General features: G+C 37.2%; 1 long non-coding RNA gene across 3 annotated transcripts; it reads right to left on the bottom strand.

The window, feature by feature from the left end:
• Positions 1-11,763: 11,763 nt before the first annotated feature.
• Positions 11,764-57,134, bottom strand: LOC123234748. Of its 3 annotated transcripts, none has more exons than XR_006505354.1 (4): positions 56,901-57,134; positions 15,706-15,973; positions 13,723-13,859; positions 11,764-12,110 (listed from the first exon to the last, which is right to left on the bottom strand). It is a non-coding gene; the product is annotated as an uncharacterized LOC123234748 (long non-coding RNA). The 3 variants fall into 3 exon arrangements; XR_006505353.1 differs by lacking the exon at positions 56,901-57,134 and adding an exon at positions 32,981-33,079 and having other exon boundaries at positions 15,691-15,973; XR_006505352.1 differs by lacking the exon at positions 56,901-57,134 and adding an exon at positions 32,981-33,079.
• Positions 57,135-72,089: the final 14,955 nt, after the last annotated feature.

Raw genomic sequence — 72,089 nt, 5'->3', positions numbered from 1 at the left:
CATTACCCAACCTTGCTGAGAGACCCTTTTTCAGTCAAACCTTACAATTATAGAAAAGGACAGAAATAGAAAAACAGAAGGAGATGGATTGAGGGGAGAACCTTAGGTGTGGGAACCAGTAGGGTTCCCACCCAAGTGACTGACCCCTTAGCAGTGGTGAAAAGGGTACCCCAAAATCCCTCTGCCTTTTACCCTTTTTCCCAATCCCTGAACTGCAAATAATAAAAGACAGTGTTATGTAATCCCATAACTAGTTTCCACATTAAGTTCTTTGGAATCTAGACTTTGGTGTCCTCAGCATGATTCACTGCAAGTTTGCTAGGTAAAGTGACAGCCTCAAGTGAGTTCAGGATTTCTCTTCCATGTTTTAGAGAATTTTTGGAGGTTAATAAACCTCTTTTTTTCCATATGGCCCCATGGGCATGCAAAACATGAAAGGCATATTTTGAGTCTGTAAATATATTTTCCTGTTTCCCTTGGGCTAGCTGTAGTGCTCTTGTGAGGGCAATCAACTCAGCTTTTTTGTGCTGAAGTTCCAGGGGGAAGGCCTTTGCCTCAATTGGGATGGTCTCTGAGACAACTGAGTAACCTGCCCTCCTAATCCCATCTTCCACAAAGGAGGAACCATCAACAAATCAGTTCAGTTCAGCCTTGGGGAGAGGAGAATCTTTGAGGTCTGGTCTGCTTGAAAAGGTATGGTCTATCAGCTCCTCACTGTCATGGGGGATGGGGTCTCCTGGGAGAGGGAGAAGGGTGTCTGGATTCAGTGACCTGCATACCTTAAGGGTGAGACGGGGAGTGTCTAACAGAAATGCTTGGTATCTAGTGAGATTGCCTCCTGTGAAACATCTGTGGTCTTTAGTTTCCAAAATACTAAGGACTTTATGGGGAGTCAAAATTTCTAGGAATTGGCCCAAAGTTATTTTAGATGCCTCTTCTGCCATCAGAACTGTGGCTGAGACAGATTGGAGGCATGCTGGCCATCCTTGGCATGTGGCATCTAATTTCTTTGAAAAATATGCCGCTGGCCTTAGATGAGGTCCTAGGTACTATGCTAAAATGACTAAGGCAAATTGCTTTCTCTCATCCACAAACAAAAAAGAAAGGCTTTTCAAGGTCTGGAATTCCTAGGGCAGGGCATTAGAAAGCCTGGATTTTAAACATAGAGTTTTGGGGACCTACCCCTTTCCCCCCCTTCCCCTCATCCCCACCCCACCCTACCCTCGCAATCCAGATGTTCTGAATCAGGCCCCTTGGTGGCTTCATAGAGGGGTTTCACAATGATCCCGAAATTGGGGATCCAAATGCAACAAAACCCTGCCATACCCAAAAAAATTCTGAGCTGTCTTTTGATGGAGGGGACAAGTATGGACAGTATGGCCTGTTTCCTGTCTGTGGTCAGAGATCGGGAATTCGGGGTTAGATGTGCCCCAAGTAAGTTACAGACTGAGAGATGAGTTGAGCCTCAGATGCCGAGACTCTGTAACCCTGTTCTTCTAGGAATTTTAAAGTGGAAATTGTGTCCATGACACAGGCAGCCTCAGATGCACTAGAAATCAAGAGGTCATCAACATATTGCAAGATGGAGATGCTAGTCACTTTTAGGGCTCTAAGGTCTTTGTTGAGGGCAGCCCCAAAATAGTGCAGACTGTCTCTGAGGCCCTGTAGAAGGGCACACCATGTGACTTGTTGGGATCAGGGGTCTGAGGGGAAGACCCACTCAAATGCAAAAAGGAATTTATACTTTGGGTGTAGAGGTATACAGAAGAAAGCATCATTCAAGTCAATCACAGAAAACCACTGAGTTTCCTGGAATCTGAGTTAGGATTGTTTATGGGTTAGGGACAATGGGGTACACAGAAATTATTGCTTCATTAATATGCCTAAGGTCTTGGACCATATGCCAAGTCCCATTTGTTTTTTTCACTGTTAGGAGAGGAGAGTTACAGGGGGATTGACACTTTTCCAAAAGACCAAGGGTTAAAAATTTATCAGTGAGAGGTTGCAATCCTCTCTTGGCCTCTGGGGAAATTGGATACTGCTTTTTGTGGGTAAAGTGAATTAGGCTTGAGTTTTATCATTAAGGGAGTTACCTGAACAGCTCTTCCCTGCATGCCTAGATCCCAAACAATAGAAGATACTTTCTCCCAGATTTCTGATGAGATAGTGGGAGGTCTTTTCAAAGGAGCATCTAGGGAACTTAGAGTTGAGATAAGGGAAAATTTAGAACTTAGCTTCTCCATTATGTCTCTTCCTAATAAAGGACATGGTGAAGAAGGGATGACCAGAAATGTATTTTGGAATAGTTTATCCTCTTAGGCACAGGCTAGGGGTGCAGTTTCCCTACATCTAAGTATCTTACCCCCTACTCCAATTACCTGATGCTGCAAAGGCAATGTAGGACCTTTGTGTGAAAGGAGAACTGAATAAGTGGCTCCCATATCAATGAGAAACATAGTCCCCATACCTTCCACCTCAATTGAAACCCTGGATTCGGCCATCATGATGGAAACCAGGAGCAAGCCAGCCCTAGGGCACCCCTATTTTGAGTCTTCAGAAGGCTGGAGGATGGGACAATGCCTTTCAGGTCACTGGGGTCTCAGCCTAGAGTAACACTGGTGTTTCCAGTGTCCTTGTTGACCACAGGCTGGGCACGGAGACAAGGGTGGTTTTTCCTTTGAAGGACAATCCCATGACCCATGCCCAAACTGTCCACAGGCATGGCAAGAGCCCCTTGACTTCTGCCCATGGGTCAAAGAGATGAGAGCAGCTAAGAGCAGTTTCTCACAGGTGTGTCCTTCCTCTTTTACCTGGTCCCTGTTGTGAAATACCTTAAAAGCAGCATCTATTAATTGGTTAGTTGAAGTTTGGGTTCCCAGATCAAGTTTTTGTAGTTTTCACCTGATATCTGGGGCTGACTGTCCTATAAAATGGAGATGTAAGATAATTATCCCCTCATTGGTCTCTGGGTTGACATTTGTATATTGTTTCATAGTTTCTACTAGTCTGGACAAGAAGAGAGCAGGATTCTCCTCCTTTCCTTAAGTAATTTCCCTAAGTTTGTTATAATTTACTTGCTTCCTAATTCCTCTCTCCATTGCTTGGAGGATGCAATCAATCATATGGCTTCTTTTCCTATGGTGGCTCTCATCTCCATAATCCCATCCAGGGTCTTGTCCTGGCACAGCAGTAGCACCAAGGATTCCTGCCCATGTGCCACCTAGGGCTTTCTCATCTCCTACTGCTATGGCCAATTCCTAGATTCACTTCTTTTCATCTGGGGTACAACAAGGAGCAAAAATTATGTGCATGTCTGACCAAGACAGATTATACTATAGGGTAAGGGATTTAAAACCTTGGATGAATTTGGTGTGGTTCTCAGAGTATTGACCCAACTTCTCCTTAATCTGGGCTAGATCTGTCATAGAAAAAGGAACATGTACCCGAGCCAACCCATCTGGTGAGGGCACCTCTCTCATGTGGAGAAGATGAGCCCTATCACCATAGCTCAGTCTGCTCTGGGTGTGGAGTGGGCTAGGCTGAGGAACGGGCAAGGTATCAGGCAGGTGGGTACAAAAGAACATTACAGTCTGGAGTGGCTTGGGTCTTCAGCTCGGAGCCTGAAGGGTAAGGGGGAGGTTTTGGAGCTGAGGGTTGAGAAGAGGAAACAAACTAGGGTGGATGGAAGTTCTGAGGAGGTTGGGGGAAGGAGAGACTGTGGTCATATCTCCTTGGGAGAAGATGTTATCTTTCCATTTCTAAGGGAGGCAAAAGTGCCATTGAATGTTAAGTCATACAAAATATCTTCCTGGCTGCTTTTCCCGGTAGGGGTCAGCAAAGATGTTGCGAGACAGAGCCTCCTAAGTTCAAGATTCAGGTTTAATTTTACAAAAATTCTTATATAGGGAGCATTTCCCTGTCCTCATGCAAAACAAATCTAGTTGCTTGATGGTATTAGAATTTAGGGTGCCATTGATAGGCCATACCTCTTCCTTATCTAGGATGTAACATGGCCATTTAACATTACAAAGAGAAATTAGTTTCTTTTTTGCTCAAGTTGTTTAAAGCCAATTTGTCCCAATTTTCAAATATAAACCTCAATGGGGAATCTCGGGGTATGCTCTGTCTCTGTCCCATATTGATGTGGAAAAGGCCAAACCCACAAAACCCTGCAACTCAGTGCTACACAGTGGGAACTGAGGAGAACCTGCACACAACTATGTGTCCACAGAGGATGCCCAACCTGCCACTTAGTGCCATACCCAGTGTACACTGAGGAGAACCTGCCACTCAGACCAAAAAATCTTCTGGTAACAAACTGGGGAGTAAACCTGGATAATGGCCTTAGTTTCCGTAACCTATGGGAGCAAGAGTGAAGAGAGGACCCACAAAGATATCACCCCCAAAAATGGGGATTTCAGGAATCCAAGAAAGGCTCCTTTCCTGCTTGAGAAGCTATGTCCTCATGAGCGATCCGGGTATAGGAGCAGCTTCCAGGAGAGCCAAAAACATTGGGTGCCAACTATTATGGGGGTGCAAATGGTGAACCCCTGGGTTTGGGAAGGAAACCTTTCTCAAGAATGAGAGGACTCCAAACTTAGCTTAAAAGTAAAAAGAAAGATTTATTATTAAGATAGGATTAATGGCCAGCAAGACAGTATGAGTGGAGGAGCAACCCTGAGGGAGAGGGTTGCTCCCAGTACATGGCATGGCAGCATGAGTGGAACAGCTCTGGAAATTGCTCCCGGAATGCTCCAGTTAAGGGGTTTTTATATTCTTTACAATAGTGTGGACATGACTTCTTGTACTCAGGCATTCAGTGGGTGGGGGGTCTTTCTGAGACCCTCAGGGCTTAAGTTATCAAGGTGTGGCCTGAATGTGTATCTCTTTGTTCAGTAAAGGAATGTCCAAGGATGGTCCTTGCCTCCTGAATCACTAGGACAGGAAGGGGGAAGGGAATTTCCCTGTTCACAGCCTGCCCAGTTAAGGGGTACAGGGTCCCTGCCATCTCTGCACAATTCCCATGTCAATTCTAAGGTGGAACATGAGGGTTTAAAGAAAAATCTAGCCATTTACAACAATATTTATGCATATTAGAATCATATTTTATGCACATTTGAAATTTAGCCAACTGATCATGTTGTTCCATGGCAGAAGAATCCTTAGAATTCAATTGACCAATGTTAAAGGATATCCTAACCTGAGAGGATGACCTCTGAAGGGCCCACTAAGTTCTTCTGGGAAGAATAGAACCAATAGGTAGGAGCAGGGGAACAGAAACAGAGACCAAAGTCACCAGTCTAGTGACTAAAGCTTCAGGAGAAAGAGCCCACAGGCAGCAATGATCAGATCAGCTCTGCCCATCTTACCAAAGTCTTAGCACCAAGAAATATCAACCCACCACCATCCTAGGTCTCTGATTCCACAAACAAGAGTGGAATTGAGTTAGAGAGAGACACCAAGAACCAGAGGGAGAGAGGCACAGGCATATTTTATATTCTCAGCAGAATGGCATGAATACTGAAACTCCTTTCCTAAGAAAAGGAACCCATAAGCCAACTTTTTTTGTTACTTCAAAAACTGCCATTGCTCAGAGAAAAGGGTGTGACAGTAAATTCCTAGAGTGGGTCAGAAGACACCCTGGGAAACAGGCTGATAATAGTTGTTTTATCTGGAAGATTTCTGAGATTGTTCCTAGTTGAGATAAGTTGATTGCTTTATATTAAAGCTGCTCCCAGTATAGGGTCAATTGGAACTGACTGGTCAGGATTCAATTGATAGGTTTCTCAAGCTTAACTTACAAAGTATTTGTCAGGAAGAAAGACCCCTACCCCCTTATACTTGATTGGATTTTAGTGATAGTGATAGGTTTAAGATAATCAATATTGTGATTCTAAAGAGGCTAGTATAATTCCATTATAATCTTAACTACAAATAGTAGAATGAAGCAAAATCAGACCAGGGAAGGTATACTTCCCTTTTACATAAAAATCTGGTCCTCTTTTCTCTCTTATGATATGGCAACTTGCTGTAGTCTTGGCTGCCAATGGGTAAGTTCAATATTACTGCATTTTGTCCAGATTAATGGGACAGAAATTACTTTAATTGGACCCTAATACAAGGACCTGTCAAAATTTATTAAATTGGACCCTAATACAAAGGCCTATTATGAATTTATTCTTGTATACTTAAAATGTTTTACATTCATAGAGTTTTGGTATTTTGATTCTTATTTTGAATTTTATTTCTCCCAAAATTTAATTTTCTTCTATTTGTTTTTCTTTTTATGCTTTTGGTTTTTCCTTTGATAATTGACTCATACACCACATAAACTCAAATGATGTATTCTGAGCTGATCTGGGTGTTGGTCAACACCCTCTTCAGGGAGGATTGTATTTTTATAAAAATCCAAGTTTTAAAATTCTGTTCAAGAAAACTTTTCAGAAAAAGAAATCTGCTAATGCTTTGAAACCAGAAAATGGACTATTTGCCTGCAGAAACCTACACTGAATCAAGATGAACCAGAAAAGATGCCTGCAGAAACCTACACTGAATCAAGAGGATCCAGAATGAACTACGGAATGCAACTGATTGAGCACAATTATTTTGAATTGTAAACTCTTATGCCAAAGAGGATTTCCCCCTAATTGGCTTTTTGTCAATGCACCTAGCAAAACATTGGCTTTACTCTTTCTATCTCTTCTACTTACCTCTTATCTCTAAATATTGTAGTTAGAATTTTAGGGGTATAAGATGATTATGTCAAATGATCAACTGGGGAGAAGAGTCTCCCAAATGATCACAGGGGGATTGTGATAATGAGATTAACTCTACCTTGCCCATCTTTAGATTTAATCATCAAAGGTGAAAACATCTCCATTTAACCCACAACTTGGGTGGAATGTAACCCATGTGTGTTAGAATGAGTGACAAATCAGAATTTACTGACTGCCTCATGGGCAGTCCTAAGAAAAGTGTTTGTTGTGATTGGACAGGTAAACTAAGAGGAGGCCACAGGAAGTGACACAAAAGAGGCCCCTTTAAAAAGAGACCTCAGTCAGCTGGGCTTTCTTCTTCAGGCTCATGAATGGGACCTGAAGGAGCTCTTCTGTTTCGTGTCCAGACTTGGAGGAGTTCTGGAGCTGGTGAGACTGTTCCACATGGTGAGTATTAAGATTGAATCTTCCTGAACTTCTCTTAAGGAACTTCCTTTTAATAGAGACTCTGTGACTGAAGCTTTTGCTTCTTTCGCCTTCAAGGCCCTTTGGGCCTCTGGCTTTCAGGCCGGATTTCCCTCAGCTGAGAGTTAATTAAATCTACCTGGATTGAACTAGGGGATCAGAGCAAATTACTTACTTTGTTAGATAACTTATCTATCTTATTGTCTCTCTTATTTCCTTATTTCTACTTCCTCTTCTCATTTGTAAATAAATTTCCATAAAAGTCATTTTAATTTGAGGTTATTCTTTAATTAGGGACTGATTATTGTTCAATCCCCTGGTGACCAACCTTTTAATATTTACCCAATTAAATCCCCTTTTTACCCCTTACACCAAGCCTTAGAGAATTGTAACAATAGTTTAGCTGATGCAAGGAATAACTTAATAAGGCGAATGTAAGAATGTATGGTGCTATATGACAGGCTGTGTAAGAGTGCTAAAAGGTTTGCTAGCCTAGATCCTATTAACTCTAGGGATGGCAGAGTAATCAATGCTGCATTTGTAAACTAAGTACTGTCCAGGCTGGCATGAGAAGCCATACGTGAATTGAAGGCTACTTTCTATGTGTTTGAAGGGAAAGATGAAGAGAAAGGTAGAGAAGCTGTTTCTAAGCCAGGACAGAAATTCAAGACATTGCTAGCTCCTCTTCAAGAAAGATAGTAGCCTACAGCATAGTGCTTTTAGGTAGAAAGAGTGTATCATTAAGAAGGAAGGATTTAGCAGATGAGAACTTTGGGAAAAGATGTGTAGCTGCTTGGGTGAAAAAATAATAGAAATTGACCCCAAAATTAGAGGTTAGAATCCACAAAATCAGAATTGGAAACTCAAATATAGATTAGAATTTTCAGAACAGAGGTGCTGATCCCCAAAATAAAGGGACCTCTCCAGCATGATGTGGCAAGAGAGGGCCAGGTTCAGAGGCAGGCTTTTGGGCTCACAAGGCAGACTTTCCAGCTGCCAAGAATGATTCTGAAACTGTTGTTATTCTTATACCCATCCTGCCTGTTCTAGCTTCTCCCTTTCCCTAAGTGAATTTGTATATTGGAGTTGTTAAGATTACTTGTTTAATTGACCCAGGAGTTTCACTCTCTGTTCTTAAATTTATTCCTAAGGATAAAAAAAGTATTGTGTGATTGAAGCAGATGGTAAAAATCAAGTAGTCCCCTTATGGTCACCTCTAGAAGTGAATATTGGTTCAATTACAATAATGCATTCTTTCTATGGATATCCCCATTATCTGCCAACTTATTGGGTTGAGTTTTAGTGTGCAAACTAAATATTGTCCTTCTTTGTATATCTAATAACAATCTTGTGTTGAAGGTACATGAGGAAAATTTAACTCCTGTTTTTGTAAATGTTTGAATATTGTCTTGTTTTTGTAAAAGTTCTAAGTGAAGACTGTCTTGTTTTTGTAAATGTTTTAGGTGAATAATGTTCTGTTTTTTTGTCAATGTTTTAAGTGAATCCAGATTTACCTAAGACCCCTTCTGAGAAGGAGGATGATTCTATTTCTGATTCCTTACCTCAAAAGGTTTGGGCAACTTCTCTACTGATATGTTGTTAAAATCAGCTATGTTAGTCTCTATTGCTACTAGAGTAGGGATACTCAGTGTCCTCTATTTAAAGAAGTAATTGTGAGAATTGCTCCCATAATTGATTCATTGATTAAACAAGGAATTGTTGTTCCATGCATATCTGAAGCCAGTATTTCTATACTTCCAGTTAAAAAACATAAACTTAACACTGAAGGTAAGAAAATATATATATATATATGTTGATCTGTCCAGGATTTGAGAGCAGGAAATAACTATGTGATTCCTCTCCACCCTGTTTGTTTAACCCCATAACTATTGTGTCCTCTATTCTTTGTGATGCTATCTGATTTTCAGTTTTTGATCTGTGTGCAACCTTCCATTCTATTCTTATTAGCCCAGAATTTCTATATCTGTTCACATTTTACCTGGCTTGGTCGTTAATACTCTGTTATAAGGCTTTTACAGAGATTTAGCAATTCAACAATTGTGTTCTCCCAGATTCTACAGCAAGATTTGTCTACCATCACCTTAAAAAGCTCTACTTTAGTTCAATATGTAGAAGACTTACTCCTAGCCTCACCACACCTGGAAACTTGTTATCAATATAGCTGTCATCTCGTTCCAGAACTCACTCAAAAGGAACATAAGATTTTGAAGAAAAAGGTATAATGGTATAAGTCAAAAGTAGAATATTTGGGCTTTGTCTTGTCACCAGGAAAAAGAACTATTTCACTAAAGAGGGTTCAAACTTTTCAGAACCCATCCATTCCTAAGATCAAGAAGCAGATACATGCTATATTAGGTGCAACAGGTTATTGTTAGATTGGGATACCAGCCTATGGGAAAATTGTTAATCCTCTTACTAAACTGATAAAGAATTCAGTCACGGAGACTTTGGAACAGCTTGTGATTCTGACACAGCTAGCTAAGGCATTATTGATTGCACCTGATTATTGTAAGCCTCCCACTCTGTATGTGCAGGCTTCCTGATTATTGTAAGCCTCCCACTCTGTATGTGCAGGAGAGGAGGTGGGTGACATCTGGCATTCTGACTCAAGCTTTTGATTTTTCCCAATGACCTGTAGCTTACTAAGCATTTTCAGATCAGTCTTGTTAGCTATGAAGTGACTCTATTAGCAAATGAGAATATTGCCATAAAAAGATGCAACAACTTAAATCCTTCCACATTAACCTTTGCATAACTATGAATTTGTTCTTGAACTATCAGAAAGACCTTGTCAAGAGATGTTGGACATTCCTCTGTAAAATTATGAGCTTGTATTATATACACAGATGATTCTTCCTTTGTTGAACAGAGCTGTTGTTTCACTGGAGCAGCCATGGTTATAGACTATGAGACCTCATAGGCAATTTCTTTGCCTTCCAATCTGAGCTCACACTGCTGAACTTCTACCTCTAACAAAAAGTTTTCCTCTTATCCAAAGGAAAAAGTGTTAACATCTACTCAGATGCTGTGGGAATATGTCACAGGTATGTTGTGGTTACACAGTTTTCCTCACCTCAACTGGAAAACAGGTAGCCCACTCTGATCTGATAAAGGACTTGTTAGAGGCTATATAATTGCCCAAAGCTTTTGCCATCATATATTGCTCAGTATATGAGAAAAGGAATAATCCTGTATCTAGAGGAAACAAAAAGAGCTGATTTAGCTGCTAAGTCAGCAGCTAAGGATGACCCAATATCGGCCATGATGTTGACAGTTCCAGAAGAGGAGTCTGATACAGGTAAAAATTGTGTTCTCCCTAAAGGAAGATGGTCAGAAATTATCTATGAAGCAGTATGGTGCCAGACAGGTATCAGAGATCTGGGTAAATAGTGAGGAAGGCAAACCATTTCTTCCTAAAAGTTGTTATCAGTAGACCTGTTTTGCAATACATGCAGGTGGTTACTACAGTACACGGGTAATGTGGACACAATATAAAGGGTTGGGGCCCCTGGAATCACAGTAGCTTCTTGAATCATTGCTGATTATCCTGAATGTTTGGCCTTTAGAAAGGTTGCATATGGTGGTCACCCTCTAATCTAACATTTGAAGCTTTACAAATTGATTTATAAATGTCCAAAGTTGCTTGATGGAATTATTGTTTAGTCATCATTGATCAATTGACTCATTCTCCTACCAAAGGCAGATACTACTTTTGTGACTAAGATTCTTATAAGAGAAATTATTTCCCTATATGGTCCTCTGGTTAGGATTGGTTCAGACAAAGGTACTCACTTCACTGATACATTCTATTCAGAGTTTATACCAATTTGGGAATACTGCCCCAATCCACACCCTTTATCACCCAAAGAAATTAAGCTCTTAATTGGCAAATTGTGTAAAGAAATACATCTAAATTGACCTGTGGTATTACCTTTGGTTTTGTTTCATTTGAGGAGAAGGCCTTGAAGGGATTGTCATGTCTCTCCTTATGAAATGTTACTTCTGTATTTGGGGTTACATGACAATTGCCAAGTATGTTGGAGAATTGCAACACATGTTAAAGGAATTGCACCAAATGAAAACTATTGTTCAATCAGGCCCTATTGATTTTGAACTACATCATTCCAACCTGCTGATTTTGTCTATATTCAGCATTCCAATCCTATTCAACCATTTTGGAAAGGCCCTTTCCAGGTTCTTCTTACCAACAGCTATCTGAGTGAAGAAAAGGATAATTGTATTCATTGCTCACATATCAAGCTTGCACCTTTTGCACCTTTTGCCCATTAATTATGGCTTCCAAGTCTACATTTAATGATACTGATGTTCTCTCTGATTTATCTGATATTGAACCAGGTGGATGCCTTTTGGTTAGGTTATAACTAAACCAATTGTGTTCCATGAATGTAATGGAATATTATAGTGCTTTAAGAAGCAAGAAATATGATGAACACCTAAGGCAAGGGAAGCTATGAATTAGTGAAAAGTGAAGTAAGAAGAAAGGATAAAAAGAAAAATAGCAGTATTTTTTACTAATTTTATTTTATTAATATAAGCCATGCTCCTTTTTCTTCTAAGAAAGGAAAGTTTTGAAAACCCATTTAGGTTCCAGGTCTCAGCCCCACACTTTGATTGGGAGGACAATGAAAGGATGCCAAAGGGCTTATGGCTCCATCAGGAAAGATACTTGCCTCTTGTTTCTGGTGACTCCTGGCATCCAGAACACTGGCCTCTGACCTGGAATGAGGTCATGTTTGTCCAACCAGAGAGACCTCGAAGAAGTGGTGTCTCCATGGTTATAAATGAGGGTTCTAGGAAGCAGCAGGGCTCTTGGCTCTTGGTGTGAGGACTTGGGGGTGGGAAGGGGATCTTGGGGGTTTGAGTGGCAGCTCTTGCAGTGTCTCTTGCCTAGGAAGCAGCGAGAATGAAGAAGGGAGGTGAGCAGCAAACTGAGATTTGCTAAGCCTGGCGACATGAATAGGTTCCCTTTCTCCCCAACTCCAACTTTTACTATCTAATAAATAATCATGAATTAATATAATCTCCAGAGAATTTTAATCCTAACAAGTAAAATAACTGAATCTGAAAAGAACCCTTTGCATGATTGAGGGAGCATAAGTGTGGAACACAGCACATATCATCAGATATTTTTAAAAGTATTTTTTAAAGTTTTCCTTTTTTTGTTTCACATATATATGTACATGTACCTATACTCATATGTATGTATATGTGATGAGTATATCTATATCTATATCTATATCTATATATCTGTGTGCAAATATATATTAGCTATAGTGAAAACAACGGAGAAGAAACATTGGGACATATAGAAGATGTTGAAACAAAAATATGAATAAAAGTTTATTTTTAAAGATAGAAAGTATTTCAAGTTCACTGAAAACCTTCAAGAAGAGGTTGAAAGATTACTAAATTAGAATGCAGCACAAAGGATTGCTACTGAGATTGTACTGGGTGATTGTTCAGATTCAGTCAAGTTTTAAGATTCCATGATTTTGAGAATGAGAGCTCATGAAACTGACCCAGCCGAGCCTTATTCTCGCTCTGACATTCTCTTAAAGAATTGTACCAACAGAGAAATGCAAAACGCAAGTCAAGCCAAAAAATTCCTGGGACAAATTTACCTGTCAGCTTAGATATAATAAGGTCAGCTCATGAAGATTTTAGTTAATTAGTTATTTAACATTTATTAAATGCCTACTATGTGCCAGGCACTCTAAAAGAGGCAAAGTATAGTCCCTGCCCTCAAGGAACTAACAATCCAATGAGGGAGACAACATGCAAACCAAACTATATAAACAAAACTATATACAGGATAAATAAAACAACAAGGGAGAGAAAGCACTAGAATTAAGGGAGGTTGGGAAAGGCTTACTATAAAAAAATAGATTTTAGTTAGGACCTAAAGGAGTCAGAAAAGTCAGTATGCCCCTGGTTAGTTTAGGGAGATAGTTCCATTTCAAGTGCATTCCTTTCTCTACAAAGCTAAAAACAAAACAACCTGGAAATCAAAACTTTCAAAATGTAAATTGCAAATAGAATTCATCAAATTCTTCAAACCTCAATGCAATTTCTTGATTGTACACCCAGGATAATGATCTCCCAGATTTAGTGCAATATAATAGCCACAGGTTTTCCTTCTCTCCCCTTTTCCATACTGAAAATACAAACTTTGGATGCCATTAAAATTATCTTTTTATTTGGGATTTGGGGGAGGGCTGGTTGTGTCTATTTTATGTTATAACCCATTTTCTTGCATATGCTGAATTTTTAAAACACAGTAACTAAATTGTCTTTTAAAAACTTGATAAGCAGTATTTAAAAGATTTAAAAATCAAACAACCTTTGCTAATTAACTTGGACATTTCTTGCTATAGGCAATAAAACAGAAATGGAGTAGAATCCCTGGGTTCCACTCTGCTAGATTTTCTTAGTGGACCTGTGAGGTAGGAAAAGGCTCCAGCCAATAATCTTCCTTCTGGGTCTCTTGGGAAGAATATACCTGCTAATGTTGTCCTCAAGGCAGCACCGAAGAGAGCTTTTTCAAATTCCTGCTGGGGCTGCAGCTTTGCTCCATCTTTTCTGTTTCCTCCCAGCCTCCCTCCACTGCTGGTCTTGAGATGAATCTTTTCTTCTTGGCTTGGAAGAAACACAAATTCCAGTCTTATATAACTCTTACCTGCTCAGTCAGTCAGTCTGGTTTTTTCAAAAGTGCTATTACAGAAAAAATATTCAGTAGGTAGAATCTTAATAAAACAACTATAAAAGCTTTACCTTTTTAAAAGTAAAGATGAGATTATTTCCTATATCCTGAGTACTATTAGACACAAAGTTTCTTTAAAGTTCTCATCCAAGTATAATGCACTATTATATTTCCAAGGGATTTGGGGTGGGAAGTTGATTGTGTCTATTTTATGTTATAACATGTTTTCTTGCATAAGCTGAATTTTTAAAACACAGTAACTAAATTGAATTAAATTATATGAATATTGCATTGTACATCTATTTAGCTTTTTCATATTTAATCTAGCTTCTTGAAGAGATGGAAATAAAACACCAGTATTCTCAAGAGCAGCAAATGAACTCAAGGAAATATAAAATTCCATTCTACTTTTTAATTTGTAAGAAAATTTCTTAGGAGACAATATATAAGGGAAAATTATGTATAAGGAGAATTATATAAGGGAGAATTGCTGAGAGAAGGGTAGTGATATATAATGTCTTGTGCTGTCATAGCAACTGGAGTGTGCAGATTTAAATTTTTAGATCACAAATGGAAAACATCACCCTGTGCAAGTAAAAATCTCATTTTACTTGCTAACTGAAGAAAAAGTGTTACTTATTCATTTTCAGAATCAGTCATGTCAAAGGCAAGGTTTTTCTCATTTAAGTCATTCTAATAATTCTCATTCATCTTAATCGTTGAAACCATTCTTCTGCAAATATCTAAATATGTTTGTATATGGGAGATAGTTAAACATATATTTTAGGTGATAAAAGAAAAAGACTGAGCAAGATAGACTCTGAGCAAGGTCTGGTTTTGTTTATGGGCAAAGCAAATAAACCAAAGATCTGCAGATTCCCCAGCTGAATCTGAGACACCTGAACATCAGCTTTGACATATTTTTAAAGGCAAAAAGAAGAACATATAAGAATTGGGAGTGGGGCACAGGACTTACAGTGGTCATTCTTTTTTTTTTTTTTAACCCTTAACTTCTGTGTATTGGCTCCTTGGTGGAAGAGTGGTAAGTGTGGGCAATGGGGGTCAAGTGACTTGCCCTGGGTCACACAGCTGGGAAGTGTCTGAGGCTGGATTTGAACCTAGGACCTCCCATCTCTAGGCCTGACTCTCAATCCACTGAGCTACCCAGCTGCCCCACTACAGGGGTCATTCTTGATGTAAGTACTAGGAACTTAGGACACTGATATGGGCTTCTTAATATATCTCAACCCCATTTTTGAGAAATCACAACCCCCTACCCAGGACTTTCTGCCTTCCTATATTAAAGGGTAAATAGATTTAGGGTTTTAATTCAAAGTTTTGATAAGTTAGTGACAGGAGCAGACTGCTTGCCTTGGTTAGAAATTGAAGCCCAGTTTCTGATGGAATTCAGTGGCGGTGATAGGAGTTGGAACTTTTCAAACTGGCAGTTGGTCTCCGAGGCTAAGAGAGTCCTACGGGCTGACATTCTGGCTCTCTGCTGGTGTTCCCTAACTAGAGAGGTGGCACAATCTTTGGCTCATGGAAATTCCTCAAACCAGAGTGGCAATTGTGAAAAGAGGAGGAGGTTGGAAGTTTTTGGAGAAGCTATGAGAAGAAGATCTACAGTTTAAAGTGATTTATATCACATAAGCCTATAGTAGCAATTATGCACTTACCCAATCAGCAGCCAGGACTACAGAAAATTACCACACTATAACAGAAAGAAAAGGGACTAGATTTTAGCCGTAAATTGGGAAATAGCATTACCTGGTTGGATTTTACCTTTTCTCTCAGGCATAGGGGAGCCAGGATGGCAGCCAAAGTGAGATGTTTTGTAGAATGTAGGATGAAGAAGTTCTGTGTCTAACGTATATCAAACAATCGCAATCTCAAAACTCAAGTAAGTTCAAGTCCTCTTGTCTTGGCGCAGAATGTCATTAGTCCCACTGGGATTAGTTGGTCTCTTGGACCATGTGCTTTATTGGCACTATGCAGGTTAACTTTGTGCTTCCTTGCCACTGTGCAGTGGTTCTTTTTGTAATCCCTTCTCCTAGAATCAGACACAATCATTAAGCAGTCTCATAATTGTTAATCAATCAATTGCACTATTTATATAGTCTAAAGCTTTTGGGTATGCATTGACATTAGAGCTAATGGACATTTTAAAATTACCCTAGTGCAAAATTAAAAAAAAATTAATAATACTGGTACATGTGCTTCAAGGACAAAATAAATGAAAGAAAAAATAAGAAAACTCAAATACTGTATTGTACATACAAGGGAAAAGAATAATAAAATTAAAATGTTTTTTAAATAAAAAATATATAGCTTACAATCAGTGACACACCATGTCATCCAAGGAGAGGTAGAATACAAAGGTTTCTCATTAAAAAAAATGAGATCCATTTCCTTTTTAACTTGGTCATGATCCACAGTATGAGTGCAAATGACTTTCCCCAAGTAACAGTTTTATAAAACAGAAGTACAGCAAGTAATGCACATTCAAAGAAATAAAAAAATTTTCAAAATTCAGTTCTCTAAAGGTTACTAAAACAAGTTTTGTCTAACTAGTTTATGGACTTTTATAATGTGTTTTCTCCAGTTCAAGCGTAGGATGGTACAACTACAGAATGTATATATAATAACAAAAACACAAAAACAGAATATTATAGATTAAACTAACATATAAACTTAAAAACAAAATCAAATCTTAAAACAATCAATCAGCAAATATAGTAGCATAATAGGATATAGTCACTCATTATTAATAGAAGGTGCTGCTCCCTTTACATGTGAGCAATGGATCCAAGAGTCCTTTTCTCCAATTTTGATAGCTATTAGAGTGGTTAAGAGGACTTGGAATAGACCTTCATAGACAGGCTGAGTTCCCCCAGTACTCTAGAAGTTCTTTATATATACCTTGTCACCTGGGTATAAATCACGGAGTGAGAAGTCCTACTTCTTTAGCAGCTGCAGATTTATGGAGTTCTCGCAATTTGATTTGCAAATCCTGTATATATGAGGCAATAGAAGTATCTCCCTCTGGTAATGATGTGTATACAGGAGAGAAAGGCTTAGCCTCTATAGGGGATGTCCAAAAAGCATCTCAAATGGTGATATGTGTAGATGTCCTCTGGGCCTGCTTCCAAGATAAGATGGGGCCAGAGAGAGAATTTCTGGCCATTTCAAATGAGTTTCACTGCACAATATGCCAATCATAATTTTAAGATCTCTATTCATTCTCTCAGCTTGGCCTGAGCTCTGGGGATGGTATCATACATGGAATTTAGGAGTTATCCCTAAACAAGAATAAATTTGAGACAAAATCGAATTGGTAAGAAAGCAGAGTTCCTCTGTCTGAATCAATCCATGCTGGGAAGCCAAAGCAAGGAATAATCTCTTTTAAAAGCACCTTGGCAACAGAAACTGCTGTGGCTTGAGTAGTAGGAAATGGTTCAGGCCATCATGTCAGCTGATCTATTATGACCAGACAAAATTTATATTGTCCAGCTTTTGGCATAGTGATAAAATTAATTTGCAGGTGTTCAAAAGGTGTGTAAGCCAGAGGATGTCCACCAAAAGCTTTGCCACGAAAGGAGTGCTAATTGAATATTTTGCAGGTAGGGCAGACTGTACACACTTTAGAGGCTAAGGTAGTTATGCCAAGGTTTATCCATACTCTTTTAATAGAGTCCACAATGCCCTAGGTAACAAAATAACCATTTTTGTGAGTGGATTGGCATATTTGGTGATAAAAACTTCTTGGGAGTAGGGGTTTTCCTTCAAATGATACCCATACTCCATTCATCAATTTTGCTTTAAATTTATGCTTCCATTTATCCACTTATCATTATAAGAAAGTGATAAATTTAAATCATCACTACTTGCCAATGGTAAAATTAACTCAGGCTCTTCTAAGGCTGCTAGCTTTATAGCAGTATCTGCCTGTCATTCCCCCTAAACACAAAGAAAGTGCCACCTATATGGACAGGGCAATGAACTACAGCTAGAGCTTCAGAGAGCTAAAGGGAAGAAAGAACTTCATTAGTAATTTCTGCATTAGCTATACATTTTCTAGTTGATGTTAAAAATCCCCTTTGAAGCCAAAGCATGCCCATTACAACATATTCCAAATGCATATCTAGAGTCTGTGTAAATGGTTGTCTTCTTATCTTTGACTATTATGCAAGCATGTTTTAGAGCTATCAGTTCTGCACCTTGAACACTTATATTTTAGGGCAGTGAAGCTGACCACAGAGTGGCAAATTCTATGATGATAGCAGCAACTGTGTAGTGTATGCTATCCCTCATGAAAGAAGAATCACCAGTGAATAATACGAGATCTGGATTGTTTAAAGGAGTGTCCAGTAGATCATTTTGAGATTTTTCAGCCATGGACACTAAAGATCAACAACTGTGCAAAGGTTCTCCTGAAACTGGTAAATCAGGAAGCAAGGTTGCAGGATTTAGAACTGTACGGTGTTTCAAGGTAATATTTTCATTACCTAACAAGGTTATCTTATACCTTGTAATTCTCTGATCAGTAAATGCCTGTGTTCTTGAAACTTGAAACATTTACCTTATTTTATTGTGAGTAAATACAAATGTAATTTTACTTCCTTCTATAAAACCAAAGTAATTTCTTCAAACATTATTAAAGCAAAAGTAGTCAGTTAGCATTATCTATATTGGTAAATGAAAGAATTTTACAAAAGATTTCCTCCACAAAATTAACAATGAACAAAGAGTTAAGAAGAACCACTCAAAACTACAATCATATACAAGAATAGGTTCTAATAACAAAACCCAAGTTCCCTGGACAGATATGATATTCAGGATAATGCTTTATTGTTCTTTGCCTTTTTCTTCTTGAATTTGGTCATAGCAATAATGCTTCAACTTCATGTGGGCACATTATGGTTAAAGGGCATCCCAAGACTAAATCAGCAGCTTTAGTTACTAATAAAGCTGTGGCAGCTATGCCTCTAAGACATGGTGGTGTTCCTGAAGGTACTGGGTCCAACTGGGCTGAATAATAAGCAACCAGACACTGAGCAGGTCCCAGAATTTTAGTTAAAAAACCTGAAGCTTCTCTTCTCTGTTCATTTACATTCAAAGTAAATGACTTTTTGTAATCTTGGATGCCTAGAGAAAGGGCAGACAAGATAGCTTGTTTTAATTTAGAAAGAGCTGACAGGTGTTCCACCTCTAATTTAAGCAGTTCAGGAACCGAATGTTTTGTCAGCGTTATAAAGGGTTTAGTGATTTCCCCCTAGCAAGGGATCCACTGCCCATAAAACCCTGTTGCTCCAAGATTGCTCTCAACTATTTCTTAGTGAAAATAGTGTAGGAATGTCCATGAACCTTTGGGCCAGACAAGTCCAGGACCCTTGGGACCTTTCTAGGTGAAGGCAAATATACTCCTGGAATCCTCATGAATTGGTATTGAGAAGAATACAGTAAAGTATGTAGCTGTGCTAGGAATAGAAGAGATAATTGTGTTTGGGTTTGGAAACACAGGATGTCTCTTTATGACATGATTATTTACAGCTCTTAAATATTGGATGAATCTATAGACAGTTTTCCCATCAGGTCCTATTTCTGTCTTTTTTACAGCTAGGATGATTATATTATATTCAGATTTGCATGGAATTGTTATACCTTGCTCAATTAATGAATTTATCACTGGGGTAATGCCCTCCATTCCCTCTTTTGATAGAGGGTACTGAGGAATAAAAGAAGGTGGACCAGCTTTTCTCCTAATTTGAACAGGAATAGCTGATTTAAGTGGGCTAATATCAGAAGATGATGTGACCCAGAGAGACTAAGGTATGTCAGCTGGGATTTCAAAAGTGGGAGACGCTGCCATCTCCTGACTGTCTGAAAAAGTACAGGGAGCAAATTTAAGGATTCCTCAGGCAATTCTAGTGATATAGAGCCCTCTGGAGAGCAAATTATTGTGGCTCTACACTTCTATAAAAGATCTCATCCTGGCAGATTTATAGAAGAGCTAAGAACTAGAAGGAAAGAATGTTCTAATGGTAAGGGTCCCACAGGCACCATTTGAGGGGAAAGCTTTGGGACCTTTAGAGGTGACCCTGATACCCCTATTACATTTAGTGAGCCAATGGAATCACAATTAGAATCAGGCGTACTCATGAATACTGATCTTGAAGCTCCAGTGTCCAAGAAGCAACCACAATACACATTTCTAACTTTCAGGGTTACATGAGGTACATCACTAAGGGAGAGGGGAATGGATAGGGATAACTGGCATTAAAACATCAGGGTCTGGGAAATCAAAGGTCTCACTCTTTGATTCCAGTGCCCTTAGACCCCCTCCCCCTGCCACACACACACCTTCATAAAGATCTTTGGGTATTACCTTGGGGTCCTCCATGCTGAGGGGCATTTTCACCCTGATTATAGTGTGGATGAGCCCCACTTTGGATATATTGTTGTTGGGCATTTTGGTGTGAGTTATTGTTTGCCTCATTTGGATTATTATTTCTATAATTTTTATTATTTCTAAAGTTATTATTTGTTCATCATTATGTAACACCTTCTTGCAAAGAAGTAACATGTAAATGATTGCTATTTGGCTACTGCTTGACCTTCCTTCTCTTTTTATTCCTTTTCAAATCTTTCAGTTAAAGCTTTGATTTCCTTCCTTAATATCTCTACTAAGTCATTGGTTTCATCACTTTTCTGTTCATGGCCTTTAGATACATAAACTGTGACTCTCCTCAATTCCTCAAGGTCCATATTAGGACAGTTTGGGTAGTTTGTCTTAAAATAATCTTTGACCACTTTGCAACAGTTATTTACAAACTAACTCCTAATTTGCCTGACCTCTCTCTCATTGGAAAGATCACAGTCTATGTATACACCTCCTAGCTCAATATGTCTATCCATAAATAGGAGGGAGTTTCCTCATCTGATTGCTTAAGACCTTGGTCCATGTGCCTGGCCTATCAGAGCAATCTCTCATTGTTTTTAGCAATGCTTCTCTAGTGTGGCATAGTTATAAATATTCCATTTGGTCATTAATATCCCATTTAGGATTTTGCTCCAGCCAGTGACCTGCATTCCTTTCCCAGGATTTATTAACAAGAGAAATAATTTCATTTTTCTCTCTTTCTGTCAAAAATTCTTGGAGAAAGTTTTGCACATCTTGCTATGAAGGATCATATGTAGAAAAAATGTTGTCCAGCTTCTTTATTATGACTATAGGTTTATCCTTAAAACTAGGGACATTTTGCTTGAATTTATTCATATCTTGGGGTATAAAAGATATGTGGTGACTTAAGGTCACCACTTCTCCATCCTTATTTAAGGTTGGCACTTCCCTTAAGGGGAAAAGACCTTTAACTGAATTAGTTGGGGTCTTTGTCTTTTGGCTGGATTTCTGTGTTGATACAGAGAAAGTAAGGGGAGGGGCATGGAGATGGGTAGGGGGAGAAGTATGGGGATGATCCAGTGAGATGAGAAAGCAGGGTTGGTCTCGGGATGGGGAGGCTGGGGACTGGGAGAAGGGACAAGGGTGGGCAGGGTGACCAGGAGCTGCACAAGGAGTGTTACGATTAAAAATGATGAGGGCTGAGATTAGAAGGGAGAATAGTATTTTAATTAAAGCCATGCTGATAGAGATAAAATCATTAGACCACGAGCTTGTAAGAATTTAAAACTGCCGCCCCAGCCATTATTGTTACATCCACACGCTCAGGTAGCTAAAGAGGGCTTACTTTCGGATTTCCTCTCATTTAAACTGTTCTCTGCGTGGAGACACAGGTGTCCCCACGCCCAAAGAACCAGAACTGGAAACCCATTGGACCACGGGAAATGTAGTTTGATAGTTCCTACGTGTCCATAGAAAATATATATACTTTTAGATGTCATCTCCCAAATTCCAATTTTACAGGAGAGAGAGAAGGTTTTCCATCTGAGGCATAGTCAGGGAGGGATATTCCTTTTGTATCTTAAGATCAGTCAAGAATTTTTCAAAATTATCCACTTGGGTCTATAATTTAAGTAGGCTTGCCTTCTGTTCTTTATTCCTGAGGAGAAGTTAAAAGAGTGGGAAATATCCAATGAAAATAAAAAATCCCTGGAAAAGAAGTTAACAGAATTATTCTGAACTTATAAGCTTTTCTAACTCAAACTGTTCTTTCAGTTTCAGGCATGCTTTATAACATCTTTACTCCTCAAATAAAGCTCAATGGCTCTTTAATTATGGGGAAAACAAAAGATCATGACTTGAAGGTTAAAAAAACAAAACAAAACAAAACATTTCAGGTATTTGCTAAGAGGCTAAGAAGAGTATTGTGCCTTCCCCTCCTCCCTATGGGTAAAACTGCCAAGGAGAACAATAGGTTATTTGAAAGTGAATTATAGGCTTCTCTAGATGTTTTGGGTCAGAAAACCAGAGAGGCTAATTCCCTGCCCCCCAAAAAAATTTGCCTTGAAATCCACAGACTTGGTACATGCCCTGCCTGTGAAAAACCCTCACTGGCAACCCTCTCAGCCAGGAGCCCAGGGTCAGTTAAAAAATTTTTTTTTGCTTGCAAGCTAGAAAGGAGGTGGTGCTGAATAGAGAGGGTTTGATGTTCCATGTTGTGTTCCCCTGCTGAAGAGTGGCTAGCACAGGCTTGAAAAGTACATGGGGGGCAATTTATACTTCACCCTCCACTCAGGACCAAGAAGGTGCTTCCAAACAGGTCTTAGACCTTCCAGCACACGTCAGTGGTAGGGAGGCCAGGGCAGGAGAGGGCACAGGAGTTGCAAGAGTGGAGGGCACGTGGAGTGAGGCAGCTACCCTGCTCTCCTCTCTTGTGGTGGGTGGTGGCAGCAGCAGTAGCTCCATTTCCACAGAGGGGAAGGAGCCAGAAAAGCAGCAGAACCTGGAGAGTGCAGGGCATGTGGAGAGACATGGCAATCCCAGTTCTCAGCTCTAGTGGTGGGCAGATCCCTATCACAGGGCAAACTTACTGTCTTTACTGAACTGCTATCTTAAAAAAATTTTTTTTTTGAGAATTTGTTCCCAAAGTGGTAGCCAGAAATGTAAGATTAAAAATTAATGTCCAATACTCCAAGTGTTATAGTTTTATAAGATTAATTAATAATAACTTGAAGTTAAGGAAAGTGATAGCCTTAGCAAAGAGAGAGCTTCCCAGCTGTGCAGGCAGGAGAAGAGAGAAAGGATAGAGTTATACACAACTTTATTGCTACAATGTAAGAACATAATGTGGGTAACAAAAGGACTGGTGGAGAGGGAAGTAACACTAGAAAGGGAGAAGGCAGGGGCAGAGTAGCTTGAAAAGATCCTAAAGAAGAATAAGAGGGGAATAAGAAGGGAGAGGGGAGAAAGGGAAGTACAGTAAGGGAGGGGTTTAGGGGAACTAATTAAAAACAAAACACTGGTATAGAAGAAAATAGTGAAAGAAGAAAGGACAGGACAAGGAGATAGAATTAAAATGTCTGGGAATACACAGTTGATAATTATAATTCTGAATGTGAATGGGATGAACTTCCCATAAAACAGAAGCAAATAGCAGAGTGGATTAGAAATAAAAATCCTACCATATGTTGTCTACAAGAAACACATGAGACAGGCCGACCTACATAGAGTAAAAATGAAAGGATGGAGCAAAATCTATTGGACTTTAAATGAGAAAAAGAAGGCAGGGGTTGCCATCATGATCTCTGACAGAGCCAAAGTAAAAATAGATCTGATAAAAAGAGATAAGGAAGGTAACTACATCCTAATAAAAGGAAGTATGAAAAATGAAGAAATATCAGTACTCAAAATGCATGCACCAAATGGTATAGCATCCAAATTTCTGAAGAAGAAGCTAGTGGAGCTCAAGGATGAAATAGATGGCAAAACTATACTAGTGGGTGACCTCAACCTTCCACTTTCAGATCTAGATAAATCAAATCAAAAAATAAATAAGAAAGAGATGAGAGGTGAATGAAACCCTAGAAAAATTAGAGTTAATAGATATATGGAGAAAAATAAATAGGGACAAAAAGGAATACACCTTCTTTTCAGCAGCACATGGAATATTCACAAAGATAGGCCATGTAATAAGGCATAGAAACATGGCAAACAAATGCAAAAAAAGCAGAAATAATAAATGCAACCTTATCAGATCACAATATTAATTAATGCAATAAAATAGTTATTAGTAAGAATACATGGAGAGGCAAATAAAAAACTAATTGTAAATTAAATAATATGATTCTCCAAAATAATTTAGTGAAAGAAAAAATCATAGAAACAATTAATAATTTCATTGAAGACAATGACAATGATGAGACTTCTTACCAAAACTTATGGGATACAGCCAAAGCAGTTCTAAGGGGAAAATTTATATCACTGAGTGCATATATTAACAAATTAGGGAGGGTAGAGAATTAGGCAGGCAATTTAAAAAAAACAGAAAATGAACAAATTAAAAAACCTCAGATGAAAACTAAATTAGAATCAAAATCAAAAAAATACTAAAAATCAAAAAATTGAAATTAGAAGAACTACTGAATTAATAAATAAGTAGAAGCTGGTATTTTGAAAAAAACAGATAAAATAGATAAAGTACTGGTAAATCTAATAAAAAAAGGAAAGAAGAAAACCAAATTAACAGTATCAAAGATGAAAAGGGAGACCTCACCTCTAATGAAGAGGAAATTAAGGCAATCATTAAAAACTATTTTGCCCAATTATATGGCAATAAATATAGCAATGTAGGCGATACGGATGAATATTTACAACAATCTACACAGCCTAGATTAACAGCAGAAGAAATAGAATGCTTAAATAATACCATATCAGAAAAAGAAATTGAACAAACCATCAAAGAACTCCCTAAGAAAAAATTGCCAGGGCCTGATGGATTCACAAGGGAATTCTATCAAACATTCAAACAACTAATCCCAATACTATACAAATTATTTTATATAATAAGCAAAGAAGGAGTCCTACCAAATTCCTTTTATGACACAAATATGGTACTGATTCCAAAGCCAGGTAGATCAAAAACAGAGAAAGAAAACTACAGACCAATCTCCCTAATGAACATGTGCAAAAATCTTAAATAGAATACTAGCAAAAAGACTCAAGCAAGTGATCAAGAGGGTTATCCATCATGATCAAGTGGAATTTATACCAGGAATGCAAGGATGATTCGACATTAGAAAAACCATCTACATAATTGACCACATTAACAAGCTAAGAAACAAAAATCACATGATTATCTCAATAAATGCTGAAAAAGCCTTTGACAAAATACAACACCCATTCGTATTGAAAACACTAGAAAGTATAGGAATAGAAGGACCTTTCCTAAAAATAATATATAGTATATATCTAAAACCATCAACAAGCATCATATGCAATGAAGATAAATTAGAAGCCTTTCCAATAAGATCAGGTGTGAAACAAGGATGTCCATTATCACCTCTATTATTTAACATTGTACTAGAAACACTAGCAGTAGCAATTAGAGAAGAAAAAGAAATTGAAGATATTAAAATAGGCAGTGAAGAGACTAAGATATCACTCTTTGCAGATGATATGATGGTATACTTAAAAAATCCTAGAGAATCACCAAAAAACTAGTAGAAATAATCAACAACTTTAGCAAAGTTGCAGGATACAAAATAAATGCACATAAATCATCAGTATTTCTATATATTTCCAACACATCACAGCAGCAAGAGTTAGAAAGAGAAACACCATTTAAAATCACCCTAGACAATATGAAATACTTAGGAATCTATCTACCAAAACAAACACAGAAATTATACGAATACAACTACAAAACACTTTCCAAACAATTAAAACTAGATCTAAACAATTGGAAAAACATTGAATGCTCATGAGTAGGACAAGCTAAGAGACAGAAAGAAGCATCAGTGGAATAGCCTTGGGGTAAGTGACGTCAGCAAGACAGTGAATGATAAACCAAAATAGCCCAACTTTGGGGACAAAAATCCAATATTTGACAAAAACTGCTGGGAAAATTGAAAAACAATATGAGAGGGCAGCTGGGAAGCTCAGTGGATTGAGAGCCAGGCCTAGAGACAGGAGGTCCTAGGTTCAAATCCGGCCTCAGACACTTCCCAGCTGTGTTACCCTGGGCAAGTCACTTGACCCCCATTGCCTACTCTTACCAATCTTCCACCTATAAGTCAATACATAGAAGTTACGGGTTTAAAATTTAAAAAAAAAAAAACCAATATGAGAGAGATTAGATTTAGATCAACATCTCACACCCTAGACCAAGATAAATTCAAAATGAATGGGAGAATGATTGAATATAAAGAAGGAAACTGTAAGGAAATTAAGCGAACACAGAATAGTATACTTGTCAGATCTCTGGGAAAGGAAAGATTTAAAACCAAGCAAGAGTTAGAAAAAATTACAAAATTTAAATAAATAATTTTGATTATAATAAATTTAAAAGTTTTTGTACAAACAAAAACAATGCAGCCAAAATCAGAAGGGAAACAACAAACTGGGAAAAAATCTTTATAACAAAAAATTCTGACAGAGGTCTAAGTACTCAAATATAAAAGGAACTAAATCAATTTTATAAAAAACCAAGCCATTCCCCAATGGATAAATTGGCAAGGGATATGAATAGGCAATTTCAGGTAAAGAAATCAAAACTGTCAATAATCACATGAGAAAGTGTTTTAAATCTCTAATAATTAGAGAAATGCAAATCAAAACAACTCTGAGGTATCACTTCACACCTAGCAGATTGGCTAAAATGATAGCAGGGGAGGGTAATGAATGTTGGAGGGGATGTGGCAAAATTGGGACATTAATGCATTGCTGGTGGAGTTGTGAACTGATCCAACCATTCTGGATGGCAATTTGGAACTATGCCCAAAGAGCACTAAAAGATTGCCTGCCCTTTGATCAAGCCATACCATTTCTGGGTCTGTACCCTAAAGAGATCATAGATAAACAGACTTGTACAAAAATATTTATAGCTGTGCTTTTTGTGGTAGCAAAATACTGGAAAGCGAGGGTATGCCCTCCAATTGGAGAATGGCTGAACAAATTGTGGTATATGCTGGTGATGGAATACTGTTGTGCTCAAAGGAATAAAGAACTGGAGGAATTTCGTGTGAACTGGAAAGACCTCCAGGAATTGATGCAGAGTGAAAGGAGCAGAGCCAGAAGAACTTTGTACACAGAGACCAATACACTGTGGTAAAATAGAATGTAATGGACTTCTGTACTAGCAGCAATGCAATGATCCAGGAAAATTCTGAGGGATTTGTGGAAAAGAATGTTACTCACATTCAGAGGAAGATCTACAGGGGAGGAAACACAGTAGAAAAACAACTGCTTGAACACATGGGTTGAGGCAGACAAGATTGGGGATGTAGACTTGAAAGGACCACACCAACGCAACTATCAATAACATGGAAATAGGTCTTGATTGGTGATGCATGTTAAAACCAGTGGAAATGGGAGTCGGCTGTGGGGGAGGGGGGTGAAAGGGGGGTGAAGGAGAAAGTAAAAACATGAATCATGTAACCATGGAAAATTTTTCTAAAAAATAAAAAAATTGAAGTAAAAAACAATATAATGTGGGGACAAAGGGAAAGGGATTCTGGGAGAAGAAGTCCAAGGGTACAAAATTCTATTTACACAGTTAAGTTAGCAATAAGAAGTGAGCATAGGTTTGGTTTGTACCAGATGGAAGAGGATCCCCTGAGGGGCCATGAGTTGGGTTGGTTGGAGATACAAATTCATTAATTTTTAGGGATCTTCCCTGCGTTACCTTTTGTTAAACCTCTCAACCCTTATAATCCTTATAACCTTAATAAACAGAGGTTTTGGTTTTGGTTTTGGTTTTTATCAACTGCCTCCCTCAAGAAGGCCTCAGTGTTCGTCCTGGACTGTATCAACTTTTGTTACAAAGTTAAACCAACTGGCCTTTCTTACTACAAACAGATACAATCCCAAATTACCAATAACACCTACATGAATCAATTTGATGTAAAGAATAGTATAATGTGATATAATCACACATTTATGATTGACATAATAACACACTTATGGTAACACATACTTAAAGCTATTACTCAAGAACTACCAGGGGACTGTATTCTTATTCAGGTTTATATACACAGACTTTTGCCTGGGACTATATTCTTACTACAAATCACACAGTTGCAAGGTATCAAACATAAGGGATTCTTAAGCTTAATAGAAATTAGAAGCTACTAAGTGGCTCAGTGGATAGAGTTAGGTCTAGAGATAGGAGGTCCTGGGTTCAATTCTAGCATCAGAAGCTGCCCAGATGTGTGACCCTGTGTAAGTCACTTAATACTTATTGCCTAGCCCACACCACTCTTCTGCCTTAGAACTATATCAGTTCTAAGTCAGAAAGTAAGGAGAAAAAGGGCATTGAGAGAGGGAAGCAGCCTATACTGTAGGTCAGGTATAACCATCTATTAACAAAATTAAATAAAGCTGATTCTGTTTTGCTCAGAGTAAGTGTTCTTAAAATTCACAGCAGTGTGTTGCTATTACCCAATCTTTATTAGGAAGAAATCAATCAATTGTGGAGTTGTGACAAATACAGCTGTTGGGCTGCCTGGCACATACTCACCCAGCTGACTCAATTATTCGGGCAGTTTTGTTGATGTCATATAAATTGAATTCTCTTTTTTTAATCTGGAAGCATAAAAGGGCTATTTTTACAGCAACAAATCTGCCAGTTCAATCACTTCTCAGTTTTTTGTGCAGACATTGCCTCCTCTGATCACAGAGAAGACCAAGACTTGAGGCCAGTACTGGCATTCTCCTTCCCTGTCCTCCCTGCCACCTCACCCAAGTGATTCCTTCTCTGCAACTTGGATTTCTTCTCTCAGCTGCCAGAAACTTGAAGCTCTGATTCTTAGTTAATGGGCTCCCCTTCCAATTTTTTTGCCATTACAAAAAGAGCTAGAAATATTTTTGTGCATCTTTAGAGTTTATTTTACTCAAAATTAATCCTTCCCTTAGTCTGTCCTCTCTTTTATTCTTATTCTCTTTTTCCCTCTTACTTCCCTATTAAAAAGAAACATGTTTCTCTATAAAATTGTGTATTCACTCTCTTCCCTCTTTTGACCAGTTCAGATGAGAGTGAGGTTTAAGTGTAAGCCCTCCCCTTCTCATGGTCCTTGACAGTTAAAGTCCCAGTGCCTGGCATTCTGCCTTGCACAAAATAGGCACATTAAAATGTTTACTTAATTAATGAATGGCCTAGGAGCAAAGGCAATCATGTGGATAGCATATGATAGGTGTACATAAGAAGAATAATGACTGTCATTTGTAAAGATGGATGTTATTTGAGTTTTTTAAGCCAGATTTTACAAAACCAAACAAAACAAGCATTTTCATTCCTCCAGTGTTAGCTATAATGTTGTCTTGCTTCTATTCATTTCACCATTCACTATCTCACATAATTCTTGCCAAGTTTTTTTCCCTACTTAATCTTCATTTTCTTTTTTTGACATTTCCCCCCAAATTTTACAAGACCAAACAAAACATGCATTTCCATTCTTCCAGTGTTAATTCTGTGGCTATAATGTTGTCTTGCTTTTACTCATTTCACCATTCACTATCTCATAATTCTTTCCAAGTTTTTTTCCTACTTAATCTTCATTTTCTTTTTTTGACATTTCCCCCCCCAATTTTACAAGACCAAACAAAGCATGCATTTCCATATATCAAGAAAAAAGATAGTATGCAAATGAAATTACAAATCTCCTATATGTGTAGCTTACTTTTCTTTATGTCTACATAATAAATCCCATCCACTAATGTCCCAGCCTCTCCTCACCCTCTTGGCACCACAGATGAAATCATCAGGGAGAGCGAAATGTACATACAAATTAAATTTTTCATGTTTCACTTTTCTGTTCACTTTCTGGAGATAACATTCACAGTTTATTTTTCCAGGATTCTCTATATATAATGTTCTTCTAGTTCTGCTCATTTCACCTCATGTAATTCTTTACAAGTTTTCTTAAAAATCAGTCTGTTCATCCTTTCTAATGGTGTAAAATATTCCATTATAATCATATAACACAATTTGTTTAATTAAAGGTTCCCCAATTAATGGGCAAATCTTTAATTTCCAATTCTTTGACACTACTCTAAATATTTTGGAACATGTAAGGTTCTTTTCCTCTTCCCCCAATCTCCTTAAGAAACAGATCCAAAAATGGTATTGTTGGGTCTAAGGAAGGGGATACACAGTTTCATATCTTTCTTGGGATAATTCCAAATTCCTTTCCAAAATGATTAGATTAGTTCACAGCTCCACCAATAGTGTATTAGTGTCCCCATTTTTTCACATCCACTCCAAATTTGTCATTTTGTCATTTTAGCCAGGCTGCTGGATGTGAGGATCTGTGATAATTAGATTAAATCTACACTGCCCATCTTTAGAGTTAATCACCAAAGGTGAAAACATCTCCAATTTTGGGAGGTCTGTAACCCACATGTGCTAGAGTGGGTGATGAATCAGAATCCACTGACTGCCCCCTAGGCAGTCCTAAGGGGACTGTTGTGATAGGACATGCAAACTAGGAGGAAGGCACAGGAAGTGACACATAAGTGACCCATTTAAAAAGAGAGAGTGGAGTGAGTGCGTGGGGGGTGGGGAGGGTCTTCTAGAGAAGAATCTTCTGGAGAAGGAGGTCATCTGGTGGAGGAGCTTTTCTGGTTCATGGAGGAATGCTGGCTGGGACCCTGAGACCTTGGTGAGACTGTTCTTAAATCTCTCTCTTAGAATTACACATGGTGAGTGAAGAAGGCTGACTCCTTTAACCTCCTAGGAGGTACTAACCTCTAAGAGGTTCCCTTGATTGGGAGAAGCCCTTGTGGCTAAAACCCTTGTTAAATGATTTTTAGGCTCTCTGGCTGGGCCTCTGGAACCCTGAGAGTAAACCTTAGACTTAAATACAATCTCTTACTCTTACTTTCTTCTCATCTCTGTACTTCCACTCTCTCCTATATTTTGTAAACAAATGTCCGCAAGAGTCAATTTTGACTTGAGGTTATTCCTTAATTGGGGATTTTCTGCCTGGTGACCAATTTTTTATATATTGGACCACAAAACCCCCTTTCCCCCCATTACAGATCTCAGAGTTGTTTTGGTTTGCATTTCTTTAATCAGTAGTGATTTAGATATTTTTTACATACCTATATAAAACTTTGATTTCTTCATCTAAAAATCATCTTTATTATGGTCATATCTTTGGCCCATTTATTAATTGGGGAATGGCTCTTATTCTTATAAATTTGACAAAATTCTCTATATTCCAGATATGAGACCTCTACCTAAAGGCTATCTGTAAAAATTTTCTCCAAATTTTCTTCTTTCCTTCTGTTTGGCAGTATTTGTTTATATAAAACTTTCAATTTAATGTACCCCAAATTATCCCTTTTACATTTCATAATGCTTTCCATCTCTTGTTGAATTCTAAAACTGTCTCCATGGTGAATGTTATTTGTAAAAAACAAATTGTATAGTTTTTGAAAGGTTTGACATTAATTTTTAACTCAAATTTGTAAGAATTGGATTTGTGCAAGGGGGATGGGACAAACGGAGGCAGAGAATGAGTTGCTGACAGTTGGTGACGGTTACTGACAGTTGAGAGACCAGAGAAGATTCTGAGAATTCTCTGGAGGAAGGAGGAAGAAAAGGGTTCCAGCAGAGGACATCCCAGCTTGGATCCAGTCCTGAGGGCTTCCTGAGGATCTTTCTTTGGACATTGAAACCCTGATTCCCTGGTCAAAGATTTCATCGCATCTCACCCATCAGACTTCAACAATTGAGTTAGCTAAGTGTTTGGACTCCATTTTAAGAGCAATCTCTTAGTCTCCTTCTCCCATTACCTAACTTTGCTGAGAGACCCTTTCCAGTCTAACTTATTATTATAGAAAAGGATAGAAACAGAGAAATAAAAATATAAATAGAAGGAGAAGGGGTGAGGGGAGAAGCTTAGAAGTGGGAACCATTGGGTTTCCCACCTAAGTGATGGATCCCATAGAAATAGAAGAAGAGAACTCCCCAAAATCCCTCTGCCATTCACTCCTTTCCCTGACCCTTGAATTGCAAATAATAAAAGCCATTCTTTAGTCAGATAGCATTCCAGAGTGCCTGAGAGACAATGAGGGAGAAGGGAACCACAGCTTATTCTAGCTGCCTCCAACTTGGAGCTAGACCACCTGCTGTGAAGTTGACTGACCTCAAGGGGCAGCTTGTGTGAACCCTGCCCTCATTCAGAATCAGATTGGGGTACAACATACCTCATCTTATTGGGAAGCCTTGCCCCCAACTCCTAAGGGGTGGCATGACCACCAGTTTCAGGATGACATCCCCTTGAAGTCTCACAGAGTATATTTGGCGGGAGGGGAGAGCCAGAAGAGAGCCTCACCTTCATAGACTTTCTCTCTCTCCCTTTCTATCATAACCTTGATCACTGGCTCTCTTTATTATTATAAATTCTAGAACAATTCAATAGATTTTTTAAAATGAAAAATTACTTTTTTTAAATTATTCTATGAATTCTACTATGAACTCTACAGTGATTTATCTTTCGAGAACAGGCTGTCTTTGTAGTTTCTACCTAAAGAATAAAGATTTGTTAATTTTAGAGTATTGCCAGGTCTATAGTCAAATGTACAGAACTTCCAGAAGCTTTTGCTATTGAATAGATAGCCCTAATATCTTCTATGTAAATCAGGTTTTTCAGATATTAAAGCAATATATAAAAACTAGTATTTGCTAGGGAAAAAAAATCCTTCAACACATTATAAATCTCAGAGTTATTTAAGCTTGCGTCTTTCTTAATTATGTAATCAAAAACTCAGAGAAATGTATGAGATGACCACATTCAAAACTGTAAGGAACTGTCAGCCTATTTAATAGTCATTCCTGGCATCTGATATATATAAGAATTCTTTATAATTATTTATAATAGTCTTTCAATTTCTTTCTAAAATTTTAAGCAATCTCAGCCAACATATGTGTATATTTACCTTCAATGAGGCAGTAAATCTTTTCCCCAGGTCTCCAGAGATTTGTAAATGTTTGGTAACTAAATAGACAACTCTCTTCCATTGGAAAAAAATCTTGTGCTTCAAGGGATCAGGAGGATTTGATTGATTCTTCTGATCTTCCTCTGGGTATCCTACTAATAATGTTCATAGCTGACAGTGGGGACTGTGTTGTCCCCAGAACAGTGCCATAGGTAAAACTTCTATAACTGACAATCTGTCACTCAAGTTGGTCTCTGTCTTCTTCCCAGAGATTGCCTATTACGGGCCAGATTAAATATAGGTTCAAGGCTCTACAAACAGCAAAAGCAAAAACAAACAAATAAACAAAACCAAATATATGTATAACAAAACACTTTATCTAAGGGGAAATCTTGAGAGCTTCAGCAAAAGGATTTCTAGGAGCTGTGAGTTACCCCTTTTTTCATACTATGTGTAGTATGTGCAAGTTAACTTTTATTTTTCTCTGGAGAATGCGTCACAGGAAGGGAGGCATTAGATAAAGAAGGAATGTTTTATGTTGGCTTTCCTTGTTATACCACCACTTTCTAAAAGGTAATTAAGTCTGACTGATAACAATTAGAAATTATGGTGGTAGAGCTATTGCATAGAAAACTGAGGAGATGTAATGACCACAATTTGTGGACCCAACTCATCAGTTCCAGTAGAGACTAGGATAGTCAACTCAGAACATATTGCATATGAAAGGAGAAAGTGCTACCTGTAACATTCAAATATACCTGTCTATTCCTTTGAGGAGTTGATGCCTTTTTTTTTCTTTTTTGCCTAGGGATCAGGGGTCCAGTAGATGGAGTACTGGACCTGGAAGCAGGAAAATTTGGGTTCAAATCCAGCCTGAGACACTAACTAGCCGGGTGACCCTGGGAAAGTCACAACCTCTGTCTGCCTTAGATTCCTCTTTTATAAAATGGGAATAATCATAAGCATGAGCATAAGCATAATCTACCTCATAGGGCTTTCATGAGGACAAAATGAGTTAACATATACAAATCATTTTACAAACCTTCAGGTGCCATAAAAATGCTAGTTATTATTAATGTGTAGTCAAATATAGATAAGATCAATGGAGGAGGTAGAGTAAGTCCATTAGGTGGGGACTTGGAGCAAATTTTGATTGCATAAATCTGTTCTTTCCATATCTCCTGGGTTAACAAGATGGTAAAGACACTCAAAAGGAGTTGGAGTTGTGGCAGACAGAATCTCCTACTTCCTGAGAACCATAGAGATAGTCTGTAATTTCCAGGGTAACTACGGGACTCCCTAGTTTTTTATCCTTCCTGTAGAAGAAGATTAAATTAACAATGCTTGGTGGTTAAATTACTGTCCATAAGGGCTAGCAGTCTTTCATTAGTAGGCATGAAATAAAATGTTCACTGAATATAATCAACATGAAATTTTTTTCTCTTTTGTACCTCCTCATATAAATTATTTTCTCATTTACTCCCTTTTATTACAAATGAACTTTGTGAACTTCAGAGGATCAGGGGTATTTGGGACTTTCCATCTTCCCATTGATGTCCTAACAAGGTTAGCAAATATCCTTTCTTATACCATATGTAATAGGGTCCAATTTTATTCATTCGAAGTTTATTTTCATTCCCTCTCCTTTCCACCCACCCCCTCCCACTATGAGAAGTATTTCATTTTTCCTAAGCAACTGAAAGTAATCATTAGGGTATAAATAGCCTATATAAATGTCCTGTCCCTTGATTTAATATTGAAGTTTTAAGATCTTCTTGACACTAAGAATATTGAAAAACTTTAGATAGAAACTGATAGGCTTTGCAACAGTTACTACTAATCAGATTGGAAAATGATCTTTAGAAAAAAATCACATTTCTATTGGGGACACTTGTTTAAAAAATGAAGGGAATCTATTACTTTTTAAAGATGGACTAAGATTCCAAAAGACTTTTGTTATCATACTTCCCAATTTAAAGAATTCTTCTATGTCTTTGAATGAAGAATTTAAGTGTATGAGACTTATTAGCATTTAAGTGGTACTGTATAATTCAACCAAAATAGTGCTCCTATATTTTTTCCATCATTTGAAAGACATGTTTCATCTAAATTAGTTAATTATAGAACAACTTTTTAAGAATGAGACTTCCCTCTAAAATTACTTATTTTCCTTTTGGGTTCTACCTTAGAAAGCATAATTTCTTCCAGAGAAAGCAGGAGTATTAGTCATGATCATTGACAGAGTTGGGAATAAAATGAAAATAAACTGAAGGGATGGACAGGGTAATTATATTATATTGTGGGGGTACCATGGATAATGAAGCATTAAGTAGGTCAGTATTGTACCTATGTGCATCAAGCATTATAGCATCCAGATTTTTGAAGGAAGAACTAAATGAGTTACAGATGGAAATAAACAACAAAATAATAATAGTGGGGACTGTACTTTCCCCTCTGAAAACTAGATAAATCTATCCTAAAAATAAATAACAAAAAAGTTAAGGAGATAAATAGGATCTTAGATAAGTTAAATATGATATGCATCTGGAAAGAAGTGAATGGGAATAGAAGGAAGGATGTCTTCTCAAAGGTACATGGCACCTTTACAAAACCTGACCAGGTATTAGGGCACAAAGATGAATAATTAGATGTAGAAAAGCAGAAATATTAAATGCATTCTTTTTGGACCATAATGCAATAAAAATCATATATATGTATGTATGTATGTATATGGGACCATAGAAACAAAAAGTAAAAAGTAAAAACTAAGTAGAGTTTAAATAAATCTTAAATGAGGAGGATAAAGAAGAAAATATTGAAACAATAAATAATTTATTTAAAAAGAATGATGAAAAAACATACCAAAACATACAAGATGAAGCAAAAGCAGTAATTAGATGAAAAATTGTATTCATAAAAGTTTATATTAATTAAATAGAGAAAGAAAAGATCAATGAATCAGGAATGCATTTTAAAAACTAGAAAATGTACAAAATAAAAATCTTCAACTCAGAACCAAATTAAATTCTAAAAACTAAAGGTGAAGTCAATAAAATTGAATGTAGGAAAACCGTTGAATTAATAAATAAACCTAGAAGCTGGTTTTATGAAAAAATCAACAAAATTGATAAGCCATTGGTTAATGTGATAAGAGGCAGAAAGAGAAGACTAATTAGCATTAAAAATGGAAAAGGGTACATATACTTCCAATGAAGATGAAATCAAAACAATTATTAAGAGTTATTAAAAATGCTTTCAATTTGTTCTTTTATGTAAAACTTTAACACAATGGAATAGCTTAGTACTGGATCCTCCAGCAGAGTGAATCTTCCTGTACCCAGTTGTTTTCTCTGAAGCTCCCTGAGTACAAAGCATGTATTGAGACTCCTCATACCTTCTTGAGATCAGCTGTAGATCTAAGCCTGAGCATACACATGTAAACATAGCTTCTGGCCTAAAAGCAATGGTTTAAAGAGTACAATATTCTGCAAAAGTTTTACTTTAGCACTTAGCATATTATATAGGTAATCTTGCATTCCTGAGGAGTTGTGGCATTATAACAAAAGTTTCATTGGGTATGATAAAGCTGGGAGGACTTGATTTTGGAAAGAGTATGGTCCTGACAAAAGATTTTTGTCTGTTACCTAAGGACCAATCTAACTAAATATGGAATTCAAGGTGGAAATATACATTAAAAGCTGTTAAACTGTTCATGCTTATTAACCTAGGGATCCCATTACTAGTCTAGGTCCTAAGGGCACTATTGAGAGGGTAAAAACTGTGTATGTATAAAATATTTATGGAAGCATTATTTGTAAGGACAAAATAATTGGAAATAACACAAATAAAACAACAGGGGGCCATGGAAAACTAGATTGTGATTTTGGAGTATAATGGAATATATTATGTTATGTTATGTATAAAATCCTGCAACCATGTTTTCATGGGTTGCAAGCTGGCAATTGCCAATTTAGAACACTGAACCTAGCAGAGGACCCAGGCCGGGTGCCAGGGTGACAGTTGAAGTGAGGGTATAAAAGGGAGTCTCCAGACCCCTGACTTCACTTCTGGCTCTGAACTCCAGGGTTAGGGAGGAAAGGGTGGAAAAGTGGGCCCCTGGGTTGTCTGGGTGGTTTGGGTAGATTTATTAGGCAGGTAGGAATAACTACCATTGCTAGCCAATTCAACAGCTCTTTGGCATACCCAACAACCCTTATTATAAGCAAGAGATAAAATCTATTATGAAGACATCTGCATTTGACCCAGGGCTTTATAGCTCTGGGTCAGCAACCAAGAATATCAAAGTTGAGATTGCCCTCAAGGTTTTCTCATACTGCTGCACCTAAAGAAGATCATTCTGTTTTTTAAAGTAGTTTAGTGATATTATTTAGCTAAGATCCTTTAGCTTACCTTCACCCACCTTTCCAAGTCCTTTTACCTGATTCAATTCAATTACCAATAAACCCATTTAACCTCAAGCTTAAAGATCTTTGAAGCCATTGTCTTTACTTTATCAAGGGCCAATTATCACCAGAGGTCAGATCAGATTAGCAACTCTAGTTCCCTAGCCTTTGTCAAACAGTTTAGTTTCAGGAAGTCACAGCCTCCTTCCTGGAAACTATACCAACTGTCCAATAGAATTGATTTCAACTCCCAGGGGCAGAGGCAGAGAATCCTGATCTTAAAGGGGTCTTGGTTTTGCTGGTGAGAGAGTTCACCTGACTCTCATTCAGTTTAGGTGTAGGACTCCTGCTTCTCATACCAATTTCTACCTCTGCCTAAAGGCCCTGTGGGCTGCCCTTATACCATCTACACCATCCCCTTGTATTGCAGTTAGCCCCTGTATTACAGTTATTAAAAATGATAAATATTATAAATATAAAGAAAATAAGGGAACTACATGAAGAAATGGAAAGAGAATAATATGTTTTGTGATTACATTTTTTAATGTCCACTAAAGAAAGAGAAAGTAGTATCAAAATAAAACAAATTCAAAGGGAACTCAGAAACGGAGAATGCTTGTATTAGTACACATGTAATTCATATATTTTTAAACAAATTATAAACGATGCTGAGTTTGTGGTTTTGTGCATAATTTTTTACGTTTTTAAAAATTTTTTTGTTGTTGATATTTACTAAGTATATAAAACTTTTTTTTAAATGACTTTTGGAACATTTAGCACGTTGCTGAGTATTATGTGGACCAGTCAAATCAGATGGTAATACACAGGCTCAATGCATTGCTCAGACATAGGAACTAAATATATAATTTCTAATGTGGGAAGAAGTATAATTTGAGGAAACGTGTCAGCCATTTCACTTATAAGCTGCACTTATCAACATAAAATAAAATAGTAAATTGACATAGTTCATAGAATGATTCAAGCAAAAAATCAAAACTTAGCTTTTTGCTGAATTACCTAGATATTCTGTACTGAAACATCTAATTATGTTAAATTATTAGTTTAATTTCCATTGTACAGAGTTATCTCATTTTTCTATTCCCCATTATGTATATTGACATTTCCCTCTTTTCAAGCAAAAAGTTAAAATATGTAAATATTCTTATTTAGTAAAGGCCCCTAATAACACAAGGAAAAACATAAATTCATGATAGAAATAACTGGACTATATTAATAGTCAGTATCTAGGTAATTCAGCAAAAAGCTAAGTTTTGATTTTTTGCTTGAATTATTCTATGAACTATGCCAATTTACTGGAAAGGGGGCAGTAGGCCAAAAAAGTTTGGGAACCACTGATATAGTTGATTATTTGTCAGCCACACAATTTTTAATGACCATCAACCAAGTCATGGCATGTAGTATAGAATCATAATTCTTGATGTTTAGAAGAAATTATAATAATAATTACTTAGCGCCCCTGGAAATTAAATTTTTAAAAATTTTAATAGCAATTAATAGGAAAGATAAATGCACCTGTGCCCATCACCTCCTCCCTGGATCGCTGCAGCACCCACTAGGGGGTGGTAGTGTCCACTTTGGGAATCACTGAACTATATGAACACTCTAAATTTAGTCAGAGAGACTAGTATTTATATAACAGATACTTGGTTTGTCTCTGGACCCATATTTTTCAATTTGGTATGACCTATCAGATCTTGTTCACTGGCAACCACTTGAGAAAATGGGGTCACATACACAAGATTGTGAGGCATTAGAGGGGACACTGGTGCTTTTCCCGAGTACTATCTGAATATAGTATTGAAAATTATCTTCTTGGAAGCCTTTAAATATTTAGGATTTTCCATGAAACTTTCCTTTCACAGAATTGAAGGGTTCTTCTTTTCTGGAATGAGTACAACAGTCCTGCACTCTGTAACATGCCTAGCCCACCCCACCCAGGCAAATTATTTCGCCAGATAGGCTAAACCAGGTTGAGGACCAGAAACCTATTGGTCATTTAGGAGGGTGTCTACCCAAAGTGTCTGAAGACAACTTTCAATGGAATGGGTGTATTAGAACAATTTGTTACAGAGTCCAGATAGGTTAAAGTAGCTAAAAGTGGCTAAAGTAGGTGCCATGGGGGTGCTTGGAGCTTTGTCAGACATTGAAGATGCCAAATTCATCCGCTGCATCTTGGGCCATTGCGAGTCATTTTGACTTTTTTCTTGCCACTAGACTTTGAAGATGCTGGAAGAATGAATGAGGCGAATAATTTTGTGCTACTCTGCCTCATTTAAATCCCTATTCATCTTCAACAATATATCATCTCTTTTGGATAAAGATCTAATTAGTGGGATAAAGGGATAATATTATTCTTCTCTTATGGTTAGTTGCAGCAGATAAAATTTTTCCATTGACTGGATATTATTCAGAATAAATGCTTTCATTGTTTAATTAATCTTATTAACTCAATGAAGAGACTATGGAAAAAATAAAGCTGAATTACCAATAAGTTATAAACTAAAGATGATGGCCTTATAAAAACTACAGTTTTTGAAAGTGTCTATCTAGCATCGGTTGAACAAACCTTGGATATGACTGGTCCTAATGAGAAAATTTCCAGGGCAAATGGGCATTTACTCCTGCAACTTAGTCTTAGAAAGTTCTCTGAACACTGAGAAGTTAAATGCTCATAGAGGGTCACACAATCAGAATATGTAGGAGTTTTATCTAGATCTTATCTATTTAGAGCTGCTATTCTAAAAATATTTTCAGTCTGAAGAAAATGACCATAAATACTAATGTCTTAATTCGATTACAAAAAAACAGCCATTTTATCCACTTACACGATATTGCATATAAAATTCAATATAAAAGAATAATAGTAGGATAGAGACTTGTCCTTGGACCATGGCTATGTAAATTTCATTTTAAAAAAGACAAGAAAAAGGAGGAGAAGGAGAGAGTTATGATCTTTATCACAGGAGGACTCATCCAAATCAGTGAACTCATAGATCCATTTGAGTAACAATAGTTGATTTTTATAGTATGTTTTTAGGCCAACAAGGTACTTTATATATAGCATTTCATTTTATTCTCAGAGCTATCCTGTGAAGTTGTAAAGCTTGAATTTTATAATCATAAATGCAAAATCCTGAATTTACATGAAAAAATTAGACGTATTGTATAGATGAAGTCAGTCTTAAAAGGAATTTTTATGAAAAGGAATCCTAAGTTTTAGAAAACTGCAGGTCTAATGTGATACAGTGTCTTCTGACTGCCAAAAATATCTGACAACTTTATGCAATCTTTGTTTGCATTAATATAAGTATGGATTATGGATCAAGAAGGAAGAGGTAGTTGTACCATACTCTAGTTATTGTTCAGTTCAATATTAATTGTCTCTTTGTGTAGCTAGGTGTTTCGTTGGATAGAATTCTGGGCCTGGAGTCTGGAAGACATCTTCCTGGGTTCAAATCTGGCCTAATATACTTACTATCTGTGTGATCCCAGGCAAATCACTTAACCTTTTGCCTCAGTCTCCTCATCTGTTAAATGAGCTGAGGAACATAAAGGCAAACCACTCCAGTATCTTTGCCAAGATAACCCAAAAAGTCAGATGCAACTGAAATGACTAAATAATATGTGAAAGTGTGTTTGGTGTGATACAAAGATGAAAAAGAAAAACTTAAAAAGCTCTAAAAGAGCTTTCCTTCTACTAAGGGACACAATATACAAAAATACAAGTAAATCCCAGATAATTAAGGAAGGAAAAATCACTAATTACTTTAAGGAGGGTTGGGGAATCATGAAAAATTTCTAGTAGGATGTGGCACCTGAGCAGAGCCTTGAAAGAAGCTGGAATTCTGAATAGAAGGGAGGAAGAAATATATCCGGGGCACAGCAGATAGCATGTAAAAATATTATTCATTTCTGAGCACCATGGTTTTGAGGCAAAGCTCAAGTGACAAACTGAAGTATATAAAAGAAAGAAGCCAAGTTGGAGAAGATACTCAAAATTTTTAGAATGCAAGAGATATTTGAATGAATTCAGGTTAACTTTCTTTAGATACTTGAAGAATTGTTATCTTGAAGGACTGTATTTATTCTGTGGACTTTCACGGAGAAGAACTAGAAGCAAAGGACAAAATTTATAATGATGTCAATTCTGACTCAGAATAAAGAAGAACTTTCCAAAAAATTGTTATTTGTTTTTCAGTCATGCCTGACTCTTAATGACCCCATTTGGGGTTTTCTTGGCAAAGACACTAGAGTAGTTTGGAATTTGCTTCTCCATCTCATTTTACAGATGAGGAAACTGAAGAAAGTGGGATTAAATGGCTTGTTCAGAGTCATACAGTTAGTAAATGTCTGAGGCTAGGTTTTAATTTATGAAGATGAGTCTTCTTGATTTCAAGTCCAGTTCCTTATGCATTGTGCCATCAATCTGCCCTAACATTAGAGCTATTCCAGGTTTGAATGGAACGCTTTATGAGATAATGGGTTCCCCATTCCTGGAACTTTTCAGGTAGAGATGGTCACCTGTCAGGGAGACTATAGAAGAAATTTCTGTTTTGAGTGGCACAATGAAATAGATGGCCTTTGTATTAATTCTATATACTATTTCTAAGATTCTAAGAAGTAATGTTGGTTAACTTTGGCGCCCTACTTTGGAAAGTTGTAACTTAGATTTTTATTTTAGTTGTTTAGTCTTAGTTAGCATTTCAGTCATATTTTACAAAGCATTGACTAAGTCTAAAAAATTAAATAAGTTAATTAAAATATTTACAAATGTAAACATCTAATGCAGCTATTGATACAAACCTTCTTAAGTAACATGGAGCAAAATTCTGAGTTGTTTTCAATAGATAATATATTTAAAGTTAAAAGGGATCTTAGGGACTTGTGGGAAGCCGTTCTATGTATTAAAGCCTTTGGAGAAATAGGATCAAATTTAGGGCCTGTTATCTGGATTCCCTACGTGACCAATCCAGGCTGAGGCAGTCTTTGTGTTTGGTCCTGGTCACCTGAGCCCCAAAAGGCTCTGGTACCAGCAGGTAGGTTAATCCAAAATCAACTTGATCCCTCCAAGAAGGCTATTAGGAGTCATTTAGAGAAACAGAGTCTGTAACAGATATTTTATCTGGATCCCATTACAAAATCATTGGCAAGTAAAACTGTGTGTATGATTTTCTGCACTGCATGTCAGGATGCAGACTGAATGGGCCATCTAAGATAAAAATCTGAGGCTCCTCTTTTGACTCAGTCTTTGATCCCCACCTTTTTTACAATTCTTATTGGAGAGCTTTGAAGTGGCAGACCAGGATCTACTGAGTTAATGATTCCTTTCCTAACAAATGTTAATTAGATAAGAGTGCATATTCAGATTAGAACTGGCTCCTTTAGGATTTGACTGGTGAGCATCTCCCTGGGATATTTCCTCTCCCAGAATTATCCCCACTAATTGATGGTTGGAATTTGGCCATTGTCTTGGTACTTATACCTTTACTCTTTAGACTTTAATGGGTTATGTATGATCTGTTACCCCTTCATAGCTGTGTTCTTTGTTTGAAACCAGTATATAATAAACTCCCAAGCCCACAAACTTTGGGACAGCATGGGCTAACCACTAGTCTAGTTGTTCTCATTTTCTTTCTCCTGCTTTAACCATCCTATGCTACCACGCCGCTCAGGACCCCAAAAAATCATATAGAGGCATGGCCCCCTATAGGGACTATCTTGTATACCTCCTTTATTTTACAGAAAACTGAGGCCCAAAGAAATAAAATGACTTATTTGAAGTTACAGAGGGAGCAAGTAGCAGATCCTATGACCTTTTCATTATACCCATTCAAACAATAATTTGCCTTAACCAAAAAAAAATATTCAAAGTGCTCCACTTTCATGGCTTTAGTAGTGGTTAAAGATAGGCCTAAATTCATACAGATTTGAAAAGTCTTCACTTGTATGCAAATAGGTATGATTTAATCTCTTGCTGTCACTAAATGTTTAATTATTTCCAGGAAAGATGTTCTTCCTAGTTGTAAGAAACAAAAGATTAGCAATAGATTATTTAACATGCAAATTAACTGGATTGTCTAGATTCATAAAAACATTAAAAATGAATGAAACTGCACTTACTAAACTCTGAGTTTTACTGAGTCATCTGAATTTGGAAAATACCTTTAAGAATTATGTTATAATTAGTGCAATTAGCTATTCCTAATATATAAACCCTAACCAAGGTGCTACTTTAATGGGCAATAGCTAGTGTTAGTGGATAATTCTGACAGTATCTTCTTTAAAAGAAATGAGAAGGGGAACTCTTACTAGACAGAAGTTGAGTCTAACACTGCTCTTATAACCCTTATAGTGATGGCACATAGCAAACACTCAATCAACACTTGGTATCAATGAGCCTGACAAGCAAAAGAAACTTAGAGAACTTCTAGTTCAGTTACCTTATTTCATAAACAAGGAAAACAGATCCAGAAGTGTATATACATAGCTTTTTGGACATGAATTGATCCTTAAAGACTGTCAGGGTTTCTAAGAGGTAAAATCTAGTTCTGGGGGAACAATCTAATTTATGTGTGTGTGTGTTTGTACGCCATCTCAGTCTATGCAATATGCATATTATATGTGAAATATAATATGAATATACATATAAAAATATGAAACTATATTAACCTGGGCAGCCAGGTAGCACAGTGGACAGAGTATTATTGCTAGGTCTGGAATCAGGAAGATTCCTCTTTCTGAGTTCAAATCTGGCCTCAGATACTTACCAGCTATGTGACTCTAGGCAAGTCACTAAAACTTGTTTGTCTCTGTTTCTTCAACTGTAAAATCAGCTGGAGAAGGAAATGGCAAACCACTCTATTATCTCTTCCAAGAAAACCCCAAAGGGGGTCACGAAGAGTCAGACACTACTGAAAAATGACTGATGAACAACAAAACTCTATTAACCAGCTCTATAAGTTTTCTATTCGACTGCATCTCTTTGGCAAAGATAGTTTTATGTTTTTGCTTAATATTAATGGGTTCATTGAAAATATTTATCTTATTAATTTTGACATATGCATGTGAGGTACAGTGGAGATGACAAAATGCCAAGTTCTAGGAATTGCAAGTAGGCCAGTTTGACTGGATTAGTAAGTGAATGGAGGAAAAGATCATGAAATAAACTGAGAGTTAAGGTGGAGCCAAATTTTGATAGCTGTGAAATCTTATGTTGCTGTGCCTTATTTTAGAGGCAATAGGAATCCAAACCTCCTTAAGATTCTACTCTATTGTCTATGGAAAGGAAAATTGAATCAAGATTTTGGCTTTTCAGCCCACTGAGATGGAGCAGACAGTGATTGGAATGTGAAGGGAGGGGGAGTTGCAGTTAGAGTGAGAGAAGAGGATTGTGGAAGAAACTATTAACTGAAGGGTCTTTGCCCTCTAAACTCTGTCGAGTGTGGAGCAAAGTCCTGGAGCTCTAGATCCCAACCTGGGGAAAAGCCTTGCCTCCATTTCCCCTGCCCAGAAAAGAAAGAAGGTTCCTGTTATTTGAGAGCCTCCATTAGAGGAAGAACAAACAAGTACAGCTGCGGACAAGGGGCTGAAGGATGCTTGCCACTTGTTAAGACAGGAGAGAGACTTTAATTAGATAAGAAGAAGATAGTTAAGTTGGATCAGAGTCATTTTGGCTCAGCTGAAGGAAACAAAAAACCCCAATAAGGTCTCCTCTCCCTTCAAACCTATCACCTTTTCTTGATTTCTATCTTTATTAAACTACTTGACAAAAGACAAATGATAGTAGGGGACATTGAGAAGGAAAGCTGAAAGTCATTTAGTCTCTCTCCTCTCCTAAAATACCCTTCTTCATTCTCCTAAATACCCCTAAATTTTACAGTTTGGCAGAGCCAGTCAGGTTTCAAAAAAAACTCACTAGTATTAAACAGCAACAAGAAGAAAGGGGGTTAGTAGAAATTTATTGTAAAACAACAAAAGACTCCTTAGTGAAAAAAGTGGTAGCTATCTTGGGGAGGAGTTGGGAGGCTCCCTGACAGCAAAGCAGCCAATCAGAACACCTGTCAATCAAAAGAGAGCAAGCACCTCTTAAAGGGATAGTAGTAAAAAAGAAAAAAAAGCTGAAAGGTGCCTTTCTTATTTATTTACTTATTTGTTTGTTTATTATTTATTTTTTCTTTTTTAAACCCTTAACTTCTGTGTACTGGCTCCTTGGTGGAAGAGTGGTAAGGGTGGGCAATGGGGGGGGGGTCAAGTGACTTGCCCAGGGTCACACAGCTAGGAAGTGTCTGAGGCCAGATTTGAACCTAGGACCTCCCATCTCTAGGCCTGACTCTCAATCCACTGAGCTACCCATCTGCCCCCTGAAAGGTGTCTTTAAATAGGGGTTTCTATCAAATTGAAAGTATAAAATTAAAAGAAAACCCCATTTCAATCACAAAGAGACAGTTAGTGATAGTGATGGGATATTTTTCCTTGATGACGCAATTTGGCTATATGATTTGTAATATGTTTTTTGTTATGTTACCAGACTATGTATGTTTTTCCTGAATATATATGAGAACTTCACATGGTTGAAGAAAGAGCTGGACAATTTCATATATCATTCATTCCTGGCACAATTGGGATTATATATTCCACCAAACAACTATGCCATGCAATAAAATTTGTTATCAACAAGATTTTGGGCAGAACACAGAATAACATAGATGTAACACTGATGATTTTGGGAATCAATGAAAAAGTCTCTCAGCTGGCAGAAATAATGAAGGAACTTAAAGAGGATGGACATAACACCAAGACAAAAGAGCAAAAGATAGAGAAAGCAAAGCCTAAAGATAAAGAAGAGAAAGTAGAAGGAGCTGAAAAGTCTTTATCTTACCCATTAGAGACCAAATGAGTTTTCAGCCAGATTTGGGAATTGTCCATGTAAAATCACACAAGTCTTTCACTACTGGGATTTGGATAGTCTGAAGGCTAGAATGCCCCAATTTTTTGTTAACCCTTTCAAAGCAATAAAAGAATTTAAATGTGCAATCCACCTATTTGACCCAACTTTCCAAGATCTAGAAATTTTATTGACAGAATTATTTACTCCTAGAGAAAAAGACCAGTTTATAAATGAGACAAGAAGGAATCCAAACCTTATATCCTGGCGAGAGCAATGGACTAATTTAAAACTGTCCAATAATCAAAATTTAGTTTATCTAAGATGGTCAATAGAAGATTTGGTCGAAGCTATGAAAAATTTTGCAAAAACACCAGATAGCTGGGGTACATTTGAGAAACTGAGGCAGGAAAATGGATAGCACCAAAATTTTGATAGTTGTGAAATCTTATGCTGCTGTTCTTTTTTTAGAGGCAATGGGAATCCAAACCTCCTTAAAATTCTACTCTACTGCCTCATTGCATCATGAATGATCCCTGGATTCTCAAAGGCTGTAACATCAGAGCTTTATTTCAATCAGATTCCACTAAGACAGAACCTACAAAAACAAGTTCTAATATGGTCCTTTTTGAGACCTACTTTTGCTCAATAAATTTATCCCTTGGAGACTGGCCACTAGGTGACTGATTTTTTAGCCATAAAAACAATATGCAATTATGCAAATATCCCACAGTCCTTCGTGGCCCCTTTCCCTTTTGATAGTCACCATGACAGAGTAGCAGGAAAGGAGACATAGGTCACTAATAGTTTTTAGAGCAGGAATTCTTAATTTTTTTTAAGTTAATCTAGAAAGACTCTTTTTAAGCTAAGTAGAGGTCTCATGTGTATATGTCCAAATAAGTAAAAGAGATAGGCATGTCCAGTGAACCTATATCATTAATATTAAGTAAAACATAAAGAAGAAAGACTCATCCCTGACAAAGATATGCAGTTGGATAGAGCAACTATCTATATGTAAATATATATACTGTGGGTTTTGAAGTGTTGTGGCTAGAGAAACTACATTCCCCAGCATGCCCCAGGGGTTCCTCCCCCTTACTTCCCGGTATGGGATTGGTCTTCAATGGACCAGTCCTGTGCTGGGGAGGGACAACACCCCTTACTTCCAGGCATGGGATTGGTCTATATAAGGACCAATCCTGTGCCTAGGAGGGAACTTTGAATTGGAGGAGATTCAGAGTAGTGGGGAGTTAGTTAATTTCAGCCCAGGTTGTTTTCTCTTTAATAAAATATTTGAAAAAGAATCAAAGGGGTAGAGTTTTTCTTTCAGCAATCCTCATTTCAATAGACACATGTATTTATACATACATACACATACATATACACATACACTGTCTTGAAGGAAATGGAGGGCAAAGTCCTACTGGAGCCTCTCTATGCAGTGGATCCTTTAGATGTTCTTATTTGTAAGTGTGCTTGTGAAGATTCTATTTAACTCCTGAATCACTGCAGAAGCTCTTAAATTAAATTCATAGAGACTCCCCAAACTATTATCCAGCAAGAATAAAATAGATAAACATATGAATAAAGAGTGTCTACTGTCCAGCCTGTGATATGCAATTGTATAAATAATCTATCGGGTTTGTCTTTCAGCATATTGTTATTGTTGTTCAGTCTTTTCAGTCAAATCTGACTCTTTGTGACTCCATTTGGGATTTTCTTTGGCAAAGATACTGACTGGAGTGGCTCTTCTCTAGTTTGTTTGTTTTTTTCTTTACCATTGAGGAAATTTGAGGCAAACAGGGGCTAATTGACTTGCTCAGAGTCACATAACTGGGAAGTGTCTGAGATCAGAGTTTAACTCAGGAAGATAAGTCTTCCTGACTCTAAGGCCAATCCATTGCACCGCTTAGCTAGATATATTTAAAGTAGTTCTATGAGTTAGAGGCTGAGTTATTATAAATATTAAATTCAGGGGCAGCTGGGTAGCTCAGTGGAGTGAGAGTCAGGCCTAGAGACAGGAGGTCCTAGGTTCAAACCCGGCCTCAGCCACTTCCAGCTGTGTGACCCTGGGCAAGTCACTTGACCCCCATTACTCACCCTTACCACTCTTCCACCTATGAGAAAATACACCAAAGTACAAGGGTTTAAAAAAAAATTCACCCTATTGTCACATATTTTATTTCCTGAGGTAGAAATAGCATAGCAGACAAAGAACTGCATTCTAGGATAAAAATTTCTTTTTCTACCTTGCTAATTTAGGATACTCTTCATTTATTACCTTGTCCACAACTTTCTAATTGCTTCAGATTTCTTATTTGCTTTGTATATTAAAGCACTTTCTTATGAACTCTCTTTCTTCACCTTTAGGTGAGACCGGCATGAGTTTCAAAACCTCCCAGCCCAAGTAGTAGGGGCAATGGTGATCTCTAAAGATGTACACCTTCCCAGCAACATAGAAGTCCTACCCAGTTGTATACACCCCACCCAGAACTATAAAATGGGCCTAATTTAGTCCTATTTTTAGCTAAGAACTGGCTCCCACCTCAGCTTGCTCAAGAAGACAGAACTTCTGTCTTCATCACCTTAAGTACTATTGCTATCAATATATACTCAGAGGAGATTTGTTTCTAGAGTTTTAATTTATCAAGCATTCCTTTATCTATGCACATATTTGTATTGACTACAAGGCTATCATTTCCCAAAATATTTAAACTCACCTAACCTTCCAAAAACATCCACTGGGAAATTATTGAACATCTGTGTGAGTCATGTTGGGCAGAATTAAATTTTTGATGTGCTATATAATTGGGTCAGGGACTTAGAAATACATTTTGGTCATTATGAATGCTCCAATAAAGTGCTGTACTTCACTGAAAATTGGCAATGGTCCTCAACTTGAAAAAGCTTCTAGGAAATCATTTTCCAGATACATGTGATTAGCTAATAAAATATAAGAAGACAGAAAGGACATGTTAAGAGATCTTTGCTGAAGTACCTCATAATGCTTATACAATTTTGGTGCTTAAAGTGTTAATATCTACTGCCCAGAGAGATAAGATTATTCAGTACCTTGAGTAACCAGTGGGAGATTCAAGGAATGGAATTTCCTTCCTTTTTAATGTCATTTTCATCAGATAGCTATCTTTTCTTTTGCTTCAGAAAAGTAGAACTAGAGAAAATGAATGGTAGTGATAGAGGAGCTATCTTTGCCTCTATAAAAGGAAGAGACTAATAATGATAAGTAAAGTAAAACAATGGAATGGATTGCTTCAATGTAAGTCTCCATCAAAGAGAAATTTAGCCATGTTTAGATGACCCTCTGTCCAGGATGTTGGTGAAAGGGTTCTTTCATATGCTTCTAGTTTGGATTAGATGACTTCTTAAGTTTCTTCCAATTCTAAGATTTTATTACTCTACAAAGTGGAAAATGGGCAAAGAAATTATTATTCTTACAAATGGCTTCCATAATACTATATAGACTGAAGTAAAATAAGCAGAAGCATAAAAAACAATATACACAATAATTATAACAATGAAAATGGAAAGAACAACAAAAATAAGTTTAAAACTATGTAATAATAATGACCAGACTTGGCCATAGAGAAAAGTTGAAAAATGCATCTCTGTTTCCTTTGCAAAGATGGGGAGACCATCAGTGTGGAATATTGCATATAGGTCTAATTGATAGACTTGTTAAACTGCTTTTTCTCCCCTCTCTTTTTAAAAACCTTTATTACATGGTTCCCTAAGTAAGAGAGGGGAGAGAAATATATGCTTGGAAATAATAATGCAAAATCTCAAGATATTAAAAGAAATGATATCTGAAGTTATAAAAAGATATGAACTCCAAACAATCTTTTATACATTTTAAAAGAAAAAAAAGTTTAACGAAGCTGAGTTAGGTCATTTTCCCTCAAAGGTTTCAAAGAGATTTCATCTTATGAACAAGCTATACCCAAGGACATATAAGACCTGGGAGGACAGCAATGGAGTTAAAATGGAAAAAAAAAACACATTAAGAAATTAAGGTCATTAAGGTAATTACAAAACACATAGAATAGAACAGAAGGAAAGCCTTTAAGAAACAAACATATAGAACAGCTACAAAAATAACATGTTGCATTTATCTATTATGTAGTTAAAAATAAAAGCAAGCTGTTCATCACACACATTTACACATTATATATAATCCTCTTGCTATTCAATTTTGCATATGGGAATGCTCATCTTATTTGGTATTAACTTAGTTCAGAATAAAAAAAAAGAAGGAAATTACAGTTTGGAAAATGTTTCCTTTCTCTAGATCCTTAACCTGATGATTCATTGGTCAGCAGAAGGTAAGGGGAGTGCAAGGGAACTGGAGCTGGAGCAGAGTTTCTTACACTTTTTGTGTCACAGAGCCCTTTGGCCATCTGATGAAGCCTCTGACCATCTTCTCATAAAAATGTTTTCAACTGAATACAAAAAATACACAGGTTCACAATGCAGTTATCAGAATATTTTAAAAATAAGTTTATGGGAAGGGGGCCCTTGAAATCTTTCCATGGATCCATGAATTTTTTGACTGTCCCAGGGCCCCAGATTAAGAAACCATGGGCTAGAGGAAAATTAAAGAATAGAATACATTTAAAAACAAATAAGTAAAACTAGGTGTTGAAAGGAAAGGGGCATTTCTTGAGAAAATATGTTCACTAAGTCTGAAAATTATTCTGTTCAAAGTCTTCTATCCTACTAGGATCCCTTGACAAGGAGCCAGGCTTTCCTACATTTAGACTGTGTTAAATGCTGTTAGAAGGTAGAGTCAACCAAGAGGTATCAGATTAAAAAATGTTCCCACTTTCTCATGTGAAAAGACCAAGATTTAAAAGAAAAGGAAAGATACATGAGAAAAAGATAATGCTTTTTGTCTTAGTAGGGGGAGAAAAAGCTGATAATCAGGCTACAGATACTATAATGAATAAATATTGTTAATATGCAAAGCCAGAAATAAGATATCTTAGTCACTGAACTCTGTACATATCTATTGGCCTTTACCCCAGTTGAAATGGACCACTTCAAACTGAGTATTTGAGCATCAGCAAACTGCACTGAGGAGCTTTGCAAAGTTGACCTCAGCTAAACTTCAGATCATGGGTTTGAATTCAGCTTTATCATTTTGTTATGTAATTGGCCTTCATACTATGGTCTGTAAAACCAAGAGACTGGACTTAGATGAGCCTTAAGTTTTCTTCTACTTCTAAGTCACATTATTCTATGGACCTCAGCTTCCTCTTTTAAAAAATGAGGTTAATGAAGTGTATAACATCCACCTTGCAAAGGCTGTTTGAAGAAAAGTATTCTATAAATATTTGGTTATTAAGTCAAGCAATCAGCAAACATTTGTTGACCTTCTACTACTATGTGCCAGGTATCATGCTAAATTGGAGAGGCAAAAATATGTCTCCTGATCTCAAGAAGTTCACAATCTAATGGGGGTGTCTTGAGGGTTTATTTAGCAATTAATTTAGTGATAGTGTTGGACCTAGCAGGAAGGGCTGGAGGATTCCAAGATGGAATGAAGGAGCAGTAAGTGGGCTTATGCTCTGAGAGAGACTCCATTAGTGGTTGGACATAACTATTGCTAACCCTGGGAGATCTCAGAGTTAGGGAAAAACTGCCTCCAGATTCCCTGGGATCCTCAGAGGTGAAGGCTTTCAGCGAGTAGACAACTGACCTACAGAGCTGCACCAAGTGGGGAAATGGTTTGGGATCTGGTGGACAGCATTTCAAACTCACTCTCCCTACCCGGGTACCTTGGATCACCTGGTGGAGTTGGCTCTTGGCATCCTGTGACCATCCTTGGATTACCATGAGATCCCAAAGACACCCTCAGGCCCTTTAGCTGAGCTGACCAAACCTGGCTAGAACCAGGTTTGGAGGAGCTTTCCCTGTGCCTTCAGTACTGCTCCCTTGGGCCCTGCCTGGCTTAGGTCAATAGGATAGTGTAGTTAAGTCCTTCCCTGCCCCTTGTGGTTAGCCCTTAGGTTTTAAGTATAGAATCCCTTATTCCCATCCTTCAATTATTATTTCCCTCAAATAAACTGTATAAACGTTTACCTTTGCCTGCTGGTTCCATAGACCCTGGCCTAGGGTGAGCTGGGTGACCACTGGGCCAACTGCCATTCCTGTGTCAGTTAACCCTGGTCTCCCTATCCTGGTTGGTCCTGTTGCTCCTTCAACCCAGTGTGTACCCACAAACCATTTAGTTACATTTTAATAATAATAATTAACATCCCTCGTACCTCACCATTACAGGGGGAACAACATTTAAAAGGTATAAAGAAACAAAATGTAAATAGAATAAATTGGAAATAATCAACAGAGAGAAGGCACAAACATTGAGGATCAGAAAAAGGTTTTGTAAAAGGTAGGCTTTTAGTTGGGTTATGAAGGAAACTAGGGAAACCAGAGGTAGAGATGAAAATGTAGAAAATCCTAGGGAAAATGTTAGAAGCCTGGAGATGGTATATTTTTATTCAAGAAACAGCAAGACAAAGCCAATGTTCCTGGAACACAGGATACTGGGGGAGTTCGGAGAAGAGGTATAAGGTGTTAAGAAGACTGAAAACATAGGAGAGGGGGCAAGTTTGAAGGCTCTAAATGACAGAGGGATTTCATATTTGATGATGGAAGTGATAGGAAGCTATTAGAGTTTATTGAGTAGGGAATGACAGGGTCAGAATTTCACTTTAGGGAGATCCACTTAACAACTGTGTAAAGGATAGGTGAACTGGAATGGGGAGACGAGATAGGGAAATCAATCAACAGGCTTTAGAAATAGATTAAATGTGAGGATATAAGGGCCTGTACCAAGCTGGCAGTAGCATTAGATGACAGAAGGGAGCATTTTCTAGAGATGTAACAAAGGTAAAATCACCAGGCTTTACTAACAGATTAGATATAGGGTCTTTTTTAAAAAAAAGGGAAGAAGGAGTTAAGGATTAAAAAAAAAATATATATATATATATGCATATATATATATATCCCCAAATATATATGTATATGTGTATGTATTTGTGTATATATATATATGTGCATGTATATGTGTATACACACACATACAAATGTGTGTGTGTATGTGTTTGTGTGTATATATATTTATAATGAACCAGAGTTGTTCAAAGAAATCTAGTTTAGGGCCTCTCTCTGATCAATTGAGGTAAATTTAGGAATTAAGACAGAATATATTTGTTACTATGCCAAGGTAGCATACCTTGGTGAACTGGCCAGGATTTAATGTGGCCAGCATCTGCTTTTGATAAACAAGATTAAGCAATTTCCATATAACAGAAAGACAATATTGATTAGTCTACAGCTGAAAAGAGGAGATGAGGTTAATGACATTATTTTCAAATAATCTCCTTATTGATTTTTCCAAGAGTACCAAAACATAAAAATTCAAAAGACAGATAATATTGAGTTGACTATAAATTGGTCACCTCTTTCCTAGGAACTTTTATGTCTGAGGACAATCAAACCTAAAGAGCCTATTGTCTCAGTCCTCAGGTTATTGTCTTTTCCAAGCTTTTGTGAACTCATCAGACTTGGCTATTGCTTCCTCTTTTCCAAAAGATTATATAATCACTCCTTTCTCTGTAGTTTGGTGGAACTCCAGTGCTAAGGTTCTAGGTAGCTTCGCAGATGATTTTCTCCTTTTCCCCCATTAAAGACCTGATATTATTGCTACTTGAGTAGTTCATTTTTTTTTTCTCTTCAGGTTGACAGTTTTAATGCCACTCCAGCTCTTAATTGGTCACTGTAATCATGGAGGAGATGAGTTTAGAGTAGTCTCAGCCCCATTCTCATTGCAGTATTATGGCGAGATGGAATGAGTGAGCATATATACTGACATTTTAGGCAGCTGCTTGCCACATAGTCAACCAATGTTTTAAAACGAAGCCCTCCAGATTGACTCAGCATGATAATTGACTTCCAATAGAGTAACTAAGAGGATACTGGGAAACTGATAAAAAATAAGGCAGTAGATAACATGCCCCACTTGTAGTCAGGAAGACTCTTCTTCCTGAATTCAATTCTGGCCTCAGACACTTACTAGCTGTGTGATCCTGGACAAGTCACTTAACTCTATTTGACTTACTTCCTCATCCATAAAATAAGCCAGAGAAGGAAATGGAAAATTACTCCAGACAGTATCTTTACCAAGAAAAAGACTCTAAATGAGGTCACAACTGAAACAACTGAATAATAACAGCAATAATAGAGAAAAAAGAGAAAAAAAAAACAGAGTTTGGGGAGAAAAGAAATAAGTTCAGCTTCGGACATGGTGAATTTAAGATGTCTACAGGACATTCAATTCAAGATGCACGATAAGAAAGTGGAATTTTGAGTCTGAGCTTAAGAGAGAGGTTAGGTTGAAGGAAATTTGAGAATTATCGGCAGAGATGACAATTGAGTCCATCAAGTGAAATAGTACAGAGGAAGCAGTTTAGACTCCTGGGCAACACCACCATGCCTATTGGATATGACTTGGACAAAGATCCAGTAAAGAAGACTGAGAATGAATTGTCATACAAGCAAGAGGAGATCAAGACTGAGAAATATCATAGAAACCTAGAGAAAAGAGAGTATCAAGAAGAGAATGATCTCTAGTGTCAGTGACTGCTATGGAAAATTAACATTGAATTGCAATATTATGTGAAATCATTTTCTCCTTAAGCTTCTCAAGGTGAGGCTAAAATAGAATGTTATAAACTTCAGGTGGCCACTCCCAAGTTTCTCCCCTCTCCCCATCTCTTCTCCCCTATCAAACTGGTTGTGACCTTCTTTCTTTTGTTAAGACCTTGAAAGGATAAAAAGAATAAGGGTTGACTGATCAAATGAATTTCAGCCCATTTAAAGTACAGTGGTCAGGCCATGTAGCTGATAAAAGAATATGCTGGAGACTTTTTTGATGAAGCAAGAACCACCCCCCACTCAGCCCCTCCAACTTCCATGATGAAGTAATGGGGAAGGAGGTGAGTTCTAGTCCACCAATGGAGACTGTCAGGAGAGGTCAAACTATTGGGCTAGTCAGAAAGAGGACGTGATTCCCTTTATAAGCAAGAAGCAGGATTCATTGGGGCTCTCTTTTTCATGGAAGGAACTGAGCAAAAAGAGTCTATTCTTTGTTCTTGCAAATTGAATGCCCCCAATAATAAACAATGTTATTCTCAGAGAAATGGCCTCATATTCTTTATTGGTTAAAATCTAAATGCTACCCTGCAAAGAAAACAAGAAAGAGGGAAATGACTATAATTGTTGTGGTTAGACTTTATCCTTTGAGGGATATGATGAGTGTTTACACACCATGTGCCATGACCAAGAGTGAGGGGCCAAAAGAGATGCTCTAAGGGCATAGTTGCCAATAGAGTGCCTCATAGTAGCATAATTGTTGGAAATATTGTTGCCAACAAAATGTTAATTATGAAAGCATATGGCCTCCATTTCTTGTCACCATTACATAAGAAATAGAATTCTAGACCAACAATTAAAAGCTGGCACATTATGTAATCTACGATCAGCTGCCCTGGAGGGGTTTGATTTTTCTCTTTTCTTTTTATTTTCACTTAAAGATTCTTGTGGAGGCCACTAGGTAGCATCATGGATAGAGTGTTCACATTGGAATCAGGCTGATCTGAGTCCAAAACCTATCTCAGATATTTACTAGCAATGTGATCCTGGCCAAGTCACAACCTCTCTCAACCTATTTTCTTATCTGTAAAATGGGGGAAATAGCACCTATTTCATAGTTTTTGTGAAGATCAAATGAGACAACATATGCAAAGTCTTTGCAGATCTTAAAAAAAAGTAAAAAAAAGACTTTTAAAGTAAAGTCTGCTATTATTCTTGAGTGCTTATTTTAGAAATATAGAATAAGGAATAAAGGGGGCAAACATAAAGGTGGGAGAATGGTGAAAGATAATGGCAAAAACCACATGGAAGTGGTGGGCCACAGTCTGGTGACTAGCATTCCTAAAGAGCAAAGTCTCTTAGCTTGGGGAGATCTTTCATGAGAATTTTTTTCTGCAGACTTAAGCCTGTAATTATGAAAGGAGACATTAGGAGGAAATAAAAGACCTAACTCTAGTGGCTTTCAGGAACCCTTCCCCATATGTTCATGTCTATTTTCTTGGCCATTCAAACTTAATTATCTTGTCTCCCATTCCCTTAGCTTTGCATCCTCAACTTGGAAAAGATATGGTTAATTTGAACCCACACTAACACAATCAAAGAGAGCTTACAAAGAGAGCTGTTTCACTCTCTTTTCTCTGAATAAGAAACATTTCAGTGTGTGTCCAGTCCATTCATTTGTTTCCCTAACTCCATACCCTGAAACTATCTGTCCTGATGAGTATATGTGTACACACATGTACTGTACTGGCCTTTCTATATTTCCTTTCTATTTTCCTGATACCCATAAAAATTGAGATCTAAATAAAATAATAAAGAAATAAGTAAGGAGGAGAAAGTTTGCTTTCCCTATACACCTCCAAATGCAAATTACTTGTATCATCCCACTTATACAAGGGAAAATTGGGCTCATTATTCTACATTTTTGCCCTTAAAATACCTTTTTAGATCCATGTTGTTTCTTTTCAGGTTTCTCAAAATCCTGTGACATTCCTCCTTATATGAACTGAATTCCTTTTTCTTTCCAGGTAGTAGATATTTCTTTGTCAGGGCTGATGTCTCTTTTGTTGGCAAATAATATAGAAGGCATCCCGTATCAAATTTCTTAGAAATATTATTGTGATTGTGTTGCTGGACCCCAGAATCTAGATTCTTCTCTTGTTGGGATTCAAGGTTCTTTCTTTCTCTTCATTACAAAAATAGAAATAGAAAATAAGAAAACAAAGAAGCTGGCCACCATTAAAAAAATAGTGTACAAAGTAGTAGAAACAGCCAAGGCTAGCATTAGGTCCAACATGCAAGTAGCCAACTTGATCAACATGACTGCCTTCAACTTCAGCTTTGATTTTCCTCCTCCATTCTCACAGGAGAACTCAGACATGCAGTCTGCACAGCTTGTAGTGTGTTTTCTTGAAGTGTTAGGAGGGAAATAAAACATTCCCAAATATGCCAAAACATGTTGTAACCCCTCTGAGAGAATGAGTCATGTATTAGAGATGGTCATAACAATATCCAAAGATAATGGTCAAGATGTGAGGTATTGCTATAAGAAAAACACTATTGGGAAAGAATTCAAGAATTTATTTCACCCAGGGAATTTTAGTTTATCTTATTTGGATTATGGTCTCTTAGGGCCCTAGAATGAAGTTATTATTGCTATATAAAATTTTGGCTTCTTTTACAGAGGAGACTTTTGCAATAAGAAACTTTTATTTTATGCAGAAGAATAGTAAGATCAAATATGATAATATTTGTAAAAAGCTCTTAGCACATTGCCTCAAACATAGTGGCTATCATATAAATGCTTATACTTTCTCCTATCAATCTGTTCTAAGAAGTCTGATGTATTCTGGGGACTCTAAAATGGCTCCAATTTCTACTTTCTGATTGTATACACAATGCATTATATTGATAACCCAGAAGAGTTTGTTAATTCTGTTCTTTACCTCCCCTCACTCCATATCCTCCCTCAGAAACACAAATATGACATTTTAGCCAAGCTCCTAGGAAGAGCAAGAGCTAATAGTGTGGTTGAAAATATCATCAAGAATGAATCCAGAGAACTTGGAATTTCCAAAATAAGCAATTTTACTAAAGATCATTGCTATTACTATTGGATAATGGTTACCATTTTTTTTTGGCAAAGTAAAGCTAGTTAGTAGTTTGTGTTGCATCTCAGAACAGTGGGGAAAAACACTGGACTTGGGGTCAGGAAAAATCTCAAATCAAATCTCACGTCTGACACCTTAATTATATGATCTTCGACATGTCACTTACCCCCTCTGAGACTCAGCCATTTTGTCTGTAAAATAAGAATACCTGTAATATCTAATTATTATTATTATGAGCTAACAATAAAACATCAGTAGAGTTGAAATGTATTTTATGATATGATGCCTCATTTTCATAGAAATCTTAGCAAGTATCAAAGAGGAAGTGAGGCAGAGAGGAAGGGACAGTATAAAAGATCTACCAAGTAAGACTATAAGACTCTAGATGACCTATTTCTGTTTGAATTTCCAAGAGCTACCATCTGATTACATTCTAATAGTTAGAGATCCCAGCTGAATGATCTTTAAAAAATTAGAAATTAGTTAGAATAAAGGAAAGTGGTATTAAGATGTAAATTAAAATAACAGATGAGAGAGGAAATGAATAATCAGTCATTCATAAAGATGTTGAAATGTTGACAGCCCAAGAGTTGAGAACAAACTTTGAACTAATTAGAAACATGAGGGGAATAACAGCTCATTTTACATGGAGAGATTGGGTAGAAAAGATAATTTATTATGTGGATAGTGTATCATCCTCTAAGGATTCACTTATACAACTCACTGCATCACTGAAAAGTTGAGTGCCAGGATAGGTGATATTACCTCTCTTAGAGTTCTAGGGGTAGTCCTGTGGTTCTATAGCTTCTAAATACTAGTTCATAAGCCCCCACTGGTGTATTTGCCCTTAACAATCTGCCAGTAGACTGATATGTTTCTTTAGCAAAATCATTCACTCATATAGTCTATCAAGAATAGTAGTTATACAGTCTTTCCTCTCCCTTCTTTAGCCTGGGAAAACATTCTCCCTCAAATCAAAAGAGTCTAAGAGGGAAGAAAAGGGTTGGCATAAGTTTAAATACAATGATAGTGACAAACATATGGTAAATGCATTTGACCAAATCAATTTACAACTCAGAGCTATGGAAAAGGTTATTCATAATAACTGAGTTGTTCTGCTATTGGGATTATCTGGGATTGCCTTTCATAGTGCATAGCATCTCCCCAGGTTGGTGGCTCAACTGTGCTTATACTTATTGTGGGTTTTTATCTTGTTGGGTTGATTTGCTATTTTGCTATCCTTAAAAAAGAACCCATCTCAGGCTCAGCCCTTTTTCAAAAACATTTGACCATTTTTGGAAAAAAAACATTGAGTGAACAGCTGAGCTAGGAGTGAACTCATGTTTTGGGGGTAGGAGAGTATTCTCTTCCCTCCCAACTCCTTCAAAACAGGGGCTGCCAATGTTTTGCTTAGGACAGAAAGATACTTGAACTATATGTATTCATTTACATATGTGGATCTGAGAAGAATTCTGTGCCCTAATTTCCTAACCCCATAATTGCAGAGACAGTAGCATAACGTCTCAATATGAGAAATGTCAGCCATGGAGAGAGAACCACACAGTTTAGTGTTAAGAGTTCTTGAGCCAAATTTTCCTAGAAGAGTAAGTAGGGATTTCTTAAGCAGTTTGATCACTGAACTTATGAGAGAATGAGTTTTATGGGAAATATCACCTTAGGGATTTGCTTCATTAGAAACTCCAGGTTCTAGAATTACTAGAAAATAAGATTCTATAACTTAGGTTTCAGTAGAGAAAAGATGACTCTCTAAATAGCTAACATGTCTTCAGTAAAAGATAGTTATACATGTAGTCCCTAAAGCTTTTACCTTTAGTTCAGTGAAGGGCAAACTACAGCCTGCAGGCCAGATGTGGCCCCCTGAAATGTTTTATCCTGCCAAGCCACATTATACCTAATCCTTAATGGTTTCTTAAAGTATGGTATCTAAACACATTTTTTTATCATAATTTTCTGTGAATCTGAATACTCTTCTATTGTCTCTTTATTTTCTAGGTCAATGGTTTTAATGATAAAATGCTTCATATTCTCTTCTATTTTTTTATTCTCTTGATGTTGCCCTATTACTTCTTGTTGTCTTAGGAAGTCATTAGCTTCCTCTTGTCCAATGAAGTTGTCAATGAATTATTTTCTTTCACAAGTTTCTGGATCTCTTTTTCCATTTGTGTAATTTTTCTTTCACAGTTTTCTTGATTTTCTTCTGTTCTTATTTTTTTTCCTAATTTTTACTCAATCACTAACATTTGGCTTTTGAAGTCTTTTTAAAACTCATCCAAAAGCTCTTTCTGGGGGTTGGTGCTCATAGATTCTGTGATGTCTACTCTGTCAGCTCCCCAGTTGGGGGCTCTGGAACCAAGGCCACTGCTGAGAGAGTTGTTCCTAGGGCCTTTTTTAATAATAAAGAGAGCCAGTAACAAATGTTTAACAGAAGGGGAGAGAGGGAGAGTCTATGATGGTGAATCTCTCTTCCAGCTCTCCTTTGGGGCCAAATATACACATTGTGAGACTTTAAAGGGGTGTCACCCCAAAACTGGGTGACCTGGAGTTGGGGGCAAGGCTTCTCTATAAGATGAGTTATGTGGTACCCCAATCCGATTCTGAATGAGGGCAGGGTTCACACAAGCCTCCCCCAAAGTCAGTCAACTTCACAGTGAGTGGTCTGGCTTCAAGATGGAGACAGCCAGAACAAGCTGTGGTTCCCCTCTCCCTTGTTGTCTCTCAGGCACTCTGGAATGCTATCTGACTTTTGAATGGCTTTTGTTATTCACAATTTAGGGATTGGGGAAAGGGGTGAAGGGCATAAGGATTTTGGGGTGCCATCTTCTCTATTTCTATGGGGTCTGTCACATGGGTGGGTACTTTTGGGGTTCCCACTCCTAAGCATCTTCCCTCGCCCCTTCTCCTTCTGTTTCTATTTCTATTTCCTATTTATATCCTTTTCTATAATTGCAAATTAGACCAGAAAGGGTCTCTCAAGCAAGGTTGGGTAATGGGGGAAGGAGACTAAGAGATTGCTCCCAAAACGGAGTCCAAAAACTTAGCTATTCGATGGTTGAATTCTTGCTGGGTGAGATGGGATGGAATCTTTGACCAGGGAATCAGGGTTTCATCCTTACACCTTCCATAGTTAATTCCAGGGATATCCTCAACCTCCAGGGTTTAGAAGGTAAGACTGCTGGTCCCATTCTCAGGGCCTGCCTTGCTGATTCTAAATTGTTTGCCCTGGTTTTGATCCAAGGTCCTTGCTGCTTTTTGTTTCTGTGTTGTTTGTTCAGTTTTGTTTAAGTTATCTGGTGGGACTGAGGCCAGGGAAGTCAGAAACCTTCCTCCCTTGGTTGCTCAGCTTCACTCCTAACTTTTAAGTTTTTGCTTCTTTTTGCATTGATTCTGCTGAGTTCTTTTTGATTGTTTGTAGGGGATATTAGGAGGGAAAGAAAGCTTCATGCCAGTCATCTCCCCACAATTCTTTCTCACCCATTCTTTTTAATAGCAATGTAAATGTTGCTGTTCAAAATTTATTCCTTTAGCTTAAGATTTTGTGTTTAGTCAAAATGCAAATACTCTTGCTAGAATGACATGTTGATTCTTAAACCATACTCCACAATGTGGTATGAATGAATTTGTTGTATCCTTCCCTACAAGCAATTTTTCTTGGGGAATATTTTTTAAGACCTAAAGGATAGCAAAATAATAGGAAGTGGAGAAATAGTATTAATAATTTAAAGGAACTATATAATGGCTTCTTTTGAAAATCAGCACTAAATCAACAAGACACTTTACTCATCATAGATATTCTTTGGCAGGTCCTGAGTGATTCAAGGGTACATACCTCCATGACCTGTATATTCCTCCTATTTAAATCTTATGAGACCCCAAAGACAGGATTTAAATCTGGAAAGAACCCTAAAGATCATCTAATAAAGCCATTTCATTTTGACCATTTGGAAATTAAGGCCCAGAATGTTAACCTAGCAAAAACAAGCATTTATCAAGTTTCTATGTTATGGACACTGTGCTAACTACTGCAGGATACAAAGAAAGGCCAACCAGTCCTTTTCTACAAGGAGCTTATAATCAAATGGCATAAAAATGTGCAAATAACACCGTATAAACAAGCTATAAATTAGAGATGATTTTAGAGGGAAGCTCTAGCATTAGAATGATTGGGAAAGACTTCTTGTAGAAGCTAAGATTTTAGTAGAAACTTGAGAAATGAGAAGGAAGAGAAATAAGGAAAAAGAATTTCAGGCATGGGAATTGCAGTCTGAAAAACATGAGGAGTTGGAGAGGATATGCACTGTACAAAGAACAGCAAATAGGCCAGTGTCATTGAATTACAGAATATGTGAAAGGCAAAGGAGGAAGATATAGGAAGACTAGAGAAACAGCCAGGGACAAGGTTAGGGAGGGCCTGGGAGGAAGGGGAAGAAAAGTAACAACAGGGTGATGGCAGTGTCAGATGAAAGAAGATAGTATATATGAAAGATTTTATGAAAGCAAAATCAGCAGACCTTGGCAACAGACTGGATATGAGAGTCGGGGATTTGAGAGACCTCAAGGAATCAAGGATGTTAAAGTATTTTGTTCAAGGTCATACAAGCATTAGGTGGGAGAGGCAGGACATAAATCTAAGTCTTGTGATTTCAGATCTCATTCTACTATAAAATGATGACACCCGATAATCTGATTGATGTTATTGGTTAAGATGATCTTAGTTGAGGGGGCAGCTAGGTGGGTCAATGGATTGAGAGTCAGGCCTAGAGATGGGAGGTCCTTGGGTTCAAATATGGCCCAAGATACTTCTTAGCTGTTGTTAAAATAAAGATAGACAAAGGCAAACTTGCAAAAGATTTTTTGGGGAAAAAAGCATGCAAGAACCTTGTGGAAGAGGCTGTTGGCAAAAGCAGTCAACTGCATGCCTGGAACCATTTGGGGTCGCATTCCAGAAAGAGAGGGAAGGATAAGGATGAGGACAGAGAGTCCCAGGGGGTACTTTTGCCTTGGGACATGGTGAGTGAGGGACCAGCTAGTCAGATTTTAGTTAGCTAGAAGGGTTTAGGCAGATAGAGAGAATAAAAAGAGTAGCCCAACAGTGTTGGGACCAAGCAGGTCCTTGCAGACCAGTACCTGAGAGGAAGGAGCTAGAACCTGGTAGCTTAGGGAACTCCTTTTACCCTGGTCTTCTACCCATCCTTCTATTTACAAAGTAAACATTGTTTATTTGAATAACATCAAACTACAGTCAGATTTTGTGTTAAAATTACAGAGGACTGATGTGGTTGACACTGCGGCCTACAAACTGGGCCGGAACCACTGTTTGGGTCATCATTTATCCAAACCTAAATCAACACTAAGAGATCTCTAGTGGGAAAAAACCCTTTTCTTTCACTGTGTGACTGAGGGCAAGTCTCTTAACTCCCATTGTCTAGCCCTTACCACTCTTCTTCCTTGGAATAATCAATTCAAAGTCCTGATTCTAAGATGGAAAGTAAGGGTTTTGTTTTTGTAAAGATGATCTTAGTTGAGTTTCTTTTTGATCAGAGAGATGTATTTCTTTTTTACCTAGAATTTCCATATACTTATATTTACATGAAAATATTAAAAATAGAATAGACAGAAAATAATGGAGTTACCTTAATATGTAAGAAAACTTGCTAGAGCAGAGATATAGAGAAAGCTATCTTTTTGAAATGGAAACTTTTAAGTCCACCAAATAGCAGCTTCTATCCCATGAAATAAAATTCAGACATTCATCTCACAAGAATGAAGGATAGTTCCTATTAAACAAATAAGTTATGAAGCAACATCAATCATGTTATCAAATTAAATTAAACCATAACTGCATACCCAGGAGCTAAATCTACTCTTTCCATTACTCTAAAGATCATCAAAGCCCCTAAGCCTCATCATAAATTTCTCTAATCTGATTCAAAAATGCCTTGGGCAGGAACATTCAGAATTAAATTGTAATATGACTCAAGTGAAACAGATTAATCTCACATACTTAATTTATATATATTTGGATTTTTAATCCAATAACTTTTAGACACTATACATTTTTATATGGCCTTGGTAAAGTACTTGAACAAACCACAGGGTAGTAAGTATAAGTTAAGTTTTGCAAGGTTTTGCAAGAAGCCATGTCTTTGGGCAGGGTTGCCAGTTAGAAACTTGGAATCTTGAGAGATTCCTGAGGCCATGCAAGGGTATGAGATCAATTGTCAGTTGGACTGTGCCCTATTCAAGGGAGAGAGACACTGAACCCACTGACTCCTTCTGGAGCCAGGGATCCAGGGTGGTTGGGGTCAAATCTTTCTCTCCTTGATTTATTAATCAAAACAAGTATCAAGCAGCATACCTGAAAGTTGCAGGATTACTACTGAACTTTAGGGTCAATTAACACAATTCAACAAAATGCTACAGAAGATTTATCCATCTATTTATCTTCAATCAAGCTGTTATCTAATTCGTCTATAGGCAGGCAGTGTCCACTAAAGCAGTCCAAGTTGGCCAGAGAGCCTGACTGGTTCAGCCCAGCTATCAATATTCTGAAGCTGTTAGATTATTTACTTGAAGCTAAAATTAGATTTCACTTAGGGATTCCTAAAAAATCTCTTTCCTTCCCTCAGTTTCCCTTGTTGTTTAATTACCTCAGGTAAAATCTTTGTTTATAAAACTCAAATCAGTATTGACCTTTTTTTGGTTGGCCTGGCAACAAGACAACCTCAAAGGAGTTTTAAGGGAATGTGAAGGAACAGAGTGGGATCCAGCTTTGCTCTCTGAAGCTGGGCTTAATTACCATCATTACTGTTTATAGTCAGATGTGTTATTAATCATCATTCATATTCTAATAATATTGAATTAGTTAACATCAGTTAAACATCGATTGATACCAGGAGGCTAGTCTTCCTGAAGAACCATATTGTGATTGGTTGAGGGGATTCTACAGGAAATTTATTTGTATTATCTGACTTCCTGTTGATACCAAAGGAAGGATTAAAGCTCCTCTAACATCTGGGGCTTTTTGCTTTACTCTTCCTAACAATTACATCATTTCTATCGATTACCTCAACAAACATAACAGTAGTTATACATAAAGGATGACTTTCTATCACCTACTTCATGAGGTAGAGAGTTGTCCAGTGGTGGTCATGCTGTATAGTGATGATTAAGCAGTCATTCCGATCATGAAACCCCTCTAGCCTGACTTGTTTCTTGGAGACTCACACAGAATCTCATATCAGAGTTTAGCATCCAAGAAGACAAATAAATTGAAAAGACACTTGCCAATTAACTATAGTGAAAACAGAGAATCAAATGACACCTAGAATATCAAATTCAGTTCTAAGAACTACATTTTTAGAAGAAAACAGTAATCTTTCTCTTTGAAATGTGAAAAGTCTTTAAGAAATGGCTCCTGAAAGCAAAAGATTCTCTAATAGTGGGCTGCAGATTAAGATCCCAGTCCTACGCTAGAAAAGACAACTTTCTCCTGTGTGGCTCCCAAATTGATCTTGTAATTCCACGATTAAAGGGATATGAAGAAATGGAAGGCCAGGGCCAAGCATGGGAATTTATGAAGAATAAGATTAGATGTATCAAATATAGTCTTTAACCCAATAAAAACATAATTAGAAATGTGAGCCAAATGCATCTGGCAGAAATAAGGTGAAGGAAGGAGGAATTCTTCAGAATGCCAATTCCTTCTCTATCTTCCATCTAGTAGGGGATATGCCTGTGTAGGAAATATAGAAACTTCCCAGGCCCACAAAATGGAGAAGCCTTGGGGAAGGTAAAAAATCCCAGTTATCCAGTCAGAATAAAATGCACGGGGACAGTAGAAGCCCTCTTTTCCCACTTGTGGAGAATTTGAATATTAACTAGCTGCTAATTCCTTCATGAGGTAGGTAGGCAGTGCAATGGATAGAGTGCCAGGTCTGGAGCCAGGAAGACTTTATTTTCTTGAGTTCAAATTTGGTCTCAGACATTTACTAGTTGTGTGACCCTGAGTAAGTCATTTATCCCTGTTTGCCTCAGTTTCATCATCTGTAAAATGAGCTGGAGAAGGAAATGGCAAACCACTCCAGGATCTTTGCCAAGAAAAACCCAAATGAGATAGCAAAATTAGTCATTCCTAAACAACTGAACAAGTACAAAAATTCATGTTTTCCCTTAGGTAGGAAGCAGTACCAGTCCAGAACTTTGACCTACACTCCTGGTGAAATCTCTATTCCCTGCTCTCTTCTTTTAATGACTATTTGAGCCAGATAAGAACCCAACAAAAACTCAACGTTTACTTTCTCTGCTGCCATTTTGTGCTGCATTTTTTTCTGGTGGTGCTCCACTTCCTCATCACAGTTCTCTCCTTAGAAGCATTAGCTAAAGCCCAAAGCTGTGACAAATAAGTTCCGTAGCCACACCTACATTGCAAGTCATCAATTTAGGGAATACAGTACAGAAAGGCCAGCCTCCTCCTTTAACCTGACATTGGTCTATCCTCAAGTGCAAATCCTTCGAGCTTTTTACTCTGGCAACATAAATGGCAGATAAGGGAGTTACCAGTTGTTTTTTTTTCTTTAGTGGGCATTGGCATCCTGAACCTTTATAAATTTATATTGAGAGAAATTAAAAAAAAAACAAACATATCCTCCAATTTGCATTTAGAGTAGTGATGTCAAACTCAAAGAGTTTGTATCATACATAAGGATCCCTGAATGCTTCATATTGACTTAGAAAATAACATATTATCATTATCTATACTTTTTTATATTTTTATCTTTTTAAATATTTCATAGTTGCATTTAACCTGATTTAGCACACTCAGGAGTGTTGAAGAGCACGTTGGGCCCTGGGGCTGTGTGTTCAATACTTATGAATTAGAGGTAACCAATCATCATGTCTCTGGAGGTTTGGATTTGAAAAAGGGTATTATAAGTGTTACTGTTACTTCTTATGTTCTCAGCCTCCACAATTTTCTTCTCTTTCCATGTGCTTTTTCTCTTTAAAATCCTCATAACTCTTGCTGAACTGGCAGAAATCCAGCCTTCCCATTTAGATGTTGAATTAACTTATTTTCTTCCTAAGGTGGAAGAAATACAATTCACAGATTCTTTATGAGAACTACTATACTAGTAAGGGGTCAGAATGAAGATTTGAACCTTAGACCTTTGGTTTCCAAGTCCAGATCTCTTTCCTCTATCCCATACCCCATATCCATTTAGTTTTGTCCCTCACTTAACCCTTAAACCAATATGACCCAGAGAATGCCCCTTTCAAAGTCATGAATAAAATCAGAGAAAAAGGCAAGCAAGTTTTTAACAAAAGAATAAAAAGAGGGATGCCAGATTCCCTTAGAAAGTGGGATCCCCAATTCATGACCCTTTAGTCACAGAAATTTTCATTGGGTAGAACTTTAATGATATTGAGGAAGTGAAAGGAATACTAACTATAATAATTAGTTGAATTTGGTTAAGTCTGATACATAACAGTAATCCTTGGTGACTTTAAGTTAAGCTTGAGAAATTGAGATCACCAGCTGAAACCTGACTAGGCTGTTCCAATTGAACCGGAATTGGGAGCAGGTTCTTATCTCAACTAGGAGCAAGGTCAGAGTTGGGTTTGCCAACTAAAAGAAGAAAAGTGGGTCTGACAGATGGCAAACAGGGTTCCCAGTACAACAAAGGATAAACCCAGATGGTTGGTTAAGTAGGAGGCCAGGAAGTGTTCAGTCTGAGAGCAAAAGCTCAAGTGGAAGTGGGAGTGTGGTGAACATTCTGAGGGGTTTAACAGCTATTGGCTCCCAGCTAAAGGTTCTAAGAGGGACTGCACCACTCAGATTTGATTACTCCTTAACCATATTCATTCACAAAACCCTGAGTGAAGCCTATTTTACAACCTAGGCATAAAATAGCTCCTCAACAAGGTTTTTTACTACTTTTTTCATCTAATATCTTTGTAAATTGATATTTTAATAAGGAATTGTTCTGTTTATCCTAGTTTTTCCATTGTGGCTAACAATACCACTGTAATTTCATCTAATTGGTTGTTTGAGACATTGATTGATAGCATTGTAATGAAGATCATTGACTATATGTTGTTTCTAATATGGCAAGGCATATTGTTCATATCCTGCCTATAGTTTAAATGCATATCTAAGTACTGTAATCTAGCAATAAGTTTTGAAGTGGCACAACCATTCCTAAGTATCACTGTGTTAGATATTCTAGCACACATGCCAATTGTTTTACTAAGTGGATACATGATATATAAAATCAGATGGCTATTATTTTGTGTTGGATATTGTTTGAGAATAATGGTTACATGGTATTTCAAGGATTCAGAGGTTAAGATGCTACTGAAATTAATGCAAATTAAGATAGATAATTTAGAATTGTACATACAAAAAGGCAATACTTTTGGTCAAGCTGAAGGGAAATTAGGGGAAGCTTCTGGTTACACAAATACTGATTCTAAATTACAAGAACAAAATGCACTAGATAATGGCATGGAACCAGTTACATTGTTACCATTACGGGATGTGCTGATTATAATGGATAATGACATTTTCCATTTAAAACAACACACACAATTTAAGGCAGGAGACATTGCAGCCATTAAACGTAGGACACCAACCTTTGATAAACCTAATAAAGTGCTAAAAGAGTTTAGAACAGCAATTAAAATGCATGATCCTGATTTTAATGATTTTCATTTTTTACTTGGCAAAGTTCTGACTAAGAGGGGGAGCGAGTCAAGTTTTTGGCTGACACTCGTACAACTCAGGGATTAACTCTGTGGCCAGAGAATTGGAGAGAGTTAGACTTGAATTCCGTTGCTAACTACAGACTTCTAAAGCAAGCAAGGAAGTCAGTTCTAAAGGTCATGGAGAACAATTCCCATTGGCCAAATGCTTGGGGGATATTTGAATGAACAAGGCAGACTGGTCAAGAAACACCAGCATTGTTTCTTGACAGGGTGTTAGAGGCTTCAGAGACACATTTATGTCTCAACACCAAGGATGATAATACCATCTCTCACATGAAAAGAATATTTGTAAACAATTCGGTCCCCACAATCAGGAAGTTTTTCCATGACTACTGGGAATTCCCAACTAGGAATTGCTGTCACTAGATCAGCTTAAAAAACACATATGTGTTTATACAGGAGAAAGATAGAACAACTGAGGATAAAGATACAATCATAGAAAGCCTAAGGAAACAGCTAAAAGAGGCAAACACCAGAGGCAAGGAGAAGGAAATAGGAGAAATCAAAGCAGTAGCAGCATTAAGAGCTGTGCAGCCAACAAACCCTAGGAATAATACCACCTATAGAAGCAATGGTAATAGTAATAATAACAACAATAATAGATATCAAGGGCCAAAGTGTTGCTTTTTACATTTGTTTGGGACCCTAACCCACATCAAAAATTTGTTGTCCCATCTTTTTCCTCAAACTACAGTGTTTTCTTCTTTTTTCTTCCTCATTTTTATACAATAAAAAGTTGGCTAAGTCCTATGTCTAATGGGCATCTCTCCTTAGGAGGGAAGTTCCATATGCATGGTGTTCTGCTGAGAAGAATACAGTAAACACGCTGTTTGCCTCTCCCTCTGTTTCTGGTGTCTTTCTCTGGTGTGGGGGCCAGATAGCTGGGAAGGCAGTGGATTGACAATCTCTTCAGAGATGACTTAGTGACTGATTTTATTATGTGATAGATAGTCAGGAGCCTCAATTTTTCTTATATGTAACATTCATATAACTTAAGCTTTGGAATTACCTATCAATGAGGTGAACAACAGACCTGGACTCCTGCTTAGGGGGACCTGCTGGAGATGATGCATCATTTGCAAAGCCCTCAAGAAACTAAGGTTCATTTTGTACTTTGGTGAAGCATCAGAAGAAAACTTCAAAGGAGAAGACAAGATCCAATGACCAACAAAGAACAAAAATCCAAACTTCTGATTTCTAAATCAGTGTTCTTTCCAACAAACCATTTGGCAAGTTCATTGTATCAAAGGTCATATTCCAAGATAATAATAACTAACATTATAAGATACTTTCTAGTTTGCCAAATTCTTTATATTCATTATCTCACTTCATTTCACAATAACCCTATAAAATTATCCTTAATATCAATATTCACTGTTAATATCCACTGAGGAAACAGCTTCATTTTAAGTGCCTTGTTCAGGGTCACAAAGAAATTCCTATTACATGTAAAATTAGAACTTAAGCCCTCCTGACTCTCATATCCTACATTCTTACCATTATGGACCACAATGAATCTTTATTAATATTCAACACACAGTAATGACACTTTATCCAGGACAGATATGGGCTTAGGGAATGTTAGTTTAAATTAACATTAGAAAGGTAAATATACGCTAAAGATTGAAATAATGAAAGAAACATCTCTAGTGGAGTTCTAGACTAAATAGAGATGATCCAGGGATTAGTTATTGTTTAACATCATCTAGTCTGTGTTCTCCTTCCATTAGCAGAGACATTTGTGTCTTGACCATTAAAAAAATGTCCCTTTCAAGGTCCAGTCTATATTAAATAAAACATTTAGCTTTAACCCCACGAGGGCATCTTTAGTGGTTTCTTGACTTCGAAACAGAAAGACAAGAGAAATATCACGTCATTTTGTAATGTGTGCTCTGGAGGTTTATAGAAGACTGCAGTAGTTCTTCACATATATTTTTTTCCTTTCAGATTTTACCAAAGACTCTTATTAATTTATTATATTGTCTATTAATATATTTATTAAGTATAACAATAGCACCATCTATTGGCCTATGCTATCTATTACTTTATCTCTTATTTGTATGACATTTAGCTTTCATCTTAACTTTTATCCTCTTCATTTTTATTAAGTATCTGCCATGTCCAAGGCTGGGAATTGCCTAGTTTTGGAGAGTAGCTTCCCAGAATGAAAAGACATTAAAAAAAAACACCACATTTTAGATAAACAGATTTGAACTTGGAAGAGACTTTGGAAATCATTAATCCAATCACCTTAATTTTAATGAAACTGTTGTCTAGAAAGGCTTTGATATACAGAATGGTGCAATATTAGGTTTCTAACCAGGTCTCCTGATTCCAAAGTCTGCATCCTTTCCAATGCAGGATTCCCAATCAATTTCATCTCATAAGTAAAGAATTGAATATGGATAAATGTGCAATTCTTTTTTGGGGCAGTCCTCATTTATGTAGCTTCTAAATTTGTCATCTAATTATTATATATACAGCCTTTTATTTCATAATGATGAAAAATCTAGTAAGTGAAGTTTAAAGAACTAATTCTGATTCTTAGCTTTCCAACTTATTTCCTGTGTGACAGAAAAGGCACTTAACATCACAATTTCAATATTTTTATTTATAAAATTGGTATAATATATTATCTTCCTTACCCCACTGTTGGGAAGATGTAAAAACATATTATATGCAAGACACTACAAATATAATTCAACTTAATTTTTTTTCTCATATAATTTTTATTTTGCTTTCTTCTCAGTAATAGTTATATTTCCTCTGATTACATAAGAAGTATCTACATTTTGAGTAGGAAGGTAGATGGTTCAGTGGATAGAGCACTTGTCCTGAGTTCAAATTCTGCCTCAAATACTTACAAGCTGTGTGACCCTGGGTAAGTCACTTAACTTCTCTTTGCCTAAATCTACTTGAGAAGAAAATAGCAAATTATTTCAGTATCTTTGCCAAGAAAACCATATGGACAATACAGTCCATGGGATCATGAAGAATAGGACAAGACTGAACAACAAAATCTGCACTTTAATTTTTTTGAACGACTCCTGGTATAGTAATTCCCTCTCTCCCCATCATGAAGACAATAACTTTTCCATGATTAATACACACAATATTAACATATTTTAATACTTCAAGATTCTGTGTCCTTACTCAGTAAATATTCTATGCTTCCATAATCCTAATATTTTATCTTCCTTGGGACCTTAAATTTTGTCTCTTCTCTTGTCCTTTAT

This window comes from Gracilinanus agilis, chromosome 2 (genome assembly GCF_016433145.1).
Source record: "Gracilinanus agilis isolate LMUSP501 chromosome 2, AgileGrace, whole genome shotgun sequence".
Lineage (NCBI taxonomy): Eukaryota > Metazoa > Chordata > Mammalia > Didelphimorphia > Didelphidae > Gracilinanus > Gracilinanus agilis.
Note: the sequence above shows the minus strand (reverse complement) of the source record. Positions and strands in the feature narration are given on the sequence as shown.